The 70,041-nt window shown below is 35.3% G+C and overlaps 9 protein-coding genes across 12 annotated transcripts; 5 read left to right on the plus strand and 4 right to left on the minus strand.

The window, feature by feature from the left end:
* Positions 1-268: 268 nt before the first annotated feature.
* On the plus strand, positions 269-5,552 carry LOC126697848 (potassium transporter 2). Of its 2 annotated transcripts, XM_050394976.1 has the most exons (10): positions 269-416; positions 888-974; positions 1,179-1,413; positions 1,501-1,746; positions 1,843-1,896; positions 2,349-2,609; positions 3,011-3,063; positions 3,200-3,317; positions 3,652-3,906; positions 4,303-5,552. In XM_050394976.1, the coding sequence occupies exons 2-10, from the start codon at positions 936-938 to the stop codon at positions 5,412-5,414; spliced, it is 2,373 nt and encodes a 790-aa protein (XP_050250933.1). In that variant the 5' UTR covers positions 269-416; positions 888-935; the 3' UTR covers positions 5,415-5,552. The 2 variants fall into 2 exon arrangements, with proteins under 2 accessions (XP_050250933.1, XP_050250932.1); XM_050394975.1 differs by lacking the exon at positions 269-416 and having other exon boundaries at positions 733-974.
* Positions 5,553-7,798: 2,246 nt separating this feature from the next.
* On the plus strand, positions 7,799-9,128 carry LOC126697849 (uncharacterized). Its single transcript, XM_050394977.1, has 3 exons — positions 7,799-8,181; positions 8,355-8,418; positions 8,811-9,128. Exons 1-3 carry the CDS (start codon positions 7,888-7,890, stop codon positions 8,978-8,980), a joined length of 528 nt encoding a protein of 175 aa, XP_050250934.1. The 5' UTR covers positions 7,799-7,887; the 3' UTR covers positions 8,981-9,128.
* A 5,211-nt stretch (positions 9,129-14,339) lies between these two features.
* Positions 14,340-19,815, plus strand: LOC126697850 (mini-chromosome maintenance complex-binding protein). 2 transcript variants are annotated; one of them, XR_007646271.1, is made up of 14 exons: positions 14,340-14,627; positions 14,737-14,970; positions 15,079-15,210; positions 15,743-15,787; positions 16,177-16,296; positions 16,420-16,578; positions 16,821-16,895; positions 17,039-17,152; positions 17,283-17,485; positions 17,609-17,744; positions 18,585-18,812; positions 19,214-19,281; positions 19,377-19,558; positions 19,657-19,815. XR_007646271.1 is itself a non-coding variant. In XM_050394978.1 (13 exons), exons 1-13 carry the CDS (start codon positions 14,451-14,453, stop codon positions 19,489-19,491), a joined length of 1,806 nt encoding a protein of 601 aa, XP_050250935.1. In that variant the 5' UTR covers positions 14,340-14,450; the 3' UTR covers positions 19,492-19,655. The 2 variants fall into 2 exon arrangements, 1 of the variants encoding a protein (XP_050250935.1); XM_050394978.1 differs by lacking the exon at positions 19,657-19,815 and having other exon boundaries at positions 19,377-19,655.
* Positions 19,816-21,639: 1,824 nt separating this feature from the next.
* LOC126697852 (expansin-A8) lies at positions 21,640-23,330 on the minus strand. The gene is made up of 3 exons (XM_050394980.1): positions 23,112-23,330; positions 22,374-22,686; positions 21,640-22,224 (listed from the first exon to the last, which is right to left on the minus strand). Exons 1-3 carry the CDS (start codon positions 23,245-23,247, stop codon positions 21,921-21,923), a joined length of 753 nt encoding a protein of 250 aa, XP_050250937.1. The 5' UTR covers positions 23,248-23,330; the 3' UTR covers positions 21,640-21,920.
* Positions 23,331-29,731: 6,401 nt separating this feature from the next.
* LOC126697851 (bZIP transcription factor 18) lies at positions 29,732-34,145 on the minus strand. 2 transcript variants are annotated; one of them, XR_007646272.1, is made up of 5 exons: positions 33,624-34,145; positions 32,280-32,412; positions 31,100-31,184; positions 30,148-30,602; positions 29,732-30,082 (listed from the first exon to the last, which is right to left on the minus strand). XR_007646272.1 is itself a non-coding variant. In XM_050394979.1 (4 exons), the coding sequence occupies exons 1-4, from the start codon at positions 34,073-34,075 to the stop codon at positions 30,220-30,222; spliced, it is 1,053 nt and encodes a 350-aa protein (XP_050250936.1). In that variant the 5' UTR covers positions 34,076-34,145; the 3' UTR covers positions 30,113-30,219. The 2 variants fall into 2 exon arrangements, 1 of the variants encoding a protein (XP_050250936.1); XM_050394979.1 differs by lacking the exon at positions 29,732-30,082 and having other exon boundaries at positions 30,113-30,602.
* A 2,877-nt stretch (positions 34,146-37,022) lies between these two features.
* On the plus strand, positions 37,023-38,848 carry LOC126697853 (RING-H2 finger protein ATL72-like). Its single transcript, XM_050394981.1, has one exon. The coding sequence runs from the start codon at positions 38,124-38,126 to the stop codon at positions 38,736-38,738; it is 615 nt and encodes a 204-aa protein (XP_050250938.1). The 5' UTR covers positions 37,023-38,123; the 3' UTR covers positions 38,739-38,848.
* A 9,080-nt stretch (positions 38,849-47,928) lies between these two features.
* LOC126697854 (chalcone isomerase-like protein 2) lies at positions 47,929-50,627 on the minus strand. Its single transcript, XM_050394982.1, has 5 exons — positions 50,433-50,627; positions 49,865-49,948; positions 48,829-48,984; positions 48,423-48,649; positions 47,929-48,267 (listed from the first exon to the last, which is right to left on the minus strand). Coding segments are annotated over exons 1-5 (630 nt in total). The 5' UTR covers positions 50,434-50,627; the 3' UTR covers positions 47,929-48,105.
* Positions 50,628-58,543: 7,916 nt separating this feature from the next.
* Positions 58,544-59,143, minus strand: LOC126696676 (uncharacterized). The gene has a single exon (XM_050393360.1). It carries the CDS (start codon positions 59,141-59,143, stop codon positions 58,544-58,546), a length of 600 nt encoding a protein of 199 aa, XP_050249317.1.
* A 7,306-nt stretch (positions 59,144-66,449) lies between these two features.
* LOC126697855 (uncharacterized) lies at positions 66,450-67,590 on the plus strand. Its single transcript, XM_050394983.1, has one exon. It carries the CDS (start codon positions 66,643-66,645, stop codon positions 67,333-67,335), a length of 693 nt encoding a protein of 230 aa, XP_050250940.1. The 5' UTR covers positions 66,450-66,642; the 3' UTR covers positions 67,336-67,590.
* The last annotated feature ends 2,451 nt before the right edge of the window (positions 67,591-70,041 follow it).

The raw sequence follows: 70,041 nt of genomic DNA on the forward strand, positions 1-70,041 counted from the left end.
CACAGAATGCTGCCTAATAAAACTATTAAATTAGGAAAAGTTGTAAACTTGTTCATGTGTGTGTGCGTGTGAGAGAGAGAGAGAGAGAGACTGAGAGAGAGAGGGTGGGTATGATAAAAGATAAACGGTCATTGGAACCAGCTTTATTTTCGAGGGCACTAGTTGAGTTGTAGTTGGTGTGATTGTTTTGCTCATGTAACTGTCGTTGAATCACGTGAATGTGCCTTTTCATTGTCATCAATTAAAATAGAACCGTTCGGTTTATTTTCCGTGTGAGAACTGAAACTCTTCTGTATATATGCATATAAAACTGTTCATTAGAGTTTTCCTGTTTTTTTAGCGTCTTTGTCCTTTATATGAGTTAAAACTTTGGACATGTTACAAACTTTCGTGCTGGACTAGTCGTCTCGATGAAGGTGAGGTATTAGGTACTTTGTTATTTTCTCTTTTCATCAACCAAAAAAAAAGGTAAAATAAAAAACAAAACTGCCGGGCAAATTAATGAGGGCCCTTCTACATTTATTTTGCTCTGTCTAAATAATTCAGTGTAGTTGAGCTTCAATCATTTGGAAATTTACAATTTCACCACTAGTTGTAGGGGTAACTCCTTGAGTTATCTTGTTGCTTTTCCTGGGTTCTAGTGAATGGTGAATATTGTGCTCCATTTTCTATGATAAAGACCCGCGTGTTATAAGAAGAATGGATGTCATGTGGGTTCATTGAAAAGTGGGTGAATGTGTCATTCTATCTCCTTTTTGCACATTTAAAGTGGAGAGCTTTATGAGTGTCATTGGAAGTGTCATCTTGAAATTCCTCAATTTTGTTTTCTAGAAAAAAAGTTGATTCTATTTGAGAGTGCCATTTCAGCTTCTATTTTTTAAGTGCAGATCTGCAGGTGACTTTGCTCAACATCATAACTTGAGGGGTGAAAAAAAATGGATCTTGATTATAGCAAGTGTTGGAAAACTCCAAAGGTTTGTGCAGTTTGTTGCTTGTATTGGTGTAATTTGTGTCTTCTTTTTGCTCTGGCTTTGTCCCTCTCTTCTTCTTCTGGGGCAAATAGAGTTTGGCAAAAATTATTGGTAGAAATTTTTGTTCATAAAAACAGTCAGTAGCTATATAATATACTACTTTAATTGACTGAATTCATGCAATGTTGGTGGCTTAATGCATTTCAGAAGGAGTCTTGGAAGACAGCCCTCCTCTTATCCTACCAAAGCCTTGGTGTGGTATATGGGGACCTGAGCATTTCCCCATTATATGTCTACAAAAGCACATTTGCAGAAGATATTCAACATTCAGATTCCAATGAAGAGATTTTTGGCGTTCTTTCTTTTGTCTTTTGGACTCTCACTCTAATCCCTCTATTCAAGTATGTCTTTATAGTACTTCGAGCTGATGACAATGGAGAGGGTAAGTACAAGAAGAAATGAGCCATATCTATATCATCCAGTCTTTAGGTTGTCACTTGTAACTTATGCATGAACAATAATTTTGCAGGTGGTACTTTTGCCCTTTATTCATTGATATGTAGGCACGCCAGAGTGAGCCTTCTACCCAATAGACAGGTTGCAGATGAAGCACTCTCTACATATAAACTGGAACAGCCTCCAGAGAAGAAAAACAGTTCAAGGGTGAAATTTGTGCTTGAGAAGTACAAATGGTTGCACACTGCTTTGCTAATCTTGGTTCTTGTTGGGACTTGTATGGTAATTGGAGATGGAGTGCTCACTCCAGCCATTTCAGGTAGACTTTCTGGTTATAAATGTGCTGATAATATTTAATTATAGTTTTTTATTTTTTATTTTGGTTTGCTGACTATCTAGTTTCTATTTGATGTAGTTTTCTCTGCGGTTTCTGGCCTTGAGCTATCCATGTCCAAGGAACACCACCAGTGTAAGCTTATGAGCCTGTACTCTCTTGCATATCTAATTCTGCTTGTTTCAATCATATTTAATCCTTCTGGGTGTTATATGAGAATCTGCTTTTATAGTTTTATAGCATTATTACTTTGTATTTGATTGTACTCGTGTCTGCAATTTTTTTGGTTGAGATAATACTATTTAATCAATCAGCAGCCTTCTGTTTTTGATCTTTGAAAGTGATAATTGGATATAGGGATCCACTTCGTCATTCTGGCCTAGTGAACAATAGCTATTTGGCCTGAGGTGGGGGAACCGTCCAAATTGCTTGGATGTCTCAAAGTATAATATGATTGTGGTGACTGAAATTCTGTTTTGGTATATATGGCGTTAGATTTTACTATGTTAAATTCTAACAGTAAGTAAATTGTGTGTTTTACATGATCTATTTTATCTTGTACATTTATACTATGCTGCCATTTGCAGATGCGGTGGTTCCAATTACTTGCTTCATACTATTGTGTCTATTTGCGCTTCAACACTACGGCACACATCGTGTTGGGTTTTTCTTTGCACCAATTGTGTTGACATGGCTACTATGCATCAGTGCCCTTGGCTTATACAATATAATTCACTGGAATCCGCATATCTACAAAGCTCTTTCCCCATATTACATGTTCATATTCTTGAAGAAGACAAGGATAAGTGGATGGATGTCTTTGGGTGGAACATTGTTGTGCATCACAGGTAAATTTGAAAACACAAACACATGGTAAATTCACATTTCTTCTAGTGCTTCCCCCCATTCCCCCCTGCATATTTTATGAGTTCTAGATGATGGCTATGGTATGAACTGTGTTAAGGCCTCCAACTATCAGCCTCTAAAAGCCTAAAAATCTGAAATTGACATGTCAACACTCAACAGGGAAACATGCCAAGTAACACTAAAAACTTCCCTTCTCTTCCCTGGCAAAATATAAGCAATTTTACGTGTAGATATATTTCTGACTGAAACCTCAGTGATGGTTAAGGTAGAAATTCTCAGGTGTAACTAATCTGTTTGTTATTTATAAGAACTGGTTCCAACTTGAGGTGCAATCTAATTTACCATGTCTAGCTAAGCTAAAAGTATACATGACATTATGCAGGTTCAGAGGCAATGTTTGCTGATCTTGGCCATTTCTCATACACTGCAATTCAGGTAGCTCTGACTTCTTCTTTTGGTGAAAAACTTATCCTTTCAAGCTTTGGTTCTAGTAATGTTGTCCAGTGTCCACCCATGGAAATGTCTGACTTGCCTATGAATGAGTGGAGTTTAACTACTCTTCTTATTGCAGATTGCTTTTACCTTTCTGGTTTATCCAGCACTTATATTGGCTTATATGGGTCAAGCTGCTTACTTGTCACAGCATCACCACTCCAGCCACGTCATCAGTTTTTATGTCTCAGTTCCTGGTATACCTCAATCATTCATGCATTTTATTATGCATGGTGTTAAAAATTGAAAGGTCTATTGCATTGAATTGTGTAAAATATTGTACAAGGGACTGCCTTTATATAGGTAAAGCTATGAGTACTGTACAAGCAATAGGAGTGCAATACAAGTTAGTAAAGCACAATAGGCCTAAAGCCCGTTGGGCCTGTATTTTAACACGTGGAATGGGATAGGCAATTAAAAACCTGCATACAAGTCCATTTTATATTATTTACGAACAACCCAAAATCATGTACTTGTCTAGGATTTTTACTTATTATGGAAGGCTTAATGGTTTAAAGTTTTTGGGTGCAGCACCCGTGAGGTGGCCGGTGCTTGTAGTTGCCATTCTTGCTTCTGTTGTTGGAAGCCAGGCAATCATAAGTGGAACATTCTCTATCATAAACCAAAGCCAATCACTTGGTTGCTTCCCAAGAGTCAAGGTCATTCACACCTCTGACAAGATACATGGCCAGATTTATATCCCTGAGATCAACTGGATGCTCATGATCCTCTGCATTGCTGTGACCATAGGATTCAGAGACACAAAACACATGGGGAATGCATCTGGTAAGTTATGCTTTTATATCTTTTTTGCCAGGATCCTAACAGAAAACTTATCATTAAATTCTATAAATTTCTACCTAAGCTTAAGCCTGAACTAAATCATGAAAACCCTCAGAACCATCAGAGAGAATTGTTGGAAGGTCATCTTCTTTGTAAGGATCATTGACAACTTCTACTGAGATCTTCTGGGGAAAGCATTGCATCACATTTATGACTTTCAAATTCATCACTTTAGTCTTCAACCTTGTGCAAAAGTTCAATTAACTTTTCATTTACTCGGATGATATATAGTTGTTGAGAAGATGTTTGTAGTGTATTTGGGTTAAAAGGAAGGGATGGGTTAATTTAAATTACTTCCAATTATAAGAGTAACAATTTTTTTTTTCTTGTTTGTTGCAGGGTTAGCAGTGATGACTGTGATGTTAGTGACTACATGCCTCACATCCTTGGTTATCATCATTTGTTGGCAAAAGCCCCCTATTATAGCTATCACCTTCCTGCTCTTTTTTGGCTCTATTGAATTACTCTACTTCTCAGCTTCGCTCACCAAGTTCAAAGAGGGTGCCTGGCTTCCCATCCTTCTAGCCCTGATCCTCATGACTGTCATGTTTGTTTGGCACTATGCAACCATCAAGAAATATGAATACGACCTTCACAACAAGGTTTCATTAGAGTGGCTTTTAGCCTTAGGACCAAGCTTAGGAATTGCTCGGGTTCCAGGAATTGGTCTAGTATTCAGTGATCTCACCTCTGGTATTCCAGCTAACTTCTCACGCTTTGTGACTAATCTCCCTGCCTTCCACCGTATACTCATCTTTGTGTGTGTAAAATCAGTTCCTGTCCCACATGTGCCCCCTGCTGAGCGGTATCTTGTTGGCCGTGTTGGTCCTACGGCTCATAGGTCCTATAGGTGTATTGTCCGGTATGGATATCGTGATGTTCATCAGGATGTCCATTCCTTTGAAACTGAGCTAGTTGAAAGACTAGCGGATTTCATTCGCTATGATTGGCATCAAACAAATTGGACTAATTCTTGCAATGGGGATGATGCATCAAGATCAAATGAATCATCCAGTGAGAGTAAATTAGCTGTGATTGGAACAGTGGCATTCTCTGGGCCACCAGCTTATGAGATTGAGGAGAATGTGCAGCCAGAAAGTGTATCCATTGAGTTCCCAACTGTAGAAAGTGTTAGAGATGTTATTGAGATGGAACCAGTAGGTAAAAGAGTGAGGTTTGCCATTGACGACGAGTCTGAAACTGATGTGCAAACTGAAGTGGAAGCACAATTGCAAGAAGAGCTTGCATATCTCTATGCCGCTCAACAAGCAGGTACTGCATTCATATTGGGGCATTCCCATGTCCGAGCAAAGCAAGGTTCTTCTCTCTTCAAGAGACTGGCCATTGACTTTGGATATAATTTCTTGAGGAGGAATTGTAGAGGGCCAGATGTGGCACTCAAGGTGCCAACAGTGTCTCTTCTTGAGGTTGGCATGGTTTATGTAGTGTAGGCCTCATATGTAGCTAGCTTTCTTTTGTTTGCCAATGTCACATACAGATAAACCTGGAAGAGGTGTGAATGTAAGGTAATACAGTGATTGTGCGGATTAATGAGGATTTTAGAAATATTAACTCTACTTTCATAGCTAGCTTTCTGGTTTCATAGATGATTCAATTGCCATCACATTCATTGAACTCTATGGAAAAATGAAATTGCTACTATAAAATTTTAAAAATTCTATTAAAAGCTGTCAAGAAATTCTTGGATAAATTCTTGATGATGAAAGTTGAAGGCCGACTAGCAATTCTTGTAAATAAGATTTCCAACTCCAAACTGCTTTTGGCTATGGAATGTAGATGGCATCCTTTTTAAAGCCAATTTATGTAAAAATTTCTTAAATTTTTACCTTTTTTTTTTGTCCTAGTTATAGTGGTAGTTTTATCCAATATATATTCTAAGTGAAATAAACCAATGAATTTAGGCTATTCCAAACGAACTTAAAGGTAGTTGATGTAGAATCTAGCGGTTTGACGGAAATAATTTTGATCGTCAGAAAAAAAAATAAAAATCAAGTATTTAATAGCGTTTCTAAAAATGCTATGAAAACATATTTTTTACTACTTTTCCTACATTTTTTCATCTCCCAGGTATATTTAAAGTTTTTTTTTTTTTTAATTTAGATTAAAAAAAATTGTGAGTGGCGACTGGTGGTGGCGGCAGCAATGGTTGGTGACCGGAGATTGGAGACGTTAGTGGGAGCGATGGAGGGGTGGCTAACAGTGACGGGTGGGGGTGGAAAAGTTGACAAAGTGGTGAAGCATTTTGGAAAGTTTGATTTATTTTTCCTTGCATATAAGAGAGTTACACTAGTTTTGTTGCTTTTATTTACAGGGTGATGAAACTCATATTGGACTGGTGGGGAAACCATGAATTTCCTGGGGGAAGCATCACGTGAGAGTTATAGGATTATTACGTATTGTCACCTTTTGCTTAAGAACCTAGTGCTCTATCATGCTCTTGTCATGTACAGATGTTTGCATTATTTAAGAGTTATAGGATAATTACGTATTTAGAAGAAGAACTCTAGGCATTTACGACTTAGATACACCAAAACACTTGATTTTCCACTAGTCAAAATCTTTCCTTTGAATGTGATGGATCATATTATATAGATTTTATATTTTTAAATTTTAATCATTCTTCTAAGTTTTGGACCCTTTGGAGTCCTAATTTGGACATAAAATAATAAAACTCATAGACTAACTTAAAACTCAAGTAAACACTCCCTAGACACTTTGAAGCTTCTAGAGAACTGGACCGAATTTTATGTTAGTCTTGTTTGAATTAAAAGTGGAATGCTGGCCCAACAAAACAACATTCATTGTTGTCAAAACTGAAAGCTACACATTAAAGACCATCAAAAAGCTTTTCTTATGATTACATCAAGTAATGGAAAGGAAGTTCCTCAAAAAAAAAAAAAAAAAAAAAAAAAAGTAATGGAAAGGATTTCAATGAGATTAGAAATTTGAGAAACATTTTGAGTTAGGAGTTTGAGAGATCTAGCCAGAATATGTTGTCTAAGGTCCTAGAAGGGAATGTTTGTTTCTAGAATTTTTTTGTTTTGTTTTTTTAAATAGTTTTGCTCGGATGTATACTCATAGACACTTGTCACTGCAAATAAAGATACTTTGGCTCTTCTATTATTTATAAACTTGTTTTAAGGTTTAAACTGAATTTCACCTTTTTTATTGGGTAAAATGCAAAACAAGCCATTTGGGATTTGGTTTTTTGGAAAAATAAACGAAACTTTCCAAAATGACCTTGTTCATAAATCATAGTCAGAAGGAAAATAAAAGGACCGCAAATGAAAATGTAAAACGTTTTCCACTAAAAGTGTCTTTATTTTTGTGATCAACCCGATTAACCAACAATTGATCGTACTAAACACGAAAAAGTTCATAAACTGAATTGAATAGGAACGAATTTTGTCCTCTCCCCTTCTTTTTGATTCTTTTTAATACCAAACTAAAAGAAATGAAAGGAAGACAATAATACAGTATAAATTTAGGACAAAATTGAGTCACAATTACTTTGATTCAATCACTTGGCTGTAATAATAAAACCCAAAGTTCATAAACTAATTTGGGTTTTTTTTTATTATTTTATTATTTATTCTGGATTGGTCATTATAGCCACATGACTTTTAGTCCAGGATATTTCTGTCATCAACCGATGACTGACCCAAGGGCAAAACCAAATGCTCCTCTCAAACTATAATAGTCTGGTAGAGCACCACGTAGTCTTGTACTAGCCACCAGATTTGCTGAGTGGCGGCCATGCTATATTGAACACTACGTGGCCGTAATTTAATGGTCCAAACAAGCAAAACGTAATTATCCCTACACAAACATTTAAGGAGCAGGTAGCATAGCTGCGTAGAGAACATAGTACAACAGCTTCTGCTAAGGGTAGTAAACATAAACATGGGACTGAGAACTCTTCCCTTGACACCACATGTCAATCTCCCTTCAAATTTTGGAGTTGCACAAAGCTTGTCTAACCACAGGGTCAAGTTCAACAAGAGCTTTAAGTTCACAGTTTCAGCTAAATCAGAGAAGGATGATCAGAAGGAAGAACCCAAGGAGAGCAACCAATCTTTGTTTGGTAATATAACCGAAGCTCTCGATTTTTCTCAAGTTAGATCTGCTGAGGATGCTCAGCTTCTGGACGAGGCTAGAGAGTTCACCAGGTCTGGAGGGAGAATGAATAGGGAACAGGTGATTTTGGCTTATTAAAACTCATCATTTGTGATATATTTTGTGTGCCATTGTGTGTGTGTGTGTGTGTAATTACTTAGCACTTGTGTATTTTGATTTAATTTGCATGTTACTTATAGGGCTATGTGTGCATGCAACCTATATGATCTAACTGGGTCTTTCAATTCATGCAGTATGGGGCTCTAAGAAGGAAAATTGGAGGGACATACAAGGATTTTTTCAAGTCCTATGTTGAGGGTATGAACCACAACTTTACAATTTTGCTTTAGCAATGTAATAATTTTGGACTCATCAATTTGTGTGACTAATTCTTTGCTTAATATCTGCCTCCAATGAAGTCAATTCATAATTCCTAAATCAAAATTTATTTAGTTTTTACCACTTTATATTTGAGTTTGAGCTTGACTGTGTCTCTTTTAGAGGTTTTTTATGAGTTTAGTCCTGTGATTACCGAAAATAAGCCCATATATTGGTTTCTTTAATACTAGTGTTCTAGTACCAACCTAAAGTTAAATTACTGGCAGAAACTAATTAAGGTCTACCTTATATGTTAGTACCCTGATAAATCTTTTACACAGAGGTAATTTTCATAATCTTCAATAATCTTTATTCTTTCTATTTGATTCTAGTGGATGGGCAATATGTTGAAGATGGTTGGGTTGACAAAACGTGTAAGGTTTGCAAGAAAGATACAAAGGGTGAGGCAAGGCAAGTGGACAAGCTTGGAAGATATGTTCATGTAGCATGTTTGGAGAGGTCAAAATCAGGAAACTTCTTTACCAGACTTTTCTCAAGATAAAGATGATGGTTGGGTTAAAAATTTTCTTTTCTAGTGATTGTACTTCATTTAACATGCATGGTGGGAGAGAATTGGAATTGCCTTTCCGTTGTATACCCTAGAAACTCTATATATATAGACATTTCAATTCAGAATTTTGTTCATCTTATGAGCACCCTTGGTTCTTTAGTTCTTGTGTTGTGGCCCTTCCATCTGATGCTTAATTTCATCAATAACTAAATGTTTGAACTCTAGAGAACATTGATCGATCGAGCACGCTCATAAAAGCAATTGCATTTCATTTACACAAGAATATGTGTTCAGGGCCGGCTCAAGGCCTAGGCAAGTTAGGCCTAGGCCTAAGGCCCCACTAAAAAACAAAATTTTTCTTGAAAAAAAAGGCCCCATTTTTTATAGTTAAAGGCCCAAATTTTTATAAAATTATATATATTTTCTAAAGGTTGTACATTTTTTTTATTAGTGATGTACAAATTTTACTATTAGCTTACAAATTGCCATGTTATTAATCACAAAAAATGTAATATAAACATTCATTAGTTAAATTGATGAAATTCATCAATGAGAAACAATATCACATTATATTTTGAACATTTTATAGTACTTTTAATTAGCGCATTTTTCTTTTTCATTTTTATTAAGACTCTCAAAGTACGAGACAACCTTAACTCAATTGAAACCCTAAAATATTTCAAAAAGATGTTGCAAATGTGTTAAATCATCAATTATAGATTAATCTCCCCTAATAGTTTGAGACTTTGATTTTTGTAAACTAATATCCTACAAAACCATACACCAAATAATATCTCTCTCTCTCTCTCTCTCTCTCTCTCTCTCTCTCTCTCTCTCTCTTAAAATCAAAATATAAAATTAAAAATTAGATTACAACTTTATTTAACTATACATCGTCTTATATCCAAAATAAAGTATCTTTTCCAATCGCAATATATTTTTATTTCTTTTTATTAATATTTATAATTTAACTATGATATTCAATTCTCTATATGAAATTAACATTAGTCTAGTTGGTATTATTTATATATTTAATGTATCAAATTAACCTTAATTTGATTAGTATTAAATAATTTTATTTAATTAATATTTATCTATTAAAGGCCCTGCATAAATTTTTCGCCTTAGGCCCCTAATTATGTTGGGCCGCCCCTGTATGTGTTGTTAATTAATTGTGATGGAAAGTGGAAACTATAGTTTACTACCACCTACATATTTTAGATTGAATTCAAAATTGTAATTGAGTTGTTAATTTTTATTCTCTTTCCTCTTTCCTCTTTTCTATGAAATATGTTTGATAGTTTACATATAAATTGCATGAACATACGTTTATTTATGTTTTTAAAAATGTCCACTAACTATTTGGGTAAATAACTGATGATACCAAAATTGTCAGTTGGATCACTCGTCCAATCCGAAGCATTAGACGATTTTGTAAGACCTGCAAGATGAAAGAGAGATAAATCGAAGAAACCACTGGGTTGTGCCCGGTGGGGGAGCCTCCAATACTTAAGTTAGTATCGGCCCATATATTATGTATATAGGTAGTGTTTTGTAGTATTTTGTACTAGTTTTTGACATACCTTAGCTAGTGAGACAAATTGTCCCTTTTATAGGTGACTTAGGTAGCTGTTGTACATAAATTAGGGTGATTATTACCTTGATTGTAACGTTCTTTGTCTTGATGAGAGTTTAAGACCTTTGATAGTCATTATTGAATGTGTTGAGTGGTTCTCTTTGATGGCCTGCTAATGATGCAAGGTTGTCCATATTAATGGATGACCTTAATGATTTTTCTAGACTCATCAATAACAATGAAAAAAGAACATTTAATTGAAGGTAGACTCGCTAAAGAAGGAGAACGTCAGCTAAGCAGTTATTTAATTTTCAAATGTAAACTTCTATTAAGCAAACAAATTCAACCCTATAATAATATAATATTTCTTATAAAATTTATGTAAAGAAAAAAAACCTATAGTTGTCTAGAGACTAATATGCACGCATTTACAAATAAAAAAAACTCGCGCAAAGCACGGGTCAATCACTAGTATTTAGAAAAGGACGGAACCAGATGAAGAGCACACAAATTGCATTGCCAACTACTCCCAAGACTTGAATAATTTCAGCTGCACAAGCTTTAAACCTGCCCGGTTATATATCCTTGTCCATATATATATATATGGTTTAATTAAGCTATTGTTGCAGATTTAAGTATAATGCTTCAACTTTCTCAACAAAAAAAAAAAAAAAAAAAATAGTATAATGCTTCAAAGTCATACGACAATCCTTCCAATAATGGCCATCAACTTTCGACTGCTACGTCCTGGCTTCTTCATTCTTTTAGCAGTCGGACCAGACTTAGCAAGTGAGTTCTTATAAACTCTTATTCAATGAATGTATTTTAGTTGTACTATATACTCACTACCTTCTAAATACTTGTATATTTATAATCTAAAATATGACCAATGTGAAATTGTATTTGACCAATGCTCATTTTCTTTCATTTCATTCATGTATTGAGTTGTCAGAGCTCATTTCTCACAAGTTTTTATATTAGTATCTGAGAGCTTCAATGTTGAAAGCTTATACTAAAGTTAGGATTATACAGACGCGATACAATTAATAGAAAAGGCAAACCATGTCAAAATTGCCAAATAATACAAAAATCACTTTTGGAAAGACAAATGACAATGAACAAGCAATAAAGATATAAATGTAACAAGCAATATTAAGGATATTATAAATTTTATTACAATAATTTTATAATTCAAATAGGAGAAGGTAGAAAATTTATTTATTATAATATTGATATAGCACCAGTCAGGTTCATTATTACTTCAATTTATAATTTTTTTTTTTGTAAAATTGATAATAATTTTAATATTTTTCAAAAAGAATTATTCTATTGACTAGGTGAAGAGTCCACACACTTTCCCAATGAAATGAACAGGAGGTTGAACCCGAAGCTAAATGGGATACCTTAAGTGTTAAGTAATAAGTGCTAAATTGATTTTTAATTATTGTCCTAAGGTGGTTCTTCTATTTGAGTATGCAATGGATTGATTGGTGACAATTTACCGTCACCAAGGGAGGTAGTTGCCATGTACAAATCATATAATATTGGACGAATGAGACTAAACGAGGTAGTGGCCATGTACAAATCATATAGTATTACAAGAACTTCGAGGGTCTGGCATTCGAGTCCTGGTTGGAGTGGCAGATCAGGATATTCAAAGGCTTGCAAATTCCTATAGTGCGGCACAAGATTGGGTCCAAAAGAACATCAGGTCTTATTGGCCTGATGTCCACTTTCGATATATAGCTGTTGGAAATGAAGTTATCCCAAGAGTGCTGGCTGAACAATGGAGCAAGAAATGCAGTCGTTTAAGGTCCCAAGTAAAAAAAAGACCCCAAATTTTAACCAATAAGGTTATTTATAATCAATAAATAAAATGATATTTTTTTTTTCAAATGAAAAACAAATAAAAAATAGAGAAAAATGCAATGTCCACAATATTTTTTACAACACTTTTACAATTATACTAAGTAGTAGGTTGTTACAACCTGTTATTGATGGTAAAAAAATAATTATAGTGATATTTTCAAAGAAAGAGAGAGAGAAAAAAAAAACTTCAAAAATCTAGGATTTGTTGTAAAAAAATATTGTGAATGTTGTACTTCTAAAAAAATAAAAATAATAATAAGAGTTTAATTAGCAAATTTTTACTAGTTCTCATCTAAGTCTACCACTAACACCATTTTTTTACTTACTATTATCAATTTACCATATCAACCTTATCAAAAAAAAAAAAAAAAATTTACCATATCAACAAGTATGGAAAATTTTGTCAAATTTTTTCTGTTTATAAAATTTCTAAAAAAAGAAAAATCTCTATGTAGTTTTTGTTAATTAGTAGTAATTTTGCATATAAAACAAGATAATCAATTTTCGCCTTAGCCCCCTAAATATATTAAGCCGCGGTCCACTCTTAGCAAATGTGTACCCTTATTTTAGCTACATTGGAGATCCTATAAACATTTCACTAGCTTATGCATTGTTCACTTCCACAAGTGTGGTTTTAAGGGATGGTAATTTTAAGTTATATTAACCTGTTTTTGATGCCATAGTTGATGCATTGCATGCTTCACTAGAGAAAGCTGGAGCGCCCCAAGTCCCAGTGGTGGTGTCGGAGTCAGGGTGGCCCTCAGACGGCGATGCAGGAGTGGCAAGCATTCATAATGCACAAGTGTACAATACAAACCTAATAAAGCACGCGCTCTCAAATGGTGGAACTCCAAAACGGCCTGGAAATCCAATTGAAACATGCATATTTACTATGTTTAATATGAGGACTTCAAGGGTGGTGCTGCAGTGGAGAGACACTGGGGGTTGTTTATCCCAACAAGTCACTAGCTTACCCCATTAATTTCATGTTAGAATGCGTTTGGATTTCACACTTGTTTTGTTGTAAGGTAACCTCATTGAAAACGAGTGTACTACTGCCACCATAACTATGATAAGAGAACTTAATTATCATTTTCAAATACAAAGTTAGCTAAATTAGGAGGTCTCTGCTTTATTTTTTTATTAAACGGTTTTGAATAAAAATCTCATATCTCAAAATGGAAGGTTCATTCAATATTCCACCAACAACACTTTGCCACAAATATTTTTCTCTCCTTATAAAAAAACCAAAGTTGTTGATGGAGTATAAAGTCGAATACCCCTAGTGGACATTGTTTAAAAGGATTAAGGGCACTATAATTACTCCTTTGATGTTCTTTAGGATTTAAATTTCAATTAAAAAATAATTAGCAAGTTGCTTAAATGATTAAGTATTTTCAAATCTTAATTCCATGAATGAATTGCTAAGGATGGCAATTGAGAAGGGAAAATTATGGGTGTCCCATTTGAGTCCAATACTCTTTTTAGGTCAAAGTAAACTCATGTGGGATAAAAGCAAGACAAACCAAGTTAACGTAAGATAGAGACTTTTTATTACTACGAGCGAAACCAAAATATTTTATTTGGGAGGCTAATATTAAACTATCTTATTGATTAATCACTTTGGTATAAGAATATAAAATTTTTCTATTGTATTGATTCGATAAAAGCCAATATAAATTATAGATAAGAAATAAATAAATCAAATCAAATCAAAACACTATTGTATTGACAAAAGACCGTTGATGAAGAAAAAGAGCAGGTAAGAGATTAGATTTATGATACAATTGGGCTGGTAGCTTAAGAAGCCCATTTGATTTGAGAGTCCAGCTAGAACTCCGGACCATGACTACGGTATATAATATGGCGGGAACACACACCACCCAATTCCCAATTTTTGGCGGGAAAACCCTAACTCTATTTAACCACCGCTTTTAGGTTTAGCGCGAACGATCGGAATCGACACAGACACAGTGAAAGAACGTCAGAATCAGAATCAGAATCAGAATCAGAAAAATGGTGGGATTAGCGTACGATCTGCTAGCAAATCCACAGGGAGCCGTCCGATCAACATTCGAGAAAGCAGTAGCTTCATCAGGATTGGATTTCGATCCAGCCTCACTGGACGGCAAGGACTGGGGCGCACTCGATCTTTTCCGCCAATTCCTCTCCGACCAAACCCACCTCTCTCAGGTACATTTTTACATTTCTTTTGTTAAGGTTTTAAGGTTAACAAAAACAAAACGTCTTTTAATTTTTTTTTTTTTTTTTTTTTTAATGTGTGGTAAATGAATTTGATTAGGTTCCGATTCTGAATGGTGAAACTATCAAATGGGTTCAGCCCAATACATTGGTTCGGTTCCGAGGAATGATACAAGACATGTTGGGTAATGAATTTTACGTTGGTGCTTTTAAGGATGGTGATGTTTGGAGAACCAACAAGTTTATGGATGTTTCTCACTTCCCTATGCCTATGGCTTCCACTTCTTCCCCTCATATGCGAGTTTGGGAACGCCGTTTACTTTATTGCGTTCCTGTGAGTTCTCTTCTTATATATATAAAACATGCCCACCTAGCTTCTTTTGTTTCTAACTAAGTTTTCTTTTGGTTTGATGTTTTTTTTTTTTTTTTTGATTGTCTTAAGGTTCCGGGGCGGAATTCTTGGACTGAACCATCATCTGAATCGTTGGTGAATCGATGTGTGGATTGCTCATCCCAACAGAGAGAGAAGCGTCGGAGAATGGATGATGAACCCGTTGATCACATGGATATGCTTGTGAGTTCCATCCCTGCAATTGTTTTTTTTTCATTTGAGTAGCTGCTCAAGAATGATGAGCTAATGAGTATCAAGAACAAATGCTAAAGACAGAATTTTTCACAACTTTCTAAAGCGACATGTTGTGATTGGAGCACTGTTACTTTCACACACACTGAAACCACTAATCTAGTATGTACTAATACAATAGGTAATGTCAGCGGTTGTGGAAAAAAGGACTTGATTTAAGATTTTAAGTATGAAAGGGTAACTACTAACTGCAATGTGCTTCCCCTTTCATTACTTTGAGGGCGTATTACCTTCCTAGTTTAGGTTGGCTCCAAAGTAGTTATACGTCAATGTTTTAGTTTGCAATGTTCTATGGGGTTAATGTGATAGAATTATACACTAATCACACTCACTTTTTATTTGGGCTTTTCTTTGGATATTGGATGATTTCTTGGGTTTTAAAGTACTCGACTTCCTTTTGCTTTAAAAATGTGATTTTGTATGTCCTTGATTTATCTAACTGACATAGCATGTTCAATGTCAGGTCTCAGATGAGGGATTTCAAGGTTCCCCTAGTACCAAAAAGATGGTAAGTAGAGATGATGATCAATTGTTTTCTTTTTTGGTTTTCTTTCTTTCCATTGGTTGGATAAGAATCTGCTGATATTTTGAGTCCTATAGTTAATTAATGTTATTAACACCAGGTATGCCTAACCTTAATTCAAATATGTTGGGAACCATGAAAATTCTGGGTTGTTTGGTTAAAAGGAAAGGTGTCATGGACTGCCTTGATCTTAGGGGCCATAATGGGCTCACTTCGTTAATTGCATTTCATCCTGGACAGATATAGGGATGTGACAAATTCTGTAGTTTCTGTCATTTGATTCCTTTCAACATTTGCGCATCTGATATAACGAACCAATTGTTTGCCATTGATATGTATACTTTTAATTATTAGAATATCTTTTTCTATGCTAGAAAGAGGATGGACACCCTTCCATGTCTTCTCAGACTACAGAGCCTATAAATGAAGGCATTTGCTCTCATTTGAGTATGGTACCCAGCATTGACAGTGATTCTCTTCCTTGTCTTGTTAAGGTAAGTGGTTGGTCATTTTCTTAATTTAATTTAAGACTATTTACCAATATTAATGGTGTTGAACTTATTTTGGTTTCTCAATTAACAATTTTTGTTGATGATTTTTTTTTTTTTTTGATACAGATATATGATTCTCCAGAGTCTGACTTGAAACTGAATGATGTTTTTGAGTTCATTGGAGTCCTCACATTTGATTCAGAGGTTTCAATGGACAAGGATGACCAGGATGAGTTATCTAATGGTTTTAGTGAAGATGTCTTGGTCCATTTACCCCCTCACAAGGTATTGACTCCTTGCTGCTCCAATTTATTTTTGGTTCTTCATTGTATTTGTTGATGGCAGCTAACTATACTCTAAGTAATAGCTGAGTTGTGCTTCTGTAAGTTCTCATTAGATTCATTATTAGTAATGTGAATGTCAACAACTTGTCATGTATTAGTCTAGTTACTAATTGGTTTTGTGATTCATTGTTTTCTTAAATCCTCACCTTATTATTTCTTTTTATTTTGTGTTTTTTGGTGAAGGTGCCACGCCTCCATTGTCTTATTCACAGGAAGCTCACAGTTCCTGACTTTCTTCATAGTTCCCCTATTATAGAGGTGACTTTATACACCTTAGTTTCATCTTATCCCTATGAATTAATTTTTGTGACCTTTGCAGTAATTTCTGATCTTTAAGGTCTCCTTCTTCTATTTTAATTCCTTTACATTGTTTAATTGCCATTAATTATTTGTTCCCACAGCTAAAGCCCCATGTGGTTAAGGAAATAAGGGAGGCTCTGTTGAGGCATCTTACAGCTGTCCTGGGTGATGATAGTGTTGCTGCTCATTTCATGTTGTTGCATCTTCTGTCCAGGGTAAGTGGTTTTCTTTCATGATAATGATGATTTGTCAGTTGTCCATATCTCATCTCTATAGTCTTAATTAAGTCGCTTCTCCAAATCTCTTGTACCTATGAGTTGACATTAATGAGTTTTTCTTGAGCAGGTGCATACTAGAGTAGAAAATATTGCTGTGGGAAAGCTTTCACTAAATCTCACTGGTTTTAGCAAAGAAAGTGTGTCTCTGTTTGGCCATCGACTTAGCCTTGCTGTTAAAGACCTCCTACCTGTCACACATTGCATACCCCTTACAGTGGAGTATCTTAACTCTGCCTCACTTGCCCCAATAAAGGATTATGAGACAAACAGGTAATGGGATTTTTCATTTTGTCACTAGGAATTGATTTTGATTTTGATTTTGATTAATGACTTGAATTTACAATCAATTCTTTCTCATTGATTTTTCTCGACTTCCCATATTTGATGCTCCAGGCTGATTACTGGAGTTCTGCAGCTAGCTGAGGGTTCACACTTAATCGTTGATGAGACCCAATTGAAAGCAGGGACCCTCAACTCTGTTGGAGTGGATAATACAAGGTTGTTAAAAAATCTGATGGAGCTGCAGAAGGTACTTCATCATTTGTATATGTATGCATGTTTACATGTATATATCCCCTACTCCTTGTATATTGGCCTATATGAATTGAGACTTGAGAGAGATGTGCTGGACTGCTTAGTGCACAATAGTAGGAAAAATCTGCATTACCTTTTCTGCTAAAGTCAGATTATGTTGCAAGAAATATTACCTGTGCCTTTGCTTCATGGGGCTACTGGATGGGTGTTGCTCATAGACATGATTTGCAATATATGAACTTGATATATTTAATCACCTGTCTGTCTGTTTGTCTGTCTAGCTTTGCATTGAGGAGGGGCTTAAAGAACTTTAAGCTCTCTAGCAAAATTTACCATTTGCTTGGCAATTTTGCTAAAGAGCTTTAAGAACCATCTAAAAGTTGAGAAATAGCTTTAAGCTAAAGTTGATATCCGAGCTTTATTGTGAAACCTCTTTAGTGCACTGTGCCAACTTTTGATAGAACTCATGAATTAACATTAATTCCCACTCATTTTAAGAGAGAGAGAGAGAGTGATACTACTACTAATATTAATATTATTGACATTGTTATTAATTAAATAAATATCGACCATTAGTTAGAGTAAAGTTTGAAAATATAAAACACTTATTATGTCTTCTCCTGTCATTTCTCACATCTAAAAGCTCTTCTTCTTATTTTATCAATTCGCTTACCAAAGGGAGTAACAACTCAAAAGTACTTTATCACTGTTGTTTGCCAAATGCTTTAAAGGTCAAAACTCTTTATTACAAAAATTTGCAGCTAATGCTCTATAAATGGAGTTCTACTTACTACAACAATACCAAACAGACCCCTAAAACTCTATTTATTTTCAGGTGGAATATGATTTTAAGTACTATAAAATGGAGATGGCAGCTGATGTCCAGTTGCTAATTATTTCTGAGGGGAAATCAAACATCTTGCCAGCTGATATAGTTATACCATTCCAGCCTACTTCAGTGGATTCCTCTGAAGTAGTGGCTGCAGAAGCACTAGAAGCTTGGAGATGGTATTTGGCTACTGTTAAATCATTGCCACATTCTATTGAGTCAGAAATGCAGAAGGTATGAGTTTGCTTAATGTCATTTTTGATTAACAAGTTTCTTCTAGAACTGGAAATGTAATGTAACTTATTGATAGGGGCTCTGGCTCAAGAATTCAGTCTTTAAAAAAATTCAAAGACCTTTCCATTTTATGGTCCTAGAACATCTTGGAGCATTCATGCTGATGTAACAAATCTGATTTAAACAATATCTTCTGGAGGCACCTTCCATTAAATTATTCTTTGGTCATTTTATGTGGCCTAACTATGCTAGTGTGTTACAGCACTGTTTGCGCTTCCCTGTTTCCACAAAGTGATGTATTAGATGCATTTTGGAATTTGAAGTTTCATTTCTGCCTTTGTTTCTGTATATGGCTGAAATATACCTTTAGAAACTTAATGTTGTTGGATGATACTTTATAGGTGGTAGAAAATGACTTGGTTGAAGCAAGGCAATCTGATCGGAGCATAGGGAGCCAAGATTTTAACAGGTTAGAGGCTGACTTCTTCTGTGATGTTAGTAAATTGTTTCATTTCAAATTTGCAAATTTGTTGCACATTGGTAATATTCTTTCTCGTGTAACAGATGGCTGACAATGGGCCGGCTAATGTCTGTTAGTTTTGGTGAAAACTGCCTGTCATTGGAACACTGGCAGATGGTAAAGGAACTGGAGAGACTACGCAGAGAGAGGCTCAAATAATGCACATGACTTACTTATTGATAATGGTTTGAACTGGTGTAAATTGTAGCTCTGATCTGTGGATCAGGTTAAGTTTGTCGAAAGTTTATGTATGAAAATGTTACTTCCCATTTAATAGTAGCATGCTGCTATTTAATCAATATCAACATTGCTTTAAAATTGCAGGGTCTTCTTGGCTACCGACAACTCTCTAGATTGCTCTTTCAGAGGATATTCAAGCTCTGTTAACCAAGCATCTATATAACATGCACTTGTTAGTCACATCAGTGTAACACTTCGGTCTACTTTAGTTCATTCAATCCATTTTGGTCCTATTTCGGTTCATTTCAATTGTAAAATTTATTAGTAAATAACTAATTGAGTTAATTTAACTATTTTTTCCAAATCTATTAGTATAAGAAGTCATTTAAACTTTTTTTTTTTTAAATTAATATTAATCAAATTATAAGATTTTTTAAAATAATGCATCTTATGTATATTTTCATTTAAAATTTGAATAGTAAAAAGAACATTTAAACGATATCGCTCACCAATTAAAAATTTTACAAAGTGACATGACTGGTTAGTTTCACATCAAAAATATAATTAAAATATTTTTTAGTGATACTATAAACATTTATTGTTGTTACGTTTCTAATAATTATATAATTTAAATATTTTTCTTAAATTACGTTTATATATATTCCATTACTTAAAACTTATAAAAATAGAAAATATTTTTAAATAACACATGCATTATTTAACCTACAAATTTTATATTATATTTTTATAAAATATTTATAAGGTCATGCTAACGAGTCCCTTAAGGTCATTGGTTTACAATCTATTTTAAGAAAATTTTGACACAATTTTTATGAAAAATAAAAAAATCTGTTAAATATTAATGGTTTTTTTTTTCTTCATAAAAACATTCTTTAAATTGATTATTAATTAATGTTCTAAGGGCATTCGTTAACATTTCGCATATTTATATTACATTTTCTCATACGTCACATGGGATTGTGTCTGGTATAACTAATTTTGAGGTCGTAAAAAATGATTAAATCTCTCATGTGCAAAGTGCATGAGACCTGCCTCTCACAGGCAGGTGGGCCCCACACGTGTGGGACCCACTTGCTTGTAAGAGGCAGGTCTTATGCGCCAGTGTGGGACCCACCTACTTGTGAGAGACAAGTCTCATTCACTAGGCGCATGAGATACCAAGAAAGACATTTAGAATGATTAATCAGAAAGAATTGAGCTGGCTTTCGTGAGCCAACCAAATTTGTTATTCACAATTTCTTTTGTGAAAAGAAAATTATGGGTCCGTGTGAAATATTATGGTGTCTATAGATGCCACAGATTCAGTGGTACTGGCCTTTGGTGTTTGGTCTGCCCAACGCTACTATTGCAGATTTCATTTATGCATTATGCTATTTAATGATGTCTTCCATAAATCTGAGCTTGTTATTAGACATAAATGGTGGCCCACGGTTATATTTTCTGATAAAAAGTCAATGTATTGTATGCTGTTGCTTATGTTCCTGTCTGGTTTCTTAAGTTCCTTTTGGAGTTATGGTTTTTGTCCACTAAATGTAAAATGTTCACATCTCTTGCTGGCAAAATAAATGTAAAATGTTCACGGCTCTTGCTGGCAAATAAATATTCTCTGTATATAGTTCAACAAGTTATTATTTGATGCCGACCTTATGCAAATATTTGTTGAGTTTATGTTGTTGGTTCCCCCTTTTAATAATGTAAGCTACAGCCGCCTACAGGCTTTAGTACTGTTATTTAATTTGGATACAAGTAGGGTAGACTGAGAGGTACGCAAATTTATTAGCTAGCAATTCACATACGAGCCTTGGAGAAGTTATGCACTATGAATCGGAGTAAACTAGACTAGTATGTAAATATATGGGTAGAAGTTGACATAAGAGCCTGGGAGTAGTTATGCTCTTACAAAACTGCACAAACCGCTAATCCTTGTTCCTTGGCTTATCTGCTTGGTTTTAGGTAGTATTCGCTCAAAAAACATAAAAGTGAAGCAGGTAATTTTGATCTTTGAAACACTGGAGAAGACTTCCTCCACAGGAATCTACGTAGGATAGTCAAAAAGTGACAATAACCAACCCCAACAGAGTTTGGTACCAACTTGAAAATAGAAACTTACAGAGAAATTGATGGCCTTGATTTAAATAAAAGGCAATTTGATAGAATGACAATGTTTTCTTTATGAGTGATAGCCCACAAAGTCACAAATTCTCACTAAATATATAATAGGCCTAGCGGGTGCCAGTAAGGCCACCTCAGCTATAAACAGCCATGTAGGCCAAGACCCCTCTACTCTACCCTGTGTATCACACCCTCACTGTCACAAACAATGGCATAAATACCAATTGAACATATACATATATCAGTAAAAAAAAAAAAAAAGTAAAAAAAAAAATCTAGAATTGACCACCCTCAAATGTCTGTCCAAATTGCCAATTTCCTGGAACCACGTCGGAGCTAGTGACAGTCCTTCCATCACTGGTGGTGACTTGGAATGAGAGACTTTGTCCATTGAGGTAGTTATTGCTCTGCCAGTTCTGGCCCCAGTTCCTTGACATGGTTTGCCACCCTGTGTTAGACCCCTTGATGGACACTGATTGAACATCTCCTGCGCCTCCAACGTTGGTGATCAACACCAAGTTGAAGTAAGAGTGACCATTGATGGTAAACCTTATTCCTCCTTTCTTCACACAGGGGACCCTGTTTTTACCAACACAAGCAAGTAATTGAGATTAGCATACCAAGCATTTTCATGACGAGTAATGCTAGACAACATTTTTCACTATTGTTGACATGGATTGTTGTGATAGAAGTAGAGGTTAATGATTCATTCTTGTTGTGTTCATTACCTTCTAAATGCTATGGGAACAATTCCAGCTTTGTATTGAGCAATTTGCAAGAAAGCAGGCTCAGCCAAGTCAAAGTGTTGAAGAGGAGGATTGCACCACCCACCGTTGTCGTTAGACAAGGCAGAGTTAGGAGGGCAGAAGTTAGTGGCAGTGACGGTGAGAGTACCAGGGAGACACCATCTGGGATCATCATTGCATCGCATCTCATAACAAGCTCCACAGCTCAAGCCATTGTTGAATAGAGCAGTGCTGAGTGCTGCAGTGTTAGTCCCATATCCTTGGCTATAAAGATTGCCATACCCACAAGCACCCCCTGCAAGTAATACCAAGATATATAGCCCCATGAGAAACCACTCTCCATAGAACACTCATTTTAAATGAAACTTATGCTTATGGTTACTTTATGACCAAGTAATATGTTTGACTTGTATACCAACACCCCAAAGCAACCTATTCTAAATGAAACTTACGCTGATGGTTACTTTATGACTAAGTAATATGTTGACTTGTATACCAATGCCCTAAAGCAACATAATTTAACTAACTTTTACTTGCTCCCAACTTTTTTCTTCTAAAAAGAGAAATTCTAAAAAGTGTAATTTATTTGTATATTTGTTGAAAGTTGATTAATGTATCTTTGTATCTGAAAAAAGGATGAAGTTCTAAAAAGTTGTACATAAACAAATAAGTTAAAAAGTTAAAAGTAAAAGTTGTTGTCAAATAAACACTGAAACTTACCCATTGTGCCAGAAGCGTCTCCCCCACCATAGAATGTGGCATGACCAGTTACCCACCCTCCATCATCTCCATAAGTGCTTTGGAGGCATAGGGCAAAGACTAGAAGAGAAATGGTGGAGAATGCTGTGATGGCCATTGTGTCTATGCTTGTGTTGAGAGGAAGAGACTAGAGAGAGGGTTTGAAGTTTGAATGGAAAGTGCTTAGTGCTTAGACCAAGGGGAATGGGGATATACTTATATAGGAAAGCGGCGGGGGGGGGGGGTGTGGGGGCGTAAAGTTTGGACCTTTGAGGCGTTAGAGAAGTGGGGTCATGTTTTAGAACAAGACAAGTTATTCATTCTCACATTTGACAAAAGAGCCAAGAACCACAAAAGCGTATTCATATTTTCTGGTCATATACATAATACAAGGATCAAAGTGCACATGCAAATGTTCTGGTTAGACTACCAACTGTTTAGCCATATGACCCCACATGCACATGCATTTCTCAACCGTTTTCTTTATCCTTTAATATTTTCCTTCTTATAATTATAATATTTTTATGCTTGTTACGTGTGGTTTTTGTGGTATTTACTTCTTCAATGCCTGAGATTATGCAATCAGTTAGCCAACAATTCAGCTATTCAAGGCCTTTGATTGAGGAGCTCTTGAGGTCACAGAAGTCCAACTTGGTGGGCTACTGATATACCAAACGGAACAGAAGAATAAGGGTCATTTATACATAAAGGAATAGTGCATGCTATTTTACACATGTTTTGCACCAATTACTCCGTTTGAGAATGACAATTAACAGATTAACAAGTAGCTCATTAGATGTTTACTAAATTGGAAATATTGCTGGTGTTTAAAGCCATTTTGTAAATGTTTTACTTTCTCATTGCTGAAAAGTGAAAACCAAACAACAAATTAAAGTAACATTCGGTAAAAAGGTACCACACGAGCTATCTTAAACCAAGAGGTCGAATTTTTCAGTTCCACGAGTTTGATAATTGATCTGATTGTGTTAATTAATGAGATACGGAATCTGATAAGAGTTGATGTGCCATGAATAACTCCAAAAAGAATCATATATCATATGTCATACCTAAATAATAATGTAATAATAATCTCACTTACTTACCAACCATATTAATCTATCTAGTAGTTACATATAGCTCATCATCATCAGGGTTTCTAGATTCGATTGTCGGTTACTTAAACTAATGAACTATCTTGTAAGTAAATTATTATTATTATTATTATTATATATGTCATGAATAGCATCAAGACAGTGAATTGTCAATGCAAAACCATATTGATTACTAGTAGACATGGCAAAACGGGTTAGAATTTTCTGACTCGACCCATTTGACCTGCAACCCAATTGACCCATTTAAAAATGACGTGTTTTGACCCATGACCTGTTTTGACTCGCGACCCGATTGACCTGACCCGAATTCGACCCAACCCGCCCGTTTTGCCATGTCTACCAACGTTGATTAGATTGAGATTGAGGTGTAATTCTTATAAAATATTTACTTATTCTTCTTTACTTTATATGTTATGTACTCTATTATAGTTTGTCATTCTTTACTTGCCACCTTCATTTTCTCTTCCTACTTTAAACAAATCGAAAATTATACCAAAATTAGCTTCTAGAAGCTGGAACAAGAGTTGCGCCAAATTTGGGTATCAAGTGTTTAGTGGTAATTGGTAAATACTAACAGTATCACCAGTAAGAATCTAATCACAGTTAAGGAACTCAGAAACAATTAACAGATTGCATCTATTTCAAAAAAAAAAAAAAAAAAAAAAAAACTTGTTTGAAAATTATGAGTTAATTCGACCCGTTCCGCGACCCGACTCAACCCGCGACCCGATTGACCTGCAACCCAATTGACTCGTTTAAAAATGACCTGTTTTGACCGACGGCCCGATTAACTTGCAAACCCAATTGACCTGACCTGATCCTCCCGTTTTGCCACGTCTATTGACTAGTGTCATGGGGTTGTCACTTGGACACGTGGTTACTTCTGATATAAATTAAGAAGTGATTGTTAGTTAGTTATTCTAATGATTCATTATAGAATTTTTAGAGATTAATTATGGGAGTAGCATATGTCATATCATATGACCTTTTTTTTAGTCATAATTATTTTTCCACAATAATTTAACATTCTTTTTTATATCTCATCTAATCAATACTTTGTTCTTATTTGACAAAGTAAGGAGGGTTTGAATATCTATAGGGCCTACCATGTTAGTAGCACATGCAAGTCCCGATCTTCGCGGTCCCCTGTATCCATGCACATCATTTTCAAATAAACTTTGGGATGCTTTCGTTTTCTAACCCAATATTTAAAAAAATAAAAGTTGGAATAAACAAACAAAACATATATATAGTAGATTATGACTTGCAGATAATAAAATCAAAATGAACAATCAGGCTGCTGCGGTTACAATTTTTTCTCCTTAATTTGTGTTAATATCATGTTATTGAGTAAGTCTAGTGGTACAAACTTTTCCTCAGTTTTGCCACAATTTTGTTACGTGACAACTCGTGAGTGGTGAAATCATGGATCTACACAGACCCACTATTTTATCATGAGTTACAACATAGCAAAATTGTGACAAAATTGTGAAAAAGTTTGTGACACTAGACTTACTTCACATTATCAGAAGAAAATGGGACGTGGAGAAAAAATGAAGCATTTCTCTTTCACCCTTAATTACATTTTACTCCCTCTCCAAATCTTCCAACTTGTCTCTTATGTATGGGAATATTATAGAGGTGGGATTTTTTTTTGGGTAGAATCAACGATTTGTATGATTTATGAAGTATCATATTTTCCCTTTTTTTTTTAGAAGATAATATGAGCAAGGCTTTTATTATTTTTTTTTTCTTTCTCTATTTTGAATATTAAATATGCAATAAAATGAAGAAGATCCAACGTGATTTGATTCCACCAAATTTCGGTGTCAAGTCAAAATCTATGGCTTTACTATTATATGTCAAAGTCTCAAATAAAATCAAAATGACACACCTTTTCTTACTTTGATGGATGATGGGAGAAATATTAATTATGTGTGAAAGAAGAAAGAATAAGCTACACCTTACGTTAATAAGGTCTAAATTTTAAGGTATTTTAAAGAATATAAAGCCTGCTGTAATGCTCTTACCTTTTAGAGATTTGAGACGAAAAAGAGTTCAATCCAAGAAATAATACACGCAATTGATTAAGGATAACATCTCATGAAATGAAGTTTTGCCGACAGCAGTTGTTTAATGACAATTAATGGTAATTTGGTCTTTCTTTATGGATTCTCTACTTGTTATAACAACTGAATTATAAAAGATTAAAGTTCTATTTATTTATTTAAATCTCCTATCTTTTTTTTCTTTTCTTTTCTTTTTTTGCTTTTTTTTTTTTGGAGAAACAAATCTCCTATCTACTTTGCTTGGGCCAAACTCGTTCTATATATATTACAATTTTTTTTTTTTTTTTTCATTTATGTGTTTTGTTGTTGGGTGGCTTTATAAGAACCAGCAATTTGAGCCGCATGAAGCAGATTTATTGCTATGATATATACACACACTAATAAAAAGGATCAAAATTTGGGTCCAATAGTTCCAAAAGAACTTGTATGGGGACAAGGTTGATCAAACTTGAAATGAGATCCACAAAAGGCATGTGGATATTTTATCCAAAATGTTGTCTGTTAGGCACAAATGAAAGTGCCCTTCACAAGGGATTGTCTAGTAGTCCCAGTAGTGAGAGACTTAAGAACCCCTAGACATAGGAAGGACCATCGACAAGAGGGGCTTCGTATGGTCACTTTCAAATGGCAATTAATGATATTGGTCACGTACAATAGCCACACACAGTTCCCACATGAGTTTCCAATATGATGCAAATTCTGACTGCAGGGTCCAACCCCTTCCATGTGCATTTAAATGGTCTGCTCAGAGTGTAGGCCATTCATGACCCTTGTAAGGCGACATCTTGGTTAGGTATCATATGTGATGCATGCATTTAGCTCTACTTTTATGCAACTGATGAAAGAATTTGTTGCACAAGGTAAAAAAATTACTTTTCTGAAAGAATTGATGGATAACCTTTTCGAAAGTGAAGGGAGAAACAAACTGCATTGATTTCTTTCACCTTTGAAGCACTTTTATTGAATAAAATGTGCAGGTCTTTCCTTCTAACAGTTCCAAGGAAAAAGAGCAATAGAAGAGGAAAATCAAGCTCCTCTTGATTGCTCTTCTTATTTCATTGTCAACAAGAAGTTCAGAAAGATCCTAAGTATTTGATTCCCTTTTGTTATTTAATATTAATTAATTGTTGGTGTTAGAGATAATATGACCCAAGAGACCCATGCATCCTTATGTAGCCGCTCAAGGACTTTCCACTGTGGATGTAAGTCATCAAGCTGAACCATGTTAATTTTGGCTTTTTCATGTTAAACAACCACTAACGTTAGCATAGCCATTCGAGATATTAGTGCATCGATGCATTTTTCATCCACCTATGACATTTTAACTTGCTAACTCATTTTCCAACAATTGGTGTCAACTATCATCACCGACTATTGTCATTTGATACCACCAACATTTATCTAATGTGTTCTAACCTAGTAACGTTCTAGGTTCACAATCTTAGATTCCAAATTCAAACTTCCACATTGAGTTTAAGGGGATGTATGTGACATTATCATCCAAGAGGCCCAAACTCATTGTAAGCCTATGTATCCATGTACATGTAGAGCAACTAATCATAACCCTACTTGTAGTGCAAATATTACAGCTCCAGGGTTAATTACTATTGAATAGATCAAATGTAATTCCGCTTATTAAATTTCACTTATGATTAGATTAATGTGTAGGTTTGAGACAAGTTTAGATTTTTTTTTTCCCAAATATAAATAGTATTGTTTGGGATAGAGTCCTAGAATTTATTATGGTTTGGTAATAATTAGTATGTAAAATATTTAGAGGGTTAAGGTTTAGAAATAATTTTCCCAAGAGAGAGAAGGGAGGGGTAGGGTTTAGAAATTGACTTGAGTGTTAATTTAATAAGTGGACTTTTGATTTGAACAATTAACCACTGAAGATCAAATTTGCAATGATTCAAACCTTTTATAAGGTTTATTAGCATTTTCCTTAAAGCCAAACAAACTTGATCACATGTACACGTGACAATAATGTCATTTCAAAATTGTTGATGATATGTTCAATTAATTTCTGATAAATCAAACATTTTGTTAGTATGTCCAGTAAAAAATAAATGGATTAATCATGTGAGATGTGACGTGCACATATCATCAACAATTTTGAAATGACACAAATGTTAAAGTTCTAAATTAATATTTATCACATCTCTCATATGAAACTGACACATTGCCATTCCTAATTCAAACTACCAATTACTCGGAGTGACTTACATCATAAAGTGACTAGTGTGTAGTGTCTAGTAGTAGTCCATATTAAGCAGTGGATTTAGTTTTTTTTTTTTTTTGGGTGTCCCACAATTGTAGGTACATGCACCTGCTGAAAGGATATATTGCATAAAGTAAAAAGTTTTATCTTTATGGGACTATTGATGGATACCCTTCTTTCCTATGAAGATAAACAGTATGCTTTTTGACTTCTTTCACCAGTTGAAGCTCTTCCTTCCGTTGAATATGAATGTGAACTGTGAAGGTCATTTTCTTTGAAAACCTGATCTGGGTTTGATCTCCACTAGTCTTAATAGCTAGAAAAGCAGCTGCCTTGTTTTTCTATGGGAGCTGCTTTATTTCTCTCAGGAATGCTGATTTTCCAACGTGAAGACTGGGAAATTTTGTTAAGTTGTGGAAAGTTAACATTTACTGTTTTGGAAAGTTTGTAAAGTTGTGGACCATCAGGTTTGAATTTGTATATCATGGCCAACAAAAAGGATGTGATTTTCAAAGGAAACGCACACATGGTAGGTTAACATTCCTTTTAGTCGTTAGTCGATCTATATTTTACGTGAGTTATTTTTATTTTTATTTTTTTGATGGCGCGTATTATGCAGTGATTACATACATATTTCTATCCATAATTTTTATTCAAATATATGTAACATATATTAACACACATATAATATATTCATAATTCAAAGTTCCAAAATTTTCATTCAATACTGTACTTTTGTCATTGACACTGCCAAACAAGAGACAAAATAAGAGTACAACCTTTCCCTCCGAAACTGGGTTTGGATTATGTTTAACGGAATTCATGTTTTCATCCTCTCCTACCTATCTCCAAATTAATTTAGGATTAAAAAATTGAAAACAAAAAGTACAGCTTATATTCAAAGTCTGACACCATATAGTGCTTCAGCTCGAAGTCAATTGATTATAAATACATCAGGATTTAATAACAGTCATGCTACCTTGCTCTTCAAGTTTTTATTGGCACTGATTACGCATTCAGATACATCAGAATTGCCTCTCGCATTTGCTATTCAATCCATCTCTATTTGCTTTGGTTCTTAAGTTTTAACTCTGCTTTTTTGGGGTGGGGAGAGGGGGGATCACGTCCACCATATTTCCCTTTTGTTTTAGGGTGAGAAAACCACCACAATTCACAACATTATAACATGACCACAATAGATAGCCATAGAAGTTCACAACCGAGTCAGTTACTTTCAGGGCCAACATCATATAACTGTTATAACTCTAACCTAAAACAAAATGTTTCTCTGCCATGATGATGGCAATTGTGTGTGTGTGAGAGAGAGAGAGAGAGAGAGAGAGATCACAGGTTGCATAACAAACAGATTTTTTTTTTTTCCCTTAGAAATATGATTTTAAACAACAACATAAAGAACAGAATATTGAGAAGTGCCTGGCATGAAATGCTGCATCTTTCTAATCATTGGAAAGCCCTCTATTTCCAAAAGAAAAAGCCCCAAAAACTCAAGATTTGGAATGGAATGGGAGAGAACTCATGAGTGTATAAGACCTGAAAAAGCTACTAAAATTTAAAAGCCAGTTGATTTAAAAGAATTAAATTCAAATAAATAATACCTTCGGCTGTCAATATGTCAGTCTATGAACAATCCAACAAATACGGCCACGTGGAGGTTGGCAAAATTTGCATCAAAATGAGTTGCTGCTTTCACTTACAGAAATGGAAGTGCCTTCAGGTTTAACCATATGGGACCCTCTTCCACTGATATCAAGCCCCTGCAACCGGCCAAGAGGATCCTGCTGCAACATATCTGTGAAGGCGTGTGAGTGGGCTGCAGCAAGCAGGGGCTGATGGGCTGTTGATGAATTAGACTGGAATTGATGAAATGGTGATGGCATTTGAACGTTCTGGGGGTCACCTGGCTGAGGTTGTGGCTGATGTGAAAAGAAGGAAGATGAAGGATATGAAACATGATGCATTCCCAAATTGTAAGTAGTATCATTGTGTGTCATTATTTCTCCGGTTGCAATCTTGAGCCTCTCAACTTCCTTCTTCAATGCTTCATTTAAAGCTGTTTGGGAACAGTCATACAAAGTGCATTGCCACTTAGCAAATTTTCTTGCCATTTTACATAGAACAGGTAACACACATTGACAATAATAGATGGCTAGAAGTCAGAAGTAGATTGGTAAGATCCTTTGCACCTATTAGATTAGCAATGTGAGGTAATAGTAGGAAAAAGAGGGACCAATTAAATATCCATAGAAAGTAAATTATTGCATTGGTATATAACATGGATCAGCACCAAAGGTACTTCATCTTTAGCAGGCATCAAAAGAGAAAATAACATAGAGCCAGTTTCAGCACTTCTGTAACATCAACCATCAAACAAAGATAATAATGCACTGGCAGCACCGCTCACTTGTGATACAGGTGATCAGTGGAAATACTAAATATTCAAGAAAAGGTGCACAAAAAAGAGAACATAGATTGACCTCTAGCATGGATATAATTTTTATCAGAAAAGGAAGACATTTATTTTTCAAAACTACCATGAATGATGCGTACCATCACGTAACTGAGCTTGTTGTTCCATAGCTTGTAACCGAAGCTTAAGCTCTGTATTTTCAGTACTCAGGCCTGTTGTATCTCTCTAAAAGATAACACAAAGAAAAAAGACACAAAGCCAACAGTTAAATGTCCATGAAAAAGAACTCTGACAAAATACATAGACAACAAAACCTAAAACAAAAGTTTTTGGATCATTAGAATCATGAAAGGAATACATGCGGCCAAAACTGACTAGTTTGTTGGGAATAAGGCTTTGTTGTTGTTGTAGGATCATGTAAAGATACTACAGAAGGATAAATAACTCACTGGGGCATATAACCTTCATGAGAGGGACTTTGTAGTAATCTCCCCACCCTGAAAGTTAGATGTGTTAATAAAGAAAAAGCCTCTGTTGTGGTCAAATCCTCCACCCACCCCCTGATTTTCTCTGTTGTTTGTCACACAGTTGCACTTGCATCTAGGACCAAGCAACAAAGCCAATCACACATACTGGTATGGCACAAAGTCAAAAACAAGTTGTCTCCATATCCATGGTTGATGTGATACTTCTTCAGATACTTCCATTTGCATATCCAATAGGACCAAAACTAGATAAGCATATTGCTTTTAACTTTTAGCAATGTACCAAATATTTCTGAAATACTCCGGGACATTTATAGGACACAGCTTGAACATTAGTATCGTTTTGTGGTTTATAACTATGTTGTCAACACATTTCCTTTTAGATTCCCATCAGTTGATATATAAATTAGGCAATGAAACTAGAGTAGAGGGTACCAATAATGACCATTTTTATTTCTTCCTTTTTTTGCTTGGTAAGACATAAACCTAAGACCAGAAAAACCGCACCCCATCTCTTAGCAGTTACCAACTTAACACTTGAGCTAAAGCCCCCTTGATCAGCCTTTATGCATTAACTTTTTTTGAAAAGTAATAGAATTTTATTGCAAATGAAAAGGATTACTTTATGTTCATGATGATGAACATAAAGCACCTTGATGGATTACTTTATGCATGAATTTAAAGCATACAATATGCATACAACTGGAAGAAAAAAAAGGGCAAAAGTACAAAACTACTACAAATTGGTTCGTGCATCATGGCGAAGGGAGTCTATGCATCCATGTGAACAGGAAAAAAATTGTCATTGAGCAGGTCAGAGTATTTCAATAAGAACCTGAAACAGAGTTAGTTGTGCAGAAAGAGTCGTTGCTTCCGTTTGAAGGGTTTGAACTTTTCTCTCAAGTTCTAATATGTAACGAGCTTTCCTCTCTTTTGAGCGAGCAGCAGACTGTCGATTTGCCAATATCCTGTACAAAAAATGTTGTTAAATTGTATGCTTTAAGTGTAGACCCAAATAAAACAGATGTTGGTGTTTCAAACAAAAATCACAATCAACACTATGAAAGAGATGTTTAACCTTACTAAAGAACAAGATATTTTAATTTATTCTCATCAAGCACCAGCTCAAAAATTCTAAGATTATAAAAGAGAATTTCATTTAGTGTACAAGTGAATTAACTTTATAAAACAGTATTTGAATCTTCCTAGAGAACCAAATGTTAGGATTTCTTCCCTTAAAGCTCTGCCTAAAAATATAGTTCTGTAAGCTTTTGTGGAATATAACTTTCATCAATTGTTCAAATATTGAATGGACAAAACAAAGTTCAACAACTGGTGCACAACATTAAACCTGGTCATAAAAATTAGTTTTTTTTTTTTTTTTTGGTTCCCTTTCTCTTATGGCAGAATGGGGCCTTCAAACAAAGGAACAACAGAAGCAGTGACCAGAATAACATCAGTCAGCCATTTGAATGACTTATTGAAGGACAGTGCAGACTTTCCGAAATACCAAATTTCACTTTCAAGGTATATGTAATCAATGCTCTTCATTATTTTGCTCAAGTTTTAGAAAGACTTATGCTATTGGCTACAAACATGGAACATTTTCAGAAGTTCCAACTCATATGTCATAGACTGCGGCATTCAAAATATATGAAGAAACCACATGATTATGTTCCAAGTGTCAACCCGATCCCATTGGCTCATCTTAATTGCATGTACAGCTACATGTTTCAAATTCCAGTAAATGCAAGTAAAGTAGTAATTAGTAAACCATAAATGCAAGCGAGTCAGCAACTCAAAATAGGCCAAATCTCCAAAATAGATATTACCACATTGACTTTGAGATAACAAACAAAAACCTACAAATTCCACGTTGAGATCAACTTGGATTACCCCTATTAAACTTGTGACTTCAATATTAGCTGGAATGTATCATTGAAAAAAAAGAGAAAGAAACCCAACTTTTAGTTTTCATAAGGAACCCTTTAGCCTAAAGGCCTAGACTTTATCATTGCAGCAAAATAGAAAAGATCCCAACCCAACAATGAGAACCCAATTCTGAAATGAAAAAAGTCAAAATTTTGAGAAGTGAAAACAGCAATTCAGTGTGACCCAGAAAGCCAATGTTGTTAAAAGAGGTGGATAAAACGTGTGAGAGAGAGAGAGAGAGAGAAACCTCTTGGCTCGTTTGGGATCAACGGTCCACAATTCAGCGAGCTTATCAGGAGCCATTGCTTTCTTGGCCTCTATGCTATCCATCAAATTGAGGGCACCCCCATCCACCGAATTGCTATGTCTATGCCTCGTCCTCGAGCTTTGCTCTGCTTCTCCTTCTTCACCCGCATTGTCGGGTTTGGTTACGGAGCCGTGTCCGTCGGGTCTGGATCCAAGCTTCTCAATATCCATGTAGGTACAAAACAGGTCATCCTCGTCGAAACCCGCGGCGGAGGAAGGCCCACCATCGAAGCCCAGATCGAGGTCGTCTGGGATCCGGAAATGGACCTCGGAGTGGGCCCGGCGGTGGTGCCCGGCACGCAACGGGTTTGATAAACCCATATCGGAATCGGGTTGTTGTTGTTGTTGTTGGGTCTGAGAGATTGGCGGGTTTTTCGGAGTCGGATGATCCATTTTGGGGTTGGGTGATTTTAGAGTGTTTATTCGTCTTCTACACTCATCATCGTCACATTTTCATGCTTTTGGACACGGTCATGGTTTTTATTACAAAAGTGTGGACCCCAGATAAAGCGATGTCGTTTTCCTTTTTTGTCTATCAACCGGCTAATCCGCCTATTATTATGTCTCATCCGAACTGGCATTTGGCAGAGGATTGGGAAAATTTGTGTTTTGGGATTGGGACACCACTAATTTTGGGTCTCCATGTTTTTGGGTTCATTGTAATAAGACCTGCTGACTGTTTAAATTGTGTAATTATATAACTTGGGCTTCAATTTAAGTTCTTATTAACAATTTAACACAAAAGAAGACTGGACTGAGCCTAACTCATTGGTACATGGCCCAATGGCCCCAATCCATGTTTAATAATCGTCAGTTTGTCACTAGTGGGAGATGTAGAAAGAGATGCCCAACACAGTTTATCAGTATCTTTTTATTTTTTATTTTATTTTTTTTTTTTTTATAATCATGAAAATAGCACCACCCTTCGTTGTACTTTCCTTGGCTAATGTACTTAACTGCTGCTATATTATATAGGAAAAAGTTAACAAATGCCAAAGCAATTAAGCATTTGTTTAGAAAATATTTTTAGAAATTTTTATTGAATAAAAAAAGTAATTGATTTTAATGACAACTTTTTATATTTCTATGAAAATAGTATCAAAATTTTTCTAAACTTGTGCATTAACAAATTCTCTAAGGGCGCTCATTAACATGACCCATATATATAATTGCTCTATCTCATAAGACAAGAAACTTGGTTTAAGTGCTAGGACTTTAGGGAGAACGATTTGGTAATAGTATCATGAAATCCATGATTGGTACACTAGGGAATCCGGTTATGCATGAGCCGAGTCTAGTATTGGAGCTTGTTCGATATTAGAGCTTGCTAGAGATTCCCTTCCCATGTGGGTGAAGACAATGCATATGAGGTCAATAAAATGAGAATTGGTGGGAGATGGAGATCTACTGAAACCTAGTGCCACATGGGTCTCGCACATAGGGAGAGCTTTGCCACATTGGGCACCTACCTACACGTGAGGCCTAGTAAGGGAGAAAGTATACCCTATATTGGGTATATGCAGCATTTCCCTTACAACAAGTTGTGCCCACCTATTGTGAGAGAGATAATATATATACCTGATACAGTGTATAATTCTTCATGGAAGGAAGGCATTATTGCCCTATAAGGCTAGCCCTGGATGATGGGACGCCTCCTAATGAGATAGTATAGATTGGCCATGACTTTCTTGGTTGATCTTAATGCATAGTGTCGTTGTGAGGTTAGGTGTACCATATCGTGGCCAGTCCTACCTTTGGCGTGCTTCCACTTATACCCTCATGCATAGTTCATACCTCCCACGGTTGGTATGATGCTATTTTTTTTTGAGAAACTAGTAAGATGCTATATGAAATAAAATAATTAAGAATTTTTTTTGAGAATGCACTTATTAGGTGGACCATGTTTATAATGTCTATTTGAAATTATCCAATGCTCAATTAAATTCATTCATGTGATTCCATTGATCGAATGAACCATATTGTCAAATTTAATTAGTTGTATTATTCAATACGAGCATGTGATTGAATCCAATTGAAGAACTTAAAAGTACAACACTCAATGGATAGTATAAGTTTTGTTCTTATATATTTTGAAAATATATATTTTTATTTTTCTTTCATTAAAATATTTTTTATTTACATTCTTGAATGGTTAAATCCAATAATGGAGTCTGTGTTGTACGAAAATATTGTTGATGTAAATGGAATATAATTTCAAAGGTAAAATCAAAATTTTGAAATTTCAAAATATAAAATATAAATATCTATAAACTTCATGAGTATGTTTTGCAATTTAACCTAATTATGTTTATGCTACTGGGGGCCTGCAGGCCGTGTTATAATCGTGCTTCGTGGGCTTCACAGTTCTAAAACATGCTTGAACGGTTAAACCCAACAACAACGAGTGTGGTATTGATATATTTGATGCCCAACTACGCTGTACGCAATTACCTCTACCATGTGGGCAGTGGCTGCACGCAACTCAGAACCATCTTTATTGAGTTGAGAGTCGGCTGTGTCTGTGTTTTGGGTGTGTTTTGTTTCTTGTATTTGTTTCTAAAGTGTTCCCCTCATATTAAGTTATATCCTTCACCTAACAAAGGTATTAGATTTATTGTGAAGGTAGCATAGTAGGTGAAAACATTAAACGTGGGTGATGGGTCTGATGGAACTGGTATGGAGATAGTCAATCTAGATGGACAGGGGGAAATTTCAGTGAATTTGAGGGGTCCATTGTTTTAGCAGAGTGAATTGGGACTAGACAAAATGTGGACCTATCAACACGCTCTTGGTTGGCCATGGAGGGAGTGTCTGCCTATGCCACATGATTGATTTCCATGTCCCAATCTTTTCTTCACACGCCACACAGGGCTAAACTAAACCGACTCACACTCACAGACATATCTCAATAGGATACTGTCAATTCATTGACAGGAACTCCATAACCGCTGCCATAGATTTAGCTCTTTGTGTACCTAAATTGACAAGGCGGCCTAAGCTTACCTTCTTTCCTTTTCGTTGTCCTCATCGGATCATTAAGTCAATAAAGAGTAAGAGTGGTTGATCACTATTACTATTACTTTTACTTTTTTTTTTTTTTTTTTTTGAGGAGTACTTTTACAGTTTTACTATTATTATTGCTACAGAAATAATGGAATGTGTCATGCAAAATTGTACAAACACATGGCGACATTCGCATTATCTCATATAGGGATCCAACGATGATCATTGGCCAAAAACCAACGAACATTTTACTTAACCTTTAAATTAAAGGAAGAGTAGTAGAGTGGGTGAAGGATTTGGTGCCCAGAATAAGCATTTTTATTTAATAAGCTAATTGAGATTTGGTGGGATCAGGTACCATAATCAAAATTCCAGTCCAGGTGACCTTTTTCTTCAACTTTATCAGTAAGAAAATAAAAATCTAACAATCCTTTTTATGCAACTTGTTTTGAAGCTCACCCCTCTATGTGTCATTTCTCTCCACCATAAAAATGAAGTGAAAAGACAGCCGAAACCTTATCTTACATCCTATGACGACAAAGCACTTTAAAACACAGCCCCCTCATAGTCTACCAAAGAACCAACCAAACCATCCCTCTCTATCTCTCTCTTTCTCCATTTGCTTCACTGAAATTACTAGAAAATTTCCATCCCCCCGTGTGGGATAAGTTTAGGAACTTCAACGCCACGGTAAGGCTAAATAATTGTCTCTCTCTCTCTCTCATCTTCCTAGTGGTTATCATTTCTTCTTTAATGGGTTAGAGTTGGCCTGTTTGTGATTTAAGAAGCCATAACTTTTGCCATTCATGCTTGCCAATTAAGATTATTGATTCTTATCCTTTAAAGGTCTCAAAGACTATTAGTATTTCACCCACCGTTTCCTTATCCCAGTGACCAACAAGATGCTTTTTGGAAAAGTCTTAATTTTTTTTTATCTAGTTGGAATCCTAACAGGCAGTGTTTTAACTCAAAAAGCCCATCTATCTCCCTTTAGTTGAAAGCAGATCAAAGGTTAGAGAAGAACCAAAGGAAATAAACCACATACCCCTACTCAAATCTTTTCCTTTCCTGCTTTATATCTATTATTTATTATTCACAAGCTTCATCACACATCGAGTCCAGCTTCTAGAGTACTAGTCCTCCTGCATCTAAAGAAGCTGAAACTAATAAGGCAAGGCCTTGTTCTATACATGAGTGACATGAAATCCCTTCTTTCAGTCTCCTTTGTGGTTCGATTTGCCGCTAAAAAACCGTGGAGGAACGAGATGTCAAGCCTCTTTTCTTAAATAATTAGTTTCGTAGACTACCTACCAATTACCTTTCTCAAATCTTACAGAAGTGGGAAGTTTTGTATACTGCGTACGACCTTTTTTAAGCTAGAAGCCACAAGTTAAGAATTTTTTCTTTTCTTGAAATTCCATATTAGATCATTTGAAAAATGGTGATAAATCATCTTCCACATGGTCCACACCGTTTACTCCTCGATGCAGAAACAAGTATTGCGCCACCAGCAAATGAAGGTAATAAGGCGAGTAGAGGGTATGGTAGCGAGGCAAACTTTGACACCAACATGGTGATTATCCTAGCAGCCTTGCTTTGTGCGTTAATATGTGCACTTGGACTAAATTCAATTGTGCGTTGTGCTCTAAGGTGTAGCCGTAGATTTGCTTTCGAAACCCCAGATGAGACTGCTGCGCGTTTAGCTGGCACAGGGCTTAAAAAGAGTGCATTGCGGCAAATCCCAGTTGCTGTATATGGATCTTCAGTGCTTAATATTCCAGCTACAGAATGTCCAATTTGCCTTGGGGAATTTGCGGATGGTGAGAAAGTGAGAGTGTTACCAAGATGTAATCATGGGTTCCATGTAAAGTGCATAGACACATGGTTGGGGTCACACTCATCATGTCCAACTTGTCGCCAGTCTTTGCTAGAACAACCAACCAGTTCTCATGATGCTGGGGATGAAGATGCTGCTGATGTTGAAATTAGACATCCTTCGATTGCATCAGAAGGACAAGGGGATGTGGCAATAGCTGTGGATGAGGTAGGCTAGCTAGCTAAATCTTGAATTCCAAAGATTTCTCATTTTCACAACTCCTAAGTAAACTGTAAAACTGTAAAATTAAAGAAATAGTGGGGAGTACTTTTTCTTCCTTTTTTTTTTTTGGTTGCTTTATTTATTTATTTTGAAATAGTATAATAGGGTATTTTCTTTTCATACTGTTAGCTTAGTTTTAGTCATGTAATTATGCATAGAGATATGTGTTGTTACGATTTGAATACCTATATATATGAAGGTTTATGAGGCAATACTGTCTGTGTGTGTGTTGATGTTCATGCTAAGTGGGATGAAGAAATTAATTACTATTGTGTTCTCTCAGCGTTTGCGTGTGTGAGAAATATCAGCATAATGATTTTTTTATACAATTTAATCATAAGAGAGATTCAAAACCCGAGTGTTTCTGTTGAAATACTATTTGACCTAAAAGTCATGGGCCATTTCTATATTTGTTAGGCAGTCAAAATGTTAATCATTTGATGAATGATATTTTCCCAAAAAAAAAAAATCCATTTTAAGAATGTATGTCCACTACAAAAATGTGTTCAGAAGTAACGTATGTAAGTTAATGCTTTGTTTGTTTTGGCATTAACGTTTTCTGAAAAATGATTTATTTTTCAGAGAATATTTTCCTGAAAAACTATCTCATTTTCTGGTGTTTGGTAATAACCTTCAAAATGGACTTGAGAATGTTTTCTGGTGTTTGGTATCCACAATTTTTATAACATTTCTTATATAATTTAAAACATGTATAATATGTGTATTTTGTAAACTCACCTAATGTAATCAATTTAAATAAATAAATAAATAAATAACCAAGAATGAATTTGGTTTTCAAACTAAAATTTTGACAACGAATACAATCAAAATTAGCTATCCAATTTTCATGATCTCAAATACTCATCTTGCTCATGTATATAAACAGTAACGTACATAATATATATATATATATATATATTGATTATGCAAAGAAAATCAGTAAGCTAAATGCTCTGGGCTTCAATGAACTAGTAATTGCTTGGAAGGCCTGAAAAGAAAAACACATGATCAAAGGTGATAGGGGTGGACCGGCCAAGGACTCTCTGATACTTAAAATTAGTTTCTTTCTTAAATTCTAGAATTTCAACTTTTTTTGGAGTCGTGAAAAACCTACCTCCATTTGATGTGGATGTGTGCTTATATAGTGTGCTTTTGAAGCAGTTACTTGTCTCGTAACTTCTCCAATATTTGAGGAAGTCAGAAGGTTCAGGGCTAACTTCCACAACCGCTATAGGAGTTAGAATGTTCAATCTTATCTTCTACAACTGTCGTTGGAAATTAAGTACTTAGTAGAAAGTTATAGCGATGAACTAAGATCTTGCTCATGTTTCAAAATAGTAACATGTGGTTCGATTCACTAGATTTTGTAGATAAATCTTTCTAGAACTTCCCCAAGTGCCGAAGGTCGTCCAGGCGCTTTCCTGATGGACGACCCTCATGCCTATGGACGACTGTCCTACTAGGGATGACCATCCTTGTCTTCTTGACTTGGACAACTCTCATGGACGAATTGGAGTTGGTTCCATTTTCAGTTCACCATCATATATATATATATATATATATATATAAGCCATACTTATTGTGGGGCCAGAGAATTTGTGACCCCGACCCACTTTACATTAGGGCCCAAGGCCCGAGTCGAGGAAAGACATTGTCGAGGACCTGCAATGAAAGTCCAAATGGCCTAGAGATAAAGCCAAGGTTGATGCTGTCCTCAGCATCCCAAGGCGCTCCTAGAAAAAAGGGCGAGTATGGTATAGGAGCGGTGCATGGAAAAGCCAAACACCTCCGCATTAATGTGGAAAGGACCCTTGAATAGTGTGGCGACGAAGGATAAGGGAAAGGTTATCATTACTGCAATTAAGTACTCTGCGCCTGACAGAGCAATGTTTTTCAGCTTTTGCAACCACTCCCAACCACTTTGGGTATGGGCTGATAGGACAAGTATCAACCTTAGAAAGTTGAACCTACACGAGGATGTAGGAGGAAAGGTAAAGGTTAGTATAAAAAGGAAAGAGAAGCAATTAAGGAAGAGGGGGGGACATATCGTCTCCCAGGCCATTGAATCCTAAAAAAGGGAGAATAATAAGAACATGAAACTCCTCGGACGAGGTCTAAGGACCAGAGCCGCTCAGGTCGTGCCGGGGGAAAAGTCTTATAAGATACGCTAAGTTCACCCTCGTGCGACTACCATGAGCACCATGACCAACCACTGTCCGGTGACCAAGACCTAGCCTTTTAACCCACGCTTTACAAATTTTATTGTTTGGGCCTTTAACGTGCGAACCCAATATCAGTTTGGGGTCGTTACAAATTGAGTCCTTACATTTATCATAATTCAAAATAACCATTATAACTTTAAGTTCCATTTTAAATAGTTTAAAATGCCACATAGGCAAACTAATCTAGTACAAATAGTTTGATAAATATGTCAAAAATTGTTATAGAACCGTTGACCAATCTGCGAGAAAAAAAAAAAAAAACTTATTAAAGAATGGTGTTATAGAGGGGAGAAGAAATAGGGAGAAAAAAAGAGAAGAGAGGCAGATAGAGAGAGAAATCTGTGGGAAGAGAAGAGGCTAAAGGAGATGATAGTGAGGGTGTGAGAAGAGAGAAAAAACAAAAAAAAAAAAACAAAGGGAGGAGAAAAAGTGAGAGAGACTATTGTAAGAAATGCTGAATGAGCGAAAGAAAATATTTTTTCCTAGGAGAAGAAGATAGTATTTATAGAAGTTATGCACTGCGTGAGAGAGAGATTGTTTTCCAAAAAAAATTTTAGAAAATAGCTTACAGAAAATAAGCCTTATTTTTATAAGAGTTTTCCGTTGACTAAAAATAGTTTTCCGTTAACCAATTTTTTTTTATGCTACTAAACACTGGAAAATGTGAAAAACTATTTTTATAGAAGGTTTTCCAACTAAACAAACAGAACGTAAGTTGATATCTAACGCCGAGCAAAATAAAAAATGGTTTCTCATAGTAATTCTTTGTAAACGAGTGGTTTATTTATTATAATTTTTTTTGGTTAAGACATATTGATATTGCCATGTCAGAGTAGTATAGGTGCTACATCAAGCAATATATTTAAGACCTTTCAAACTTGAGCTTTCATCTTTAGTTTGAGGGTAGATATTAGCAATATTATTGTTCAAGTAACTCAAATTAATTGTAGGTTCATATACTTGTAAAACAAGTGTTGAGGGTCATTTGTGAGAATCCAAGTAGAAAGAAGAAAAACCCAACAACAAGGGCAGCAAAGAATTGGCAAGAAGATGGCAAAACCATTAAGGCCCAAGTGGTAGGAATAATGGATCGCAGGCCCATGAAATAAACAAATAGGTCTTGAAGAGGCAAGTGGGTTTAAAGAAGCCCAGAAAGAGAGAAATAGCATACCCATGGGCAATATATGATGTAGAAAAGTGAGAAAGTGTCGCCGCAAATCCAAAGTAATGCAAACAAAGAAAGTAAGGGGTTTATAACAGGCCCATGAACCCCAAGGATGAGAATAAGATAATTGGACCAGGAAAGCCCAATGAAGTTAGTAAAAACCTATGGGAATGCAAAGTTAGTAAAAGGGTCAAAGAAGCCCAAAGAAAGCAGGTGGGCCAAGGATGCCCAAGAAAAAGACAAAAGGGACACAGGAGCCCATAAGTAGGAAAACCAATGGTCATACCAAGCCACTAGGGGAAAAAGTAAACGGCTGGCCTAAAGAGGCCCAGTAGGATTGAGTCATTACAGTAGGAATAACAGAATAATATGGTAGGAAATTAGAGAAATCAAGAAGTAGGCCAAAGAAATATAAGGTCCATCATCAAATAAGGCCCAGCTCCTAAGAGGAGCGGGAAATCGAAAAGTAACCCACATAAAAGGTCAAAGAAAACGGACGGCAGGCTACGTAGGCAAGCTTCCAGACCATGGCAGACAAATGGGTAGTAGACAAATTTTGGACACATATGAAAGGAAGGCACGAGCAAGGCCCAGGCACTACCAGCCTGTACCCAGCCAATACAGAGCATGGAAAGGTCGGGGGTCAAAAATTCAGAGGGCGTGGTTTGGTGGTGGGGAGAGGGGAAAAATCTATTTTTGAGGTTCTGGCTCAGGCTTTTTCGGGGAAGTGTCCTGCTTGGATGACTTACTACCCAAAAGAAGTAAACTGAATTGGAACCACTAGGTGCATGCCATGAGGGATAGGGAGAAAGAAAGAACTCAGACCGTAGCAGGAAAGGGTGTCACAGCAGACAAGCAAACAAAATACCTTTTTTTGTCTGGTGATGGGGAGGTGGCACACAAACGGAACAGTGATGGTCGGCCAGTACATCTAGACCAGACAAATGAGGTTAAGGGCTAAAACAGTAAAATCCGGTCATGGCAAGCACTATAAAAAGAGGATCTTGCAGTGAACAGAAAAACAGAGCAACAACGGGAACCTTAACTAAAAAATAGAAATTTGAAAAGAGAAACCCAGTAATAGAAAAGAAACAAGTGGGAGGGAAAGAAAGAAAACAACCCGAAAGAAAATAAAGTGAGAATTAGAACGGCAAGCATGCACCGGTAGATTGATTTCCTCTCTCCCTCACGAAATCCTGCTCTCTGTGAAAACCACAAGGAGCCTCTGTGCATAAACCATTCAGGTCTGTTTCTCTTAGGGCAGTTAATCTCCACGGCAGGACTTTTCCTGAGAGATTAATTGCGTTGAGAAGGAACGTTCTTTCCTCTCCGGTTTTGCTCTTACGGACCAGATTTTAGTTGATTTCTTCATCTTCTGATTAACCCATACATATTAATATTTGTTCACTTTTGTTTTGTTCTTTTCCTTCTATAGAAGTGATTATTATTGCTATAATTATGTTTGAGGGTTGTTTGGTTATTTCCCACTGAGTGGCTAGATATTTTATTTATTTTATTATTATTATGTCTGTCTGTTACAACTTGTCTGAAACAGCTCTGCCTGCCACAAGCACGTTCCTGGCAAACCTAGCTTAGTTTGCGCACAAGCCGGACCAACTTGAGTTGTAGCTAGACCGATCCCAACTCCCTTATCCAAAAAACTTGAGCCTAGTGCCGTAGGAAGCAGCCCAACACCACTAGCACAGCCTACCACTTCACAACAAGTAACTTAATATTGGATTAGTCTAGGGTTAGTCAATTATTATCTAATATATAAACTCTACATTGGGTTCATTGTAAACAATTGCTTAATATCCATATGTAGTCATTCAAGGGCGTTCATACCGTGAACATAAGCCGTTAGGCCAAATTGCGTAAACTTTCATTTGTTCTCTTTTTTGTCTTCCACACATCATTTAATCATTACACACAACCACACAACAATTTTAACTTTTATATATATATATATATATATATATAGGAAATGAGAAAATTGTTAAATAGATAAAATTTGGTTTTCTAGTACAAAAGAATCAGCTTTTGGACTCCACAAAGATATGAAATCATGTCAAGTTTCTACTTTCTATCACAAATTGGAAGTGTTGCATCTTTTAAACTGAAAATATTAAGAAGACCATTGACCCTTGAGCAAAATTGGATATCTTGACAATACAAATCAAAGCAGCTGTAGACTTCATTTCAATTGGGCAGGTAGTAATTGTTGCCCTAAAAGCAAATTATAGTTTTAAACACACTTCTCCATGTGCCAACCCTCTGGTCAATTATTATTCAAAGTGGTTTGCATTGCCAAGTGCCAACTGAGGAGTGAGAACGGTTCAAAGGTTTCGATTCCCCTTTTGTTGTAAGTTAAAAGGTAAAGTAGAGTTATTGGGAATAAAGAAAAGCATATAGGGTCTGTTTGGATACCGCTTATTTGACTGAAATTGAATACTTATAGCTAAAAGTACTGTAGATAAAGGTAAAAGTTAGTTAAAATAGTACCTATGAATAATATCAAAAAGTACAATGAAGCCATAAATAATAACAAAAATAAGCTGAATAGTAAAATAATTTATAATTTTAATTGGTTCCAAACGAACACATAATCTCTCTTTTTGCTTTTCAAAACTTTGAACTTCTATTTCTATATTCTCTTGTATAGAATCCGTGGGCATCTTAGCCACCTTGTGCATGACAATTGATAGTTGTCACGCTGACACCATTCTGAAGTGAACTATTTTTCATTCTCCATCATCACACATGGCAAATGTTACAAAATTTCTCCAGTGAGAGTTTCAGTTCTGTTAATGTTGATGCAGAAAGAGTCGAGCACTTAAAACTGGATTTTGTCTAATGTTGCATGCCTAAATCTTGGAGAGAGCAAGTTCGAGGTGGGATTTGGATCAGTTAATTAAGGAAGTCAGAAAGAGAAATTATTCTAATTTCCACTTAGAAGTCCCAAGGATATCTTGCTTTATCCTTTGTGTCAATATAGCATACAAACTTTGTTAATTATAGAAGAAATTAAAGAAAGGAAAAGCTGATGGAAAAGGAAGCACTTCTCAATTAGCCCAGGAAGGAGTTAAACTTATTCTTCCTAACTTTCCTTTTAAACCCTGTTTGATTTGATAGCCATTTGAGTAGAAGCGTAAAGACACACACAGAAGAATCATCATTTTTGTGCTTGAGGAATGGAATCCTAAACTCTTGTTTTTTTCAAAATTACTTTGTGGGACTACTATCGTGCTAGGCCCACATCACAATCAAAGAAATTTAATTTATTCATGCACTACCTCTAGACGATGTCTCGAGCAATGAGGATTCCTGTAGTGCATTGAGGATATTTTTATTAAAAGCATCATTCATCATTGGACCCCTCTCCCCCACTTCTCCTTTTGTACCCTGATCGACTAATATCAGATTTTTTCTTGATTCGTAAGATTGCGGCTAAGAATTTTATCTTGGGGTTTCCTATGGAACAACCTGACGATGATGACTAACATCAATATGTTTCAAATCCCTTTTAACCTTTACATGTATTGTCCACTATATCTATACATTTTTGTGCCACTAGGTACTGTTATCTTATGAGACTCATAGCAACTACATCGTACAAGGACACACACATACCACTTTGGTACAAAGTTTGTCAAGGATTTGCGCCCAATTGACATTGGACAGCTACAGACTAAGTACTCTAATTGTAGGTTGTAACAGTTACATCAGATGGGAGCTAAGCTTTAATCGAATATTTCCAGTGGCCATAGCCAGTGGAACATATTTCCTTGTTTAAATTTCAATGGGTAAAGAATAGGACATGACACTCGCCTATGGTTATCATTAGATCGGTGGTCTAAATCATATGATTGGAATTCTTTCTTTGTATAATTCGATTTCCGCTGAAAATATTTCTTGATTTTTTTTTTTTAAATTTCTGTTTTGATTTGGTCATGGATTTTGGTGGGCTAATGTGTTATTAGAGGTAGCAAAGATATGCGAAGTGGGGCTACGCTGGGTTGGGCCACCATAATTAAACATATATGACATGCCTTGTCAAGCAGCCTATAACCTCCAACGTTTTTTTTTTTTTGAGAAATATAACCTCCAACGTGGTTGAGCTTGGACCATATACCAATTATAGTTTTAATGGGCTATGTTTCCAGTCTAACAACTTTCTTTATGGCTGGGCCAATACAATTTTATTTTTGAGTCTCTGAGAGAAGCAAATGGCCCCACCACAGACCACAAAAAACTTTTTTTCCCTCTAAATAATTAAGAATAAGGAAAGCAGTAGATGAAGGATTTACTATTTTAAGTAATGGGTCCACCCCAAATGAGAGGGGTGTATGCTTTATGCAACCATTACCTATGAGGATTTGGCTTGGGTCCAATGCCTTGGAGCAATTGGACCTTAGTAATGATCACATAACAGACTTACTTAACAAAAAATTTGTAAGATGAAATAAGGTTCTACTTTTAGCCTAGTCTAGTGCAAGACCTAATTGAAAAAGATAAATTGCTTATTTTTCTCTCTTTTTTAGCAAAAAAAACTTAAATATTACATAATTCCCCTATAATTTGAGAAGACCTCCAAATTAACTTGGACTTTACTAGTTTTTAATCAAAATTCTAAATTGCTTCAATCAGTGAGCCATATGAACCCAAAATAAATAAATAAATAAATAAATAAATAAACCTTACATAAATGGTATTATATTTTATGCTTGTGCCAAGTGACTCAACATAAGTGCTACATATCATACAATGTATTTTTGCACATAAGATTCTTAATTTGATACTTAATGCTAAACTTAGAACATTTCTAGATATTTAAAGAACTATCATATGAACGTCAACTCATTAAGGGGTATTTTAGTTGGGGGGGAATCATACAGTGATGGCAACTTCACTAAACTGTGCTTGTTTATTAGGGGTTTTGTAAGCCATTTCATAAGGTTTTTTAATGTCAAAAAACCATCTGTGATTCACATGAAGTTTTAAATCCGAATATGCCCTAAGAGAAAAACACATCTGTCATGTGCCTCATCTTAAGCTAGCTTCGAGGGACACCAAGCTCACAAGTGCTACTATAGAGGCATTAGCTGCAGAAAGTGCAGAGGCAGTAATGAGTCATTGGTCAGTTAGAAATAGCTGTTAGAAATTAGTTACTGGTAAATGTTCATTTAGCCATTCCAAGTTACCAATCCTAGTGCAGGCAATGCAACAGCCTCTCAATAAAGGCTGAGATTCATACCAGTGAAATTTTGGGATTTGTTTTGAAACTAAGGTTATGTTTGGATTGGGCTGAAAACCCACGTTTGCGTCTACGTTTCTCTTTTTTTTTTTTTTTTTTTTTTTTTTTTTTTTTTTTTTTTTTTTTTTTTTTTCACGCGTTTGTGAGACTTGCGGCTACTGTTCATGCACGGTTTAATGAACAGTAGCCGCAAAGTTTGACTTTTCTCACTTTTTTTAGCCAATCAGTGCACATCGTGTACTGTTTACGAACCCACAAATTTCACTTTTCAGTAACTTTTTCATTAAAAATGGGTCCCACGGTACTATTCACACATTTAAAAATTATTTTGCTACAATGTTTTTCAGTTTTCAGCTGTATCCAAACGGACCCTTAGGTCAAATTTCAGGGTTTTTTTTTTTTTTAATGTAATTATCCCAAATATCGATAGATGTAAGCATCAAAGAAGCATAGAAATTCATTCGCTATGATGTTTATAAATTGTTGCAAGAGGAGAACAGATCGAGAACAAAAAGTAAGCAACTTTTAAGTTCATAATATTCTTAAAAACTTAAAAAGGAGACTCATATTATATGCAATATTATTGGTAGAGAAACATAGCAAGCACGATTTTTCCATTGACAAAGCTCAAATTAGACTAGCAAACAAGCACCACAAAGTTCATATTTAGACAACAGATGTTCATTTAGATAATTCGGCTGAAAGGGTGTTAGCCAATGAGGTTATGGTTGAAGGAGACACCCCCCTAGTCCCTCCCAAGTACCATTTCTTGATTGTCTCAACCACATTTGCATTCTCCACCTTGATTTTTGAGTCCTCCTTCCCTTCAGTCGAAAAAGCAATCTGACACATACACAAAAATGCAATGGCGGATTAGTCTGGTGCTCTTAAGAGATTTGGGCACCCACATCAGGAAAAAGAAAATTGAAGACAGACAAGGCCATGGGCATCAACATTAACATATACCTAAATGAGCTAATGATACTAATTAATTTTACCTCAGCGGTACCAGAAGTTGCTGGAAAATGAAATGTGATGACAGAATCTTTCTTTAAATATTTAGACTGGAAGAATTCAACAACTTTCTCCAATGCTGCCTCCTCCTCATCTTCATACTTGTCATCAGCAGCCAATCGATCCCTCACCGAACTCTCTAGCTGCACTCCGTATTGGGAACCCTTGATCTCCTTAATCACCACAATTCTCAGAAATTTCTCCACTGGAGCTGTATATATAGATTGAAGAAGTTGTTCTTAGCAATAACCAAGTGACTAATATGATATGTTCATTCCCACGACTCACTAGTACTAGGAAAATTAACCTTTTGGGCAAGTAGGACTAGACACAGTCCTAATTTCATTTGTAGCAGCAAACCATAGTTTTGGATAGCAAAAATTATTGTACCTGAAATAAGGGCCTCAAAGAAGTCATCATCTTCAGCTACGACATTGCCAGGTTTGCCCTTCCACTGCTGCAGATGCCCCACAATTTCAGGTTCCAAGTAAACTCCAATTGCTGTGAACTTAATTTGGAGAAAGTGTATCTCAATGTCCGTAATTCCTGTTACACCAGGAGAGGAAAAGGTGTGATTTTCCAAGAATTCAGGCAGGTTAAGCTACTGTTGAGCTAAACAAAGTAGAACATCATCATATTAATAAGTTATATTAATAACAGTGAGTGCTTAACTAACGGTAATTTTGTGGAGTCAAAAATCAGTTGGGAATAAAAGGAGTAAACAACGAAAGAAACAAGTAAATATTAATGAACAAACTTTAATGGTTTAGAAGTATGAAATCACTATCCTTAGATTATATTTGTCCCCACACATGAGTTGCTAGAAGTTTACTTCAAATTTGTCCAGAAGATACAACTAGGCATATATCCAACTCTTCAAGTAGATTCACCCCTAAAGGCCTAAACCATAACTTTGGTTCACTCCTATATTTTTCGGAAAATGCTAAGAACACAAAAAGTGAGGTCAAATGGTGGGTCCACATTTTCATCAGTCACAACTCATCACGTGACGAACTGTGACAAAAGTTGTGAGACTTTATGTGTCCCTAATATTATTCATATTTTTCACACAACTCACACTAACATGATCTAATTAGAATATATCAGACTAGTTTACAAAACCTGTAGAGTTGTGCCACTGAACATAAAATTAAAATTAGGTGAAATGATATATCAACGACGACATACACTCTCTCTAAAACAAAACAAGCATTTGTGGGTAAGTGACATGGTCCAATTCCAATCCTCCGCTCCCACTTCTTATAGTAAATAACTAAACCTAACAGTCTTAAAGTTGACAATTACTGATTAGCAGTAAAAAAAAAATTGGACATAATCTTACTTCAAAAAATAATTGATGAAAAAGAAATGGACAATTCATTTAATAAAAAGAAAGAAAAAAAAGAAAGTGGAGGATATTGTGTACCGTAACCCAGCAGAGATAAGGGCTTTGCGGTGGTGATCTGCTGAGGAAATGGGATTTCATCCACCATGACCACGTCATTACCCACTGTGTACCATAAACAACCAAGTTTGGGTGAGATACAGAAGAAGATAAAGTAGAATTTTTCACTAAAGTAAGTAATATATATAGAGCAAAACATATTTCTTGAATATTGAGATGAGCAAGTTGACAGTAATAAACAACACTAAAGTGATGTCAATGTAAAAATCAATAACAACTTATGATTATTAAAAAAATAAAATAAAATAAAACTTATGCCTAATCATGTTGTGAAAAGTATTGGATTGGTATCGTTATTCCAACCCTTTCACCTAATAGGATATATATAGTTAGAGAGGATATTACTAATGTTAAATTTGGCAATTTAAAACTACTTTCTGGCTTATTAGAATTACAATTATGTACCCTGAGAAAGCAAAGACTAAAAATACATGGTTGCTTGGAATGAATTTCCAGAAGAAACAATCCCATATGAAAGCAATGAAATAAAAAAAAATATAAAAAAAACAAAGGAGGAAAGAGCTCTTACTGATAGATAGTAGGAGTGTAGGAGTAAGAGTATGGATTCAAAGAAAATGCAGTACTGAGAAAGAATGGAGAGACGATCGAGAGAGAGATTATTGAGTTGTGTAAGCTTTGATAAATTTAAAGCTGATATTTAAGGAAGGGTTGGTTGGTTGGTTGACATGTGCCAACTGAACACACAACACACACACACACACACGTAGTCGGCTTTGTCTTCCAGTCTTGCTGGCTAATTAAGGACCGTGGTAGGTAGGTAATGCAAGTTGATAAGCTTGTGATTCATCTTATTTTCTTATTATAATTCCACTTCTGAAAACAAATAAAACAAAAACAAAATTTATTCCTCTCAAACAAAAAAAACAAAATTTATTGTTTACGAATGTTATATAGAATTCACAATCTTTATACCTGCCCCCGGTCCTTGTCACGCTTCTTATCAACTTTAATTTGATTGTCACCACCTCAAAATATATGTTGATGTTCTGATTTTTAGCACCTCACTTTCCATCCCCAAACTTGTTATTTTATTTTATTTTTTTGACTTTTTGTTGTTGAAGAAATATTTAGCTTTAAAAAAAAATCACATCTTAATTTTTTTTTTTTTCAAATATTCTTATGTGAGTAGTTTAATGAATATTGATAAATATTAAAAAAAGAAAAAGAAAAAAGAGGACCCCATTCCATCCCCAAGTACTTCATGAACAAGCACCCAAGAAAGAAGAGAAAAGCTATAGATGAACTCATCCCAATTACAAAAAAGTAGTCCAACGAGTTAAAAAAAAATTACTACTAAACAAAAATGAAGTCCTAAACAAAAAAGAAAGTGCAAGGCAGTTTTCGTATCTAAAAATAAAGGAGCCAAGAACCATGAAGGAGGTAATGGATCTGTGACGGGGGCGTCAATAACACCTTTGAAATCACCTTCAAATATATAAAAAAAAAAAAATAAAAAAAAAAAAAAAAAAAATGACAAATTGGAGTTTATGAAATACATCTATATTGACGATTTTGATAAAAATGCACATTTAGGATTTTATAACTGCGTATCCAAACAGGTTCCTAATTTGATGGTTTGGAAGGTAATATACAAAAAATGTCAACTAGTAAATTCCCACATTCAATAATAATGTCAAAAATAAGTGGGGTTCTCTTGATCTATTCTTTTTTCTACTTTAATAAATAGATTGCGACTGCAGATCAAACCAGGACTCTCCTAATTAATTAGACTTGCTATCTAAATTTATGTGTTCAGTGCATATTCATATTCACATAAAGTATACTTTCTTTTTCTTTTTCTTTTTTTAGAAAATAAGAAGTATTATTTTTTTATTTTTGAGAAAGAAAAAGTAGTATTACCTAATTGTATGATTATTTATTTAAAGAGACTTTCCGGGGGTATATCCACCGCTCAGTTTACCTACTACCCATCACGTAGTTGTATTGTTGATTATTCGGTTGGTGGGGCAGTACTATAGCAATTACTCAGGGAAACTATAAAATTAATTTATCGCATTTATATCAAAATAAATAAATAAATCAAGGCAAGAATTCAGGAAGAAGAAAGAAAATTACCCATAAGTCCTCAACGTTAGAAAAGCACAAGGCTAAAACAAGAAATCCAACACGTATATACACAAATACCAGGAAAAACCAAAATAAAAAGGAAAGAAAAACATTAAAGATGATTTACCTCGCAGAACCAAATGTTATTGATTTCAAATTGCCCAAATCATTACATAGCTAGATGCTCTTAAAGAGCCATCCAGAAGGGCAACCAAAATGTAATAAATCTAGCCTACAATCTTCAATCATATTAAGGACACATAGTTGAAATCTTTCCCTAATTAAGAGCTAGCATAAAACCTTTACACTTAAAATATCTACTAATTAAACTTAAAATTACCACAACGACCATTGGCAAAATGGAAGGAATATTAGAAAACATATCTATCACCATCAGTTATGTTTATACTCGATCGCCCAGAGTAGCATACCATTTGGCTGATACCTACAGAAAGAAAACATTTCAGTTTTTGGTTCGTTAAAGAGGAAGAGTAAATCCCTCTTGGGTTGGGTCCACGAACATTTCTCTATCTCTTTAATTCTTGGTAACCAAACAAGGGATAAGACATCCTTTCCATTTATCTCCTCCTTTTTTTCTTTCCTGCATTTTCTAATTCAGTGTCCCATTTATCTAATAAACCTTCCACACCAAAATTCCCAGTGAAAAGTTGTAAACTCTGCACATACTGATGAATTTGCGATATAGTAGGACGTTTTCTTTGGCAATTGTCCACACAGCGTAATGCTAACTTTGTCATTGCTACTCCATCATGACCATGAAAACCAGGTTCTCCCTTCAGGCTCTCATGAAAATTAAAGTGGACAGTCAATTGGTTGGAAGCCAGAATTCAACTTCAACTCGTATTCACGCAATGCCCATACATGAGGAATTCGCTTACTCTTATCTTCACACTTCTCCTCATCAAAGGCTTGTTTACAGATGAGCCCTAGAAGTATAATAGCAAATGAAAAGCCATCTGCTTTCTGATCCCAAATAACTGTTTCAGAAATTTTTTTAAGTACGTTAGTAAAAACAAAGTAAAAGTGCAGTGCCAAAAGACTCATGGGTCCAAGTAAGTAATTACACAAGAGTAACACAATACAACCGGAACTGTTTAGCACTAAGAAGTCTAAAAAGTCTGTTAAACAACAAACAGGGATAATATCAAGAGGCAACTTAAGCCTTGGGTTTGTGAGCTCAATGACTTGAAAGCACTTTGCATGTGTATTCAGATAATAATCAGCATCATTACTTGAACAGATTATATATTTACAGTGACCATGACAACTTCTACATTTCTTCCGAATATCAACACAGCGAAAATATGCAGTCTGAAATTTATTTTAAAGTCCCTAAAATATAATATAAGCATTCACAGCTTACATGCCCATCTGTTTCGAGTCTTTCGACTCTAGAGAGGGGCTACTGCTTATGCACATCTGATGACTGTTGCCCACTTACCCAAAATTGTTTCTGCAACTTTTTTTTATTATTATTGCTAAGTTATACAAAAACATGATATGTATTAAAACCACAATCTAACTCTCCACCTTTTTCTAACAAAGTGAGGAGGTGCCATTTCAAATAAAGTTTATTAAACAAAAACGCTTTCTACTTAAGCAGCTATTGGAGACTACTGCCAAAAAAATGCAAGGGGCTATTTGCTTCAGGCATAAACGCTCAGGAGTCAGGACAGTTACTTTGGCAATCATTTTAGCATATGAGAAACGAGTCATATTCATGGTAGTCAAGCAGTTCACACTTCACAGTCAACATATACACAAATAGTGTAAAATTGTGTCAACATATATCCTAAGGGTTCAGACCAGTACAATACATCAAAATTCGAGATCAACCGTCTTCATTCACAATAGAGTACATATTCCATTTTGGTTTGGCCATATAATAAGGTGAAAAATCAAAATGAACATGAAATTAGAAGCTCTAATGATTCTAAATTCGAAATTATGCCTAAAACTTGTAAAAATGTGAAAAATCAAAATGAACATCAATTTAGAAGCTCTTAAAACTGTTTGGTAAAAGCAGTCTAATACCACGCACATATGTGCTTGTAATGACTTGTACCTTTCCCCTATGATGACATCCTTAATGCAAGCCTTGGCAGCAGACCCTCTTTTACATGGCGAAGCATTTTTCATAGTCTCGAAGTCATTAAGAAAGGAACTCGTTGGAGAGTGGGAAATGGACGGTTAATTCACATTTGGGAGGATAAATGGCTCCCCACCCCTTCCACTTGCAAAGTCATCACCCCTCCTAGGGATTTCGAGGGCTTTCCCATGGTCTCCTCTCTCATTGATCAAGAGACTAAATGGTGGAAAACTAATGTTATCCAGGCGCTCTTTTTGCCTTTTGAAGCGGACATTATTCTGAAAATTCCTCTAAGTCAGAATTTACCGGAGGACAATCTTATTTGGATTGGAAACAAAAGGGGTGTTTTCACTGTCAAGAGTGCTTACCACATAGCTGCCAATCTCCAGGACGGTGTTGATGTGGGGGAATGTTCTTCTGGAGACTCAAATGCTCATCTTTGGAAAAATTTGTGGAAGCTGAAACTTCCTGCAAAAGTCAAAATATTCTCTTGGAGAGCTTGCGTGGATGGGCTTCCAGTGAAGGTAAAGATGGTGGAGAGAGGTATTAAATCTGACTTTGATTGTCCTGTTTGTGGGGAAGTGCCTAAAAGCCTTTTTCATGTTTTAATTTCCTGTGACTTTGCTCTATCGGTGTGGTCACTTTGGCAAGATTGCCCTTTAATATCCCCGCTGAATACAAAAGACTTTACAGGTCTACTGCACCAAATTTGTTCAAACTCTGATGGAGTTTCATTAGAATATTTTTTTGCAATATCTTGGTCCATATGGAATAACCGAAATCAGATAGTTCATAATGAGCGTGGTCTTACCCCTCTGCAAGTCTGGGAAATGGCGAAGAGAGTTGTTGATGACTTCCAAGAAGCTAACTTGCTGCATTTGTCCTCGATACAACCATCAAAGGGTGGCTGGGTAGCGCCTCCCCCAGGTTTTTTCAAAATTAATGTTGATGGTGCATTGTCCTTGGATGGTCAGGGGGTGTCGGGAGTGGGAGTGATCATTCGTGATGCTAATGGGGGTGTGTTTGCTGCTCTCAGTAAAGCCTTGCCTATGCACTATTCGGTTGAATGGACTGAACTCTTTGCTATGGAGCAGGGTGTCCTCTTGGCTCAAGAAATGGGTGTTCAGCAGGCAATCTTGAATCTGATGCTTCCTCTGTCGTTCAAGCCATTTCTCAAGACCTCTGTGGTGGTGAATCGGGCCACTTGATCCAAGGAATACAGAACGCGAAATTGCGCTTCTTGAGCTGCTCATTTCGACATGTGAAAAGGGACTCCAACAGGGCTGCCCATGAGCTTGCCCAATATGCAAAATGTAAAAATGTCAGCTGTGTATGGAAAGGTGTTTCTCCACCTTTCTTAGATTCTCTGTTTCATTCGGGTATAGGCTGAATGTTGTATGCTGTATGACTGTTGTTTGTTGTAGGCTAAGGCCCTGTTGTAACCCTTTTCATGTGTTAATGATATTACACATTTTCTCTTCAAAAAAAAAAAAAAAAAAAAAAACTTTTGAGGACGATGAGACACTAATTAATGCAAGTGGACCTAATGCAATTTAATAATTAATCCTAGTCAGATTTATTTGGTTTTATTAATTTTTAAGTGTTAGGGACAATTTTGTAATTTTATGATTGCCGGACATAGGCTGTACTAATGGCCCATTGGGTCTTATTTTGGGTTTTAATAGAATTTAACTGCTAAGTAGTAAAAATCCAAAGTGTTATTATGGTTTCAAGAAGTTCAAATTTTAATAGATATATAGGTCAGCCACCTATAAATATGAATGAAATTAAGAATTTCGATTGAATAATAATAGGTTTATGATGAATTGAAAAAACATTGCTCTTGAAGTTCTAAGGTGTGACGCTCAGGTAAATTTAGCTTCTATTTTTCCATTGAAACTTCTTTTATAAATAAAATTTCATAAAAAAATTTTAAAAAAAAATAAAAATCAAGGGCACCGCACATGTACGCAGAAAGTGTACAACGATACACCGAAATTAAACACTAAAAGCACATCAATCATGCAAAGCAAGGGAAAAAATAAAAATAAAAAGCACTAGGGAATCATGCTCCAAATCTCAACATTATGACACCTATGAACTTGCCTTTCCAATTAGCTAATATCTTCACAACACCTTTTGGCATAATCCAATACACCTCAAACAATGAAAAAACAACGGTCCAATATTATATTTGAAATTACATATGTTCAATAAAAACAACTAAATCTTAGGGTATGTTTGGTATGCTATAATAGCTTCTGTAATGGAATAGTTATTCATATGTAACAGCGATTTGGTCATTTAGTTGCATATTTATTACATGGATTAGTTATTACATTGGAATAACTATTCCTTAAATTGAAAAATAGTTATTCCTCTTTAAAATGGATGTAATAGCTATTTCTTAGTACATATAATAGGTTTTAAAATTAATATATTTCCAAAAATATAAAGTTTCCTTATACATCATCATTTACAAGCTTTTCATATGTAACAACCAAACTTATGAATAGTAATAGTTATTCCATTACAATATTTTTTATTCCAGTAAGAAAGATTACTATTCCTAATGTAATCTACATTCAGTGTACCAAACGAACCTTTAGTACCACAATTTTGAGGTCAATTATGGATTTAACATAATATTTGAAACCATGGTCCAATATTATATTTAAAATCGCATATGTTCAATAAAAACAACTAAGTCTTAGTACCAAAATTTTGGGGTCAATTATGGGTCCAACATGTATTCTTTTTTACATTTCTATTCTATCCAAAGTGATACTCTCTATTATTATTATTATTATTTTTATGAGGATACTCTCTATTATTTCATTAATAACTATGGGGTAGAGGGCTGGATCACATACTGGGCCTAGGGCCCTATCCAAGGAGGTAAGTGATCCAAAGACAAGCAAGCAGTACAAATTGTTTTGGGTTAAGCTTTATGGACAGAGCATGGAGCTGAAGGTTGTCCGAGGAGGAATGTCTCCTCGGACCTACTCAGAGTGGGTCAAACGCCGGACCTAATGATCAAAGCAACCCCTCAGGATGCATCGATGACAATGACGTAACCCTGAAATGTGCAAGAGAGAAGAAAACCCCAAAGGAAAAATATAATATATCTGAAGGAAAACTACTGCCACCACATTAAATGCACTACAGCTACTTTTCTGGCCGCATTTATGTGGAGAAGACCCCTAAACAGTAATACCTTGGCAACCGCGACTCACAGAAAGCCAAGGACGGTGCTAGATGGGACAGGTACTCAAGTAAGGGTTCAGATGGCCAACAAGTGTAAGATCAAGATGGTCCGGGAAGAACTATATAACGTGAAAAACCTTCCATGAAGAGGGGGATGGTAATCAAATTTGTAATAGAGCTTTAAGTGAAAAATACTTAAGAATCAGCGTCCTCGAACCGGCTCGAGAGCATTATTCCTTAACAAACTTCTGTCATCTTTTCTTTTTTTGGCATCAAAACCTGTTCTTCTTAAAACAAATTATTACAAGTTTCTGCTTCATCGGTTCAAAACATACAAGAGAAGGAATACAAAATCTTCGTGTCAAAAAGTTTGGTGCATGTAGGCAAACTGTCATGACATGCTCTCCAAATAAAGTTCTTAATCTTAGGTGGAATCTGGGTAGCCCAAATTCCTCCCCAAAAGGAGTGAAGCCGAGAAGGATTAGAGGATGAGGCTTGATTTCCTTTAGTGTTCCTTTCAATTTCAAGTTTGTAGGAAATATGCACTTCGTACCGAGAACTCACCAGATTTGTTCCTAGTCCAGATTAAAGAGTCATCAGGTCTTCGAAAACTTAAAGGAATGGCTTTGATGATAAAGGCTTCAAAAGGGTAAAATATTGTATCAATGAGTATCTTTTTCCATCGTGGGTGCGGAGATAAAAAGTTCATTAAATCATCTACTCTTGCTTCAGGTGGCAGAATTGTTCTAGGAGAAAGAAATTTCTGATTGGTTTCAGAGGGAAGCCATTTTTCTGTCCAAATGTTAATCAAAGAGCCATCACCCACCCTCCATCGGCTACCTTGAATGATAAGATGTTGCCATTGAGTAATGCTTCTCCAAGCATACGAAGAATGATTAGGAACAGCAGCCTCTAAAAATGAAGTATTGGGAAAATACTTGGCCTTATAAACTTTGTAGAACAAAGAGTCCTGGTTGTTTAGAAGCCTCCAACACTGTTTAGCCAGCAAGGCTAAATTAAAACATTTCAGATCTCAAAATCCCAATCCGCCATTCTTTTTTGCTAAACATAGTTGTTTCCAACTCAACCAATGCATTTTGTTTTCCTCATTCTTCTGACCCTACTAAAATTGTCCCATCATCGAATTAATATCCTCACAAAAACCTATGGGAAGGAGAAAATAGTTCATAGCATACACCGGGATAGCTTGAGCTATTGATTTGATAAGAACCTCTCTACATGTCTGTGATAGTAGCTTGTTTCTTCCCTCTTCCAATAATTAGAGGTAACCCCAAATATTTTTCAAGTGGCTTATTGGCAGTAGAATTTAAGAAACGCCTAATGTCCTCCCTTAAAGCAAGAAGAGTATTGGTGCTAAAAAATATTGAGGTTTTATTGCAATTTATTTTCTGACCTGATGCCAATTCAAAAACATGAAGAATTTCCTTGATAGTGTGACACTCAAATATATAAGCATTACCAAACAGTAAGTTATCATCTGCCAATAGGAGATGGGTGATCTGAGGACCTCCACGAGAGATGCTGACCCCATGTAACTGTCTATGATGAGCAATGTTCCTTAGTAAAGCCGAGAAACCTTCAGTGCATAAGAAGAATAAGTGGGGCAATAGGGGATCCCCCTGACAAATGCCTCGAGAAGGTCTGATAAAACCTGAAGGAACTCCATTAACCAAGACAGAATAGGATACAGAAGAATTCCCTACCATGATGAGATCAACCCACTTAGGATGAAACCCCATCTTTAACATCAAAGCCTGCAAGTAATCCCATTCCACCCTGTCGTAACCTTTACTCATATCAAGCTTGAGAGCCATATGCACAGTGTTCCCTTACCTTTTAGACTTCATGTAATGCAAAGTCTCAAAAGATATAAGGATATTATCGATGATCACTCTGCCTGCTACAAATGCACTTTGACTCTTCGATATAATTTCGCCTAAGATCTTCTTAAGTCTGTTGGCTAGGACTTTAGAAACAAGCTTGAAAATGACATTACATAGGCTGATGGGTCGGAATTGAGACATGAGTTCTGGATTCTTTCTTTTTGGAATCAGGGTGATATGTGAAAAATTAATGCTTTGCAAAATCTTTCCAGAATTTATACAATCAAGCACAACATTAGAAACATCAGTACCAACAATATGCCAATATTTTTCAAAAATAAAGGATTCATAATGTCAGGCCTAGGTGCTTTTGTTGGATGCATTTGGAATAATGCTCTCTTCACTTCCTCATGTGAGAAATCAGCCAACAGCATATTGTTCATATCAGGGGTAACCACTTCACGAACGTGATGAATTACCTGTTGGAAGGAACTAGTGGAAGCACTAGTGAACATTGATTGGAAGTACTCAGCAGCTATCCTCTTCAAATCTTTCTGTTAAGTGTGGCAGGTTCCAGATGAGTCTCAGAGTTTCTGGATCTCATTGCTCCTTCTTCTCTGTGAAGCCACTGCATGAAAATATTTCGAATTGTGGTCTCCATCCTTCATCCATGAGATTTTTGAATGCTGATGTCAGTAAGTATTTTCCTAAGCAATTAGCTCATTGAGTTCATCTCTGATGGCATTCCTTGCATAAGAAAGCTACTGATTGGAAGGATTTGACTGACATTCCAACTCCAAACTTGTAAGTAAATTCCTCTTTTCTGATATAAATTGTATAAGCCCCCTTGTGTTACTACTACCCCATTAGAGAAGGGCTTTAATCTTCTGAGTTAACCGGAACATTGGAGTACCTCATTGTAATGTATCCCAACTAGACTTGATAATGTCTTCACAGTTCGGATCACGCATCCAAAATGCTTCGAACTGAAATAATCTGTGTTTCTTGAAAGAAGAGTTTCCATCTAACGTATGGAGTTTTACCACCAAAGCCATGTGATCAGAGAAACCAAATGGAATGTGTGACATTTTAGAATGAGGAAATAAATCAAGCCACTCCAGATTATACAACTCGCGGTCAAGTCTTGCATAGACCAGATTCCCTTCGAACCTTTTATTGCACCATATAAATTTTGGGCCACTAAAACCCAAATCAAGTAAAGAGCAATCATCTACAGGCCTTGTGAATTCTGCAATTTGATTGTATGGTCGAGAACCACTTCCACAATACTCATCAGGATGTAGGATCTCGTTGAAGTCACCAAGTAAGAGCCAAGGAAGAGAGAATAACGCGTGTAATTGACACAATAAATCCCAGGATTCACCTCTCTGTGATGTTTCAGGATGTCCATAAAAACCAGTAAAGTGCCAAATGACACCATTCTAATTTATCAGAGCATCAATATGGTGTGGAGAAGATTTTTGAACATCAACATCCATATTATCCCACCACAATAGGGCTAGGCCAGCCCCCAATCCGATTCTAGGTACTTCAAATCCATTCTGAAAATTTATTTTTCTCTTCAATCTTCTAAAATCATCCCTATCCAGCTTAGTTTCAGAGAGAAAGAGAACCTTGGGGTCTTCTTCGCTTATTAAGCAATGGAGCTCTTGTATTGCCTCTAGGATCCCAAGCCCACAACAGTTGAGGCTTAAAATTCTCATGTAGGAGAGGGAGAGGGGAGAGTATCCCTAATGAACAAATGCTGACCTACCTGATTATCACACTTTACAGCTAATTTTTTGAGAACTGGTGACCCTTGCTGTGAGAAGTCAGACTGAGAACATTTTAATGAATGTGAGGGGGTTTCATGAGCTTCAGTTGATGAAGGATTATTGGATTATCGAAGGATTCGCTTCCAGGAGTGTAGAGATGATTTTTTGCCCAGATAATCCTCTATAATAGATGGGGATAATTCAATATCAACATCACAATTTGAAAAATTCCCACTTGAATCTTTTGAACTTATCCCAACCATGTTTTGTTGATTTCCTTCCAACAACAGATTCCTTTCACTCAAAGATTATGGCTTAGGAAGCAATTCCTTCCCCATACGTATCGAAGAGGTTTTGACTGAATCACTAACCTCAGTAGAGGTAGTATCCGAATAGAGTCCCATTGTGATTGGGATCATCTTCGAATTTATGGATTGTGGAATTTTATTCAAATTGAAATTTGTATTTGAAAGAGGGATAGGGATTGCAGCATTATTGGAATTTGAATTTAAATCAGGATTCTATAATTCAAAGATACCTGTTTCTCTGAGATCCTCAAAGAGTTATCCAACTGAGAGATAGCTATTGTTGAAATCAGCTTTCCGACCAACGAGGGTTTAATCATCTGTGACTGGTTTGGGGAAGAAGCTCTTTCATCATCCTCCACTTCTAATATCAGAATGTCTTCATCAACTCCATCACCGATTTTCGGATGGTTGAAAGATTGTTTACCTCAACTGCTTCTTGGACCCACTGCTTGAAGCCACAGTCCAAACTGAAAGTCCTCGTCATTCGCCGAAAGACACCCTTTCTTGATACTTTGACATTCACGCTCTTGGTGTCCAAGAATTCCACATCGGTAGCAAAAAGTAGGAAGTCTCTTGTATTTGAAATAAATGCACCTCTTGTCAACGTTTTCAATTTGAAGCATCTTCCCTCTTATCAACGGTTTTGTAATGTCAATATCTACCCTCATATGAAGGAAAGGGCCCCATGCAAGGCCACTCTTAGGAGCGTCAATTAAAAGCAAAATACCAATCTCATTGGCAATGTGGTTACCAACGAAAATATTCATGCTTTTTATTGGGATATTGAAGACCTTGATCCAAAAAGGAGACCGTTGAAATTTGACATTACCTAGACTAAGATCAACATCAAAGCGTTTCAACAAAACCAGTCACTTGTCAAAAGACCATGGACTTTTGTCCAGAACATCATTCATGTGCTCCTTAGTGACAAAAATTGCCAAAAATAAATTGCTCCCCACTTCTTTGATGGTTACCCAATTAGGACCTCTCCACAACTGTTGAAGGGTGGACTTGAAAGCCTCCTTGTTAAAGTCTTTATTAGTCTGTAACCTAAACAAAAGGCTAAATTGAGCTTGTTCCTTTGATTGTGCTACATTTTGAGAATTGACTGACAATACTCCTTTTTCCTCTTCAGAGAGACTAAATTTCTTCCAAAGTTCTTCCATAGATGAATCCATATAGGGGACTAAGAATGGTAAGCTGAAACGAGCAAAAATGAAAGGGTTGCATGTGGAAGAAATTATGAAATAGGTGATAGTAAATAATAGGGGGGTCTAAAAGAACAAGGAGAAAGGAGAAAAAACAAACGTATGAGATCCCCTACTACGATCAAAAGGACCTGATCAAAGAGGTTGGAATCTTGCGTTTGAAAAAACACAAGTTAGTAGCTTTTACTGCCCACGACTACTAAGAGCCAAGGAGAGAGAAGTTGTTTATTGTTCAAGGTTATTGTTAGACTATTATTGGTTGTATAGATATGGCATATGCATAGAAAATATATATATATATATATATATTAATCGTCTTATTTTTTACTCAACCCCCCAAATATAAATTTTTGGCTCTACCACTAATAGTAACATTCTTCTTCCCTTATATTTATGTTGGAGTCCACAAATTAAATTCATAGTGGATACTTGAGTTCACCGTGAATATGAGAGGGTGGAGTACCAAGGGTCCATTTGGATACAACTTATTTTCGTTGAAACTGAAAACTGAAAACATTGTAGTAAAATAATTTTTAAATGTGTGAATAGTACCGTGGGACCCATTTTTAATATTTTTTAACCCGTTAACAGTGCTAAATAGTGCATGAACAATACTCAACAGTGCGTGAACAGTGCTCTTATCCCTTAAAGCAGAAACGCGTGCAGGGGAAAAAAAAAAAAAAGGTAAAACGCAAAACGCAAAACGTGCATTTCATCCGAATCCAAACACTCATCAAGTCACCATACTTCAAGATTATCTAATAATTTTTCGTCAAGTCAGCCAAACAACAATTTATAAGTAGGTTTTTTTTTTTTTTGTAAAAAAAATTCTCTAATATTTTTTTATATAATAAATTATTTATTCAAACTTTTTCTTATTTTTTTTTTTAAATAACATTATTAATTAAGTTTTAATATTTAAGTTTTGTTAATGGGTAAAACACTATTTTGGTCTCTAAACTTTAACAAAAAATATTTTCCCGTCCATAAACATTATGAAGTTCATATTTAATCCCTAAACTTTATAAAGAGTTTTTTCAATAGTTTAGAGACAAAAATAGGGATAAAAAAGAATTTTTTTTAATAGTTTAAAGATAAAAAACAAACTTTTAGTAAAGTTTAAGAACATAAATAAAAAATTTTCATTAATTTAAGGACAAAAGATGAATTTTTCAATAGTTTAGGGACGAAGAATGAACTTCTTAAAGTTTAGGGATGAAAACAAATTTTCGATAAAGTTTAAAGACCAAAATAGTATTTTACCCTACATTTTGTAATAAGTTTTTACCAATTTTTTAAACACTATTTTTTGGGCTTATATAGTCAATATTCGTTATAATAAAATTTTGAATTACTACCATTGTTATCTTTCTAATGTAAATTCAATTAATTTTTATATCATTCTTTGTCTTTTTTTAAGATTTTTCATATCTAGTTCAATATTTCTAGTATACAATTCTAATAATAAATAAATATTATATACAAAATAAACACTACATATCTTCAACATAATAATAATAATAATAATAAAGTAAAATATTATAATCTAATTTATCAAATGCACTATTACAATTCCACTTAATAATATTGATGATGCCAAAATCGTCAGTTGGGTCACTTGTCAAATCCGGAGCATTAGACAATCTTGCAGGACCTGCAAAATAAAGGAGGGACTGATCGAAGAGACCACCGGGTTGTGCCCGGTGGGGGAGCCTCCGATGCTTAAGTTAGTACCAACCCATATATTGTGTATATAGACAGTGTTTTGTAGTAGTTTTTTGATGTACCTTAGCGAATGGACAAATTGTCCCTTTTATAGGTGACTTAGGTAGCCGTTGGACATAAATAAGGGTGATTATTACCCTAATTGTAACGTTCTTTGTCTTGATGAGAGGGTTTAAGGCCTTTGATGATCATTATTGAAGGTGTTGAGCGGTTACTCATCTATCTTTGATGGCCAACTAATGACGCAAAGACCGTCCATTAAGATGGACAACCTTAATAATTTTTATGGACTCATCAAATATAATCACTCAACAATCTCAACTTGTCAAAACAAACACAAATTCAATATATAACTTGATAAATTAATACCAACTAAACCAAGATTAAGTTTATATAGATAAGTATATAATTTTTGAAAAAAAGATAAATTAAAAAAAACTTTAATTTACTTAAAAATGAGTTTTAATTTGCCTTGAATAAAGTGATACGTGAAAGGATTTATAGTTACCAGACAAACCCCAATTACATGACATGTCAATTATGATATTTTAGTTAATATTGACTTATAAAAAGATCAAATTTTAGCATTTTTAAATCTATATTATGAATATACAGTTGAGATTTCAGCGTTTAATTTGAATCTAATATTAAACTTGAAATTTTATTATGTAAATATTGTTATATTCTATAGCCTATACACGAAATTTTCAAGAAAAAAAAAAAAAAAAAAAAAAAAAAAAAACCTATTACATAAAGAATTTAAGATTATTTTATCATTTTCTCCTTTCAATAAAAAGTCATATTTCTTCTTCTTCTATTTTTTCCAAACTTTGCTTTAGTTTTAAAGGTTTTTTTTTTTTTTTTTTTGAAACAATTTTTAAAGGTTTCGAATCTTAAAATCATTATTAAAATATACGAAGGTTTTAATCTCATTAATTAATTGTTTACACTTTATGTAGTAAGTACAATGTCAATCCAACTACACTTTGTTAATATTTTTAGTTGTGGCGGCTACAAGTAGTCTGTTCGTTCTAACTTCTAACTTTCTAAATTAAGCATTTGTTTTCGAGTATTAACACGCAATGAGATCTCGTAATGGCCAGCTATGCGTGCCACGTCAGAAGAGAGATTGAATATGCTGATGTGTAAAGCACACATTGCTGATGTGTAATTGGCCAGGCTTTGTGAATTGCGAGCCGCGGGCGTGTTTTGGTGTGGCACCGACCAAATTGCATGCATTTTCCACGAGTTAAGCTTGTGTTTGTCTTTGTCTTTGTCACTCACGCTCACGCCCTTTTTAGTCACTTGCTGGGGCCCACTTCCCAAATATATTTACTTTTATTTTATGCAATGCAATTGTATAATTAATATCTTACATTTTACATGTTATTTCTATTTTCTAACAAAATTAAATTAAATTCATGTAAAATGTGATTATTTCATTACTTATTTTTAAATAAGAAATTTAGAATTGAAATGTGACAATGCTTTAGTTTGATAAAGTAGTAATCATTATAGTATAAAATAAAATAAAATAAAAACTCATAAATTCAAATTTTTATTGTATTTTAAAAAAAAATCACAAAAATTTGAGGGGTGAATAGATAAGATTTGTGATAAGATTTTACCACCAAACCATGCTAGATTTGATCATTAAGTTTTTTAGGGAAGCTATATTTTTTATGATTTTGATTAAGTGTTGATGTAGTAGATTGCGCACTTATCTACCATTCCACTAAAAGACTCCAATTTATTTAAAAAAAAAAAATTTGATAGCATCCACTTATTTAAAATTATTGAGTCGGTAATCAATTTCTGTTTTTTTAAAAAAATTAATTTAATAATTTTGAATAAATGTAAATTTTTTAATAAAATAGTGAACCACGTCATTTGTCCACGTATAACTTATAATTTCTTATAATTAAGTGCGCAATCTTCACTCTTGAGCATATATTGCAAAGTGCACAAAGTTCGTGTGTTCAACTCGTGGACAAACGCTATTTACACGTTCTATTTCAACCAGACCACGTTCCGGTCCATGCTGGCCACTCTTCTCTCCAATACGGTAGGTTCCACTATAACCCACTCAACCCACCCAATACATTCTCTCATCCACACACGTAAGGCAGTCAATCTAAATAATTTGGAGTATCCAACGGCTGAAATCAAAGGTTGCATCAGATTCGAATAGCATCACAAAGCAGGCAACCAGAATGAATGTGAATTTCGTAGCTTCTTCGACCAGCGTAGCGTTAAAGACCACGACTCTTCAACATTGATGGAGTTGAACAAAACAACGCGAACGGAAGTCACTCAATCCTGACCAACCAAGACAGCCAAATTATCCACACTTTAAATATGATACAATAATAATCAATAAAACCCCTCCAACCAGAAACACGTTCGCGTTTCTTAGAGGCAAAAGCGCAAACACATTAATAAATACAGAATCTTTGTAGGCCATCTCTCATCGTATGGCTTCCACTACTTCGTCCAATCTCAATCTGGGTCTTCGTTTTGGAGCGAATCGTGATGGATTTTCGAATCGATTGGGTCAAGGGCCGTGTTCTTTGGCGACCAAGAGCAACGACGCCGTATGGAGAGGAATTAGACGAAGAGGAAGAATTTCGATGTCGATGACGACGGCGATGGAGGCCAAGACTGGTTCAAAGAAAGTGGAAACGAGAAACAATAGCGAAAAAGGGAAACTGGGTCATGAAAAGCTGGACGAATGGATGACAAGGTCGGTGGTGGAGATCGTGAGGAACCTAAGGTCGGCACCGCTAATGGTACAAGTACACGCAGAGAATAATAGTAGTAAGATGTGGTTGGAGACGGAGAAGGCGGAGGAGGAGAAGTGGGGAATGGTGAAGAGAAAGTGGGAGAAAGGAGAGGCTCCAATGCCGAATGGACTAATATTGGTGGAAGAGCTTGGAGAGGTAGAGAGGAATATAGAGAGTGAGAGGGTGTGGGGGATAGTGGTGCAAGGGAGAAAGGAAGAGTGTGGTGGTGGACCATTGTGTTATTTGTTGAAGACCACAAGCGTTGCGTCTGGGTTGGGAATGTGTTGCACCCACTTCAGTTTGGTTGAGGTGAAGGGGTTCAGGGAAAGCGCTGTGTCACAGCTCAAGAATTCTTGGTTGGTGCAGGCTGCCTTCTCCCTATGATTTCGGATTTCAATTGTATATTTGCACATAACTATTATTCCTTATTTGTTGGCCAGGAGTTCATCAAAAAAAAAAAAAAAAAAAGTTCATCAAAAAAATTTGTTGGCCAGGAGCGCCTGCATTGTTTTTTTTTTTTTTTTTTTTTTTAAAGGTTAGTTTGTGACTTTTAGAATAAGTTACAATTTACAAGAAGTAAAATTTGTTGCAACTTGGAATTGCGATTTAGGATTAATTCGATTGATCTATTTGTTGCTACTCTTTTGTTTTTGTTTTCTTTTTCTTTTTTCTTTTTTCTTTTTTTAGATGATTAGAAATTTAGAATATATTTAAGTGACCTGCAGCTCGAACTCCTCCACATTGCCCTAGCCCTCAAGCACCCGCTAAAGCACTTTATTGTTCTTTTGGTGATCTATTTGTTTCAATTCATGGTGTTTTTCCATCAGGAAAAAATCCTGGCTTTTTTTTTTTTTTTTTTCTTACCAATAAATATAGGACACATAATAGTAATACTAGTTTTGGATAAAATTTTGTTGGGAATTGAAAAAGTTTTGATGGATTTTTTAATATCTGATAAAATATCTTCAAAATCAGATTTGTTGACCCTATATATATATATATATATATAAATTCATGATGTTTCAAATCATTGATTTGTTTGATCTCTATTTGTTTGCAACTGAGATTGGATATGGTTTGGTCTTGGGCCGGGGATTGCTATTACTAACACACAATTCAAAAGATAAAATTTTGGGCGTGGGCTTAGACGTTGGCCATTTTTTTTTTTGAAATATAATAACAACACGCTGTTAATTATCAATTTGAACCCCTTTTTTCGCTAGACCTCCAAGCACTTTGTGTATGAAGATGTGTCAATTTAGCTACAAAGTCTTTCGTTGTTGTCCATATTTAATGAGATAGCTCTAGTCCAATACAATTACCTATTCTTAAACCAAGACCCAGACCGAATATAGGTATTCTCAAATAATTTATTTCATGTTCCAACTTCCAAGTATCAAATTTAATTCACTTCGTATAATGTTAGGATGTATGATATATGTAAGGTTTGTATCAATCCTAATTTGGAAGCATTTTGTTGTTTTTGTAATTTGGGTGATGAGTATTGCACTAGAGTGATGTTTGACTTTGAGTCACATGCTTCAGTGAAAAAATGCTGTGTTATGACGTGGATAGCCCTAATGTACCCAGAGCTACCCTAGGTTTAAATCAGCAAGGTCGATGACCACACATTTGAGACCTTTTTTTGTTAAGGAAAAAAAAAGAGTGGCATTTGAGGTCTTTTTCCGATTTGGCACATGTTTAAACTAGATTGGGCTTTCTTGTTAACCCAGATTTAGTTTTGGGAGTTGAAACTGCAACTCGCTTTTACATCAATGGTGAGGAAGGTTGGTGGTGCGTCTTTGAGGAAGCTCTCAACAAAACTGCAAAACAATGGAAAAACTGTAGCCACAGTTTAGAGAATTGGGTGTTAGCTTCAAAGGCAAAGGAAAGATGACAGTAGTCTGATGAAGGGAAAAAATGATCATCTTTTGTGCACTCAGTCAAAGAGATAGGGCGTAATATAAAAAAGGAAAGGCATAGTCAAAGTAAATAATTTCCTCTTTTATGAAAAGTTTGGCCAAGAAAAATATAATGCTCATAAATGAGGATTAAATATGATGTTATATAAATGTATATAATTCATTACATATATAAATTTGAGAAATATTATGTGTACAACATTTTCACTTCAAATTTTAAGTAGTAGGTTTTTATTAGTGCATAAAAAAGTAATTTTAGTTGTGAGTTCAAATTAAAACTAATAACAACTTACCATCTAAAATATGTTGTGAAAATGTCGTCTACGGTAGTAAAACTTCTATTTAAATTCAATTGAAATAGTTGCTAAATATTTTTAAAAATAATTTGCTAACGTCTTTTGGTTTTTTTTTTTTGTATCAAAGCATTTTAGAACTCTCTCTGGTCGAGTCTTCAGAGTTCAGACACTAGGTATGCTCTCTCTCACTCTCTTGGTTGGCTGATGATTCATATGGTTACCTTGCTTGTGTGATATGATTCTGCTATGCAGTTTAATAATAATTCGTTCAGTTAATTTTTTTCATAAAATAAGAAGATATGGGATTGGGGAATCCTATATCATATCAAATCTATGTAATATAATCTATTAATTAATAGAAGAAGATATGCGATTGGGGATCTTTTCCAATTTTCTTCTCCTTTTGTTTTAGGATGCATCAAACTATGATCTGAATTCATGCTTTGATAGACACGGGTATTGTAGCCCTAATTTTGTAGGAGTGTGTATATATTCTTTAAAAAAAATAAATGTATATAAATGTTTTTATCATCTATAGAGAGAGATATTGGTATTTTTTATATAGCTTAGGTACAACCGTACAACTACTAAAATATAAAATTTTGTTAGATAATTCAATTTACCCTTATGTGCGATATATGATCAGTGCAAACTGCATAGTACACTGTACACCAAGTGTTTCAAATAATTTCTCAGTATAATTAAAACCAAAATAGTGACAAAGCTAAAAGTATGCATAATGCATCCTCTCTCTTTCCTTTCTTTTCTTTTTTAATTTTTTTTTTATGCATTCTAGTGAAGACCTTTGAGGGAAATAAAAACCTTTAAGTATGGGATTGGAAAATCTATTTAAATCTATTATTATTATTTAA

This window comes from Quercus robur, chromosome 8 (assembly GCF_932294415.1).
Source record: "Quercus robur chromosome 8, dhQueRobu3.1, whole genome shotgun sequence".
NCBI classification, from domain to species: Eukaryota; Viridiplantae; Streptophyta; class Magnoliopsida; order Fagales; family Fagaceae; genus Quercus; species Quercus robur.

Bases quoted from the DNA above. Each gene is read 5' to 3' on its own strand.
- LOC126697848 (XM_050394976.1), top strand. From the start codon at position 936: ATGGATCTTGATTATAGCAAGTGTTGGAAAACTCCAAAG. The intron at 975-1,178 runs GTTTGTGCAGTT...AATGCATTTCAG, and splicing joins AGTGTTGGAAAACTCCAAAG to AAGGAGTCTTGGAAGACAGC. The intron at 3,907-4,302 runs GTAAGTTATGCT...TGTTTGTTGCAG, and splicing joins ACACATGGGGAATGCATCTG to GGTTAGCAGTGATGACTGTG.
- LOC126697849 (XM_050394977.1), top strand. From the start codon at position 7,888: ATGGGACTGAGAACTCTTCCCTTGACACCACATGTCAATCTCCCTTCA. The intron at 8,182-8,354 runs GTGATTTTGGCT...CAATTCATGCAG, and splicing joins GGAGAATGAATAGGGAACAG to TATGGGGCTCTAAGAAGGAA. The intron at 8,419-8,810 runs GTATGAACCACA...ATTTGATTCTAG, and splicing joins TTTCAAGTCCTATGTTGAGG to TGGATGGGCAATATGTTGAA.
- LOC126697850 (XM_050394978.1), top strand. From the start codon at position 14,451: ATGGTGGGATTAGCGTACGATCTGCTAGCAAATCCACAGGGAGCCGTC. The intron at 14,628-14,736 runs GTACATTTTTAC...GAATTTGATTAG, and splicing joins ACCAAACCCACCTCTCTCAG to GTTCCGATTCTGAATGGTGA. The intron at 19,282-19,376 runs GTTAGAGGCTGA...CTCGTGTAACAG, and splicing joins GGGAGCCAAGATTTTAACAG to ATGGCTGACAATGGGCCGGC.
- LOC126697852 (XM_050394980.1), bottom strand. From the start codon at position 23,247: ATGGCCATCACAGCATTCTCCACCATTTCTCTTCTAGTCTTTGCCCTA. The intron at 22,687-23,111 runs GTAAGTTTCAGT...TATTACTTGCAG, and splicing joins AGACGCTTCTGGCACAATGG to GGGGTGCTTGTGGGTATGGC. The intron at 22,225-22,373 runs GTAATGAACACA...TGGTAAAAACAG, and splicing joins GTTCCCATAGCATTTAGAAG to GGTCCCCTGTGTGAAGAAAG.
- LOC126697851 (XM_050394979.1), bottom strand. From the start codon at position 34,075: ATGGATCATCCGACTCCGAAAAACCCGCCAATCTCTCAGACCCAACAA. The intron at 32,413-33,623 runs GTTTCTCTCTCT...TTTTTTGTACAG, and splicing joins GATCCCAAACGAGCCAAGAG to GATATTGGCAAATCGACAGT. The intron at 30,603-31,099 runs GTACGCATCATT...GTTCCCAAACAG, and splicing joins ACAAGCTCAGTTACGTGATG to CTTTAAATGAAGCATTGAAG.
- LOC126697853 (XM_050394981.1), top strand. From the start codon at position 38,124: ATGGTGATAAATCATCTTCCACATGGTCCACACCGTTTACTCCTCGAT.
- LOC126697854 (XM_050394982.1), bottom strand. The intron at 48,650-48,828 runs GTACAATAATTT...CTATATATACAG, and splicing joins CTTTGAGGCCCTTATTTCAG to CTCCAGTGGAGAAATTTCTG. The intron at 48,268-48,422 runs GTAAAATTAATT...TGTATGTGTCAG, and splicing joins CAACTTCTGGTACCGCTGAG to ATTGCTTTTTCGACTGAAGG.
- LOC126696676 (XM_050393360.1), bottom strand. From the start codon at position 59,143: ATGGCTCTCAAGCTTGATATGAGTAAAGGTTACGACAGGGTGGAATGG.
- LOC126697855 (XM_050394983.1), top strand. From the start codon at position 66,643: ATGGCTTCCACTACTTCGTCCAATCTCAATCTGGGTCTTCGTTTTGGA.